The sequence below is a fragment of the Bos taurus genome, chromosome 7 (assembly GCF_002263795.3).
Source record: "Bos taurus isolate L1 Dominette 01449 registration number 42190680 breed Hereford chromosome 7, ARS-UCD2.0, whole genome shotgun sequence".
Taxonomy (NCBI): domain Eukaryota; kingdom Metazoa; phylum Chordata; class Mammalia; order Artiodactyla; family Bovidae; genus Bos; species Bos taurus.
Window position 1 is genome coordinate 104,594,032 of NC_037334.1, and position 72,089 is coordinate 104,666,120.

The 72,089-nt window shown below is 37.3% G+C and overlaps 1 pseudogene; it reads left to right on the top strand.

Moving 5' to 3' along the window:
• The first annotated feature begins 33,906 nt into the window (after positions 1-33,906).
• LOC513186 (elongation factor 1-alpha 1-like) lies at positions 33,907-44,683 on the top strand (annotated as a pseudogene).
• Positions 44,684-72,089: the final 27,406 nt, after the last annotated feature.

Genomic DNA, 72,089 nt, shown 5'->3' on the forward strand with positions numbered 1-72,089 from the left:
TCGGTGCTCAGCTTTTTCACAGTCCGAGTCTAACATCCATACATGACCACTGGAAAAACCATAGCCTTGACTAGACAGACCTTTGTTGGCAAAGTAATGTCTCTGCTTTTGAACATGCTATCTAGGTTGGTCATAACTTTCCTTCCAAGGAGTAAGTGTCTTTTAGTTTCATGGCTGCAATCACCATCTGCAGTGATTTTTGAGCCTAAAAAAATAAAGTCTGACACTGTTTCCCCATCTATTTCGCTTGATGTGATGGAACCAGATGCCACGACCTTAGTTTTCTGAATGTTGAGCTTTAAGCCAACTTTTTCCACTCTCCTCTTTCACTTTTGTCAAGAGGCCTTTTAGTTCCTCTTCACTTTCTGCCATAAGGGTGGTGTCATTTGCATATCTGAGGTTATTGAGATTTCTCCTGGCAATCTTGATTCCAGCTTGTGCTTCTTCCAGCCCAGCGTTTCTCATGATGTACTCTGCATAGAAGTTAAATAAGCAGGGTGACAATATACAGCCTTGACGTACTCCTTTTTCTATTTGGAACCAGTCTGTTTGTGTGTGTGTGTATATATATATATATATTTTTTTTTTTTTTTTTCTGCTCTGCTTATACACAGGATCAAATCAACAAATAAGGCTCATGAATCAGAGATGTCACCCAGAATAAAATCTACTAATGATTTCAAAAAAAACATGTAGGTAATCCAGAGGAAAAGACAAAGAAGATAATAAATATCCGAGGCATCCCAACTGTTTCTCCAAACAGGGGTTACCAGTTAAAATATGAGATACCTAGTTAAATTTAAATAGTCAAAACACAAACTCAGTTTTTAGTATGAGTAACTCCCAAATATTGCAAGGGATATACTTTCAAATTTCTCCAATTCAAATTTAACTGGGCATCTCTACTTGTACTTAATAAATCTAGAAACTCTGCTGTATCCTTTCTTTCAGTATTGAACACTCTCTCTCACCCAGAATAATAGATGAGGTTTCTGAAGTTCTGTGGTTTTACCTAACACAGCAGGAGGCATTTAAGTTAAAAAACAGCTCTATTTTATACCCACAGAGTTGTATGACTTACATGATATTCTCCAGGGAACCGTTCCTCATAAATCCAGTGATTGCAATTTTATTTACTCTAAGTGATCCTTTAGCCAGGGAGATCTTGCTAAGGGGTCCTATAGATAACGCCTGTTCCTCCTAGTAAATATCATTAGTCTATTTACCCAGAGGACTAGTTGACAAGGAGATTAGGCCAGGTCACCTGCCCTTTGTTTTTCTTTTCCTCTGGGGCTATACGCTGGTAAAGGGAATAAATGGATCTCAGGTCAGACACTTTAATTGCTTGCTTGCCAAGTACATTCATGAATTTAAGGAAAAACATATATCGATTTATGTCAGAGTAATATTAACAGCAGACAACACTGTAAAACTTCCATTTTTATGTTAGTAACCTAACATCCTTCAACTGGGGAATTGTTCTTTTTTAATATAACCATAAACTTGACCCTTAATAAAAATTTTGTTGTACTCCATACATAAAAATTTTAGTACTGAGTAAATAAGTTAGAGTAGCTATCTGAGAGGAAACAGTTGGCAGCGGTCTATTAGTTCCATCAGATAGACCTTCCATTTCTCCAAAATTGTGTTTAATCAAATGTATGACATCTAGTAAGTATCTCCAAAGAAGTATGACAGAAATTTTTTAAAAAGGGACAATTTGGTGATTAGCAGCCATGGAGACAAATGTATTATCTTCCAATCAGTGAATATAGATGTAATAGATTCTGAAAACGTTGTCAGAGTGAAAATCCTCGCTCTAATGCAGGCTACATAATTTTTGTGTGCAACAGTAAAATAAAGTTTCTGTCACGTCCACCATTAGAACTGTAACGATTCAGTCAGTAACTTCAAAACACTTAAAAAAAAAATGCACAATCGCATGGCTTACATGAGAGGACCTAAAATCTCTTCCTCAAAATGCCCTTTTCTTTTCCCTTTCCATGTTCAATAAACAGCGGGGAAAAGTGTTGACTATAGAGTTTCTGAAGGGGAAACTGAAAAGCCATGTCACAAGCAGCTGACATATTTTCCTTGCAGATGTGAAAAATGGATGGTTTAACCTCACATCTTAAACATTGTGACATAATATTTTATAAATTAGTAAGAAATTAGCAGTCACATTTGAATAAAATCATGGTGGAAGAACATCTTTCCCTTTTCTATATGGATACAAAACAAAATATGTCAAAAGAATTTGGAAATATGAAAACTCTCCTCTCCCATCCATCCCAAAAAGTACTATCTGTCTAGAATTAAACAGAAAAGGACAATAGTCTGAGATTGGAGAGAGAGAAAGAAATGTTTTCTTTTTACTTTTTGTTTGGGAACTTCTCATTAACATATATGAACAAATTTAATATATTGATGAACTGATATCCCCGCAGCAAAACTTGAAGAGCACTTAATAAAATACTTGATAAAGCATTGATAAAATTTTTTACAAGATTCCAGCATCTAGAAAGTACTAAAAAATATTGAAAGACAAAGTTAAATATTTAGATATATCTAAGTCTATGGATTGTTGTCATCATTTATTTTTCATAAGGCATACTTTTAACCTAGAAAATTATTGACTTGAATATAAACTAGTAAAAGAAAATATAATAATAAAATTAAACTTTTCACCACTATTTTGACAACTCTGAATCTCTGATGTTTCATATGTAAGACAGATTATAATAGCTAAACCAGCATTTTGCCCAATTTCTATGACTTCTACCAACATGGAGACACAAGGAAGATGGGCTACGACCTGATGGTCTTGCCTCTTGTATAATTTTGGCATTTTTCTATATGAAAATAAAATAATGAATTTCATTTTTGAAAACTTCAGTAAGCACATTTTATTGCATATTATGGTTTTCTCTGATATACTTTTAGTTATATAAGTAAATTTTTAAATTTTTATTACTATTATTATTATTTTTTACTTTACAATATTGTATTGGTTTTGCCATACATCAACATGCATCTGCCATGGGTGTACACGTGTTCCCCATCCTGAACCCCCCTCCCACCTCCCTCCCCATACCATCCCTCTGGATCATCCCAGTGCACCAGCCCCAAGCATCCTGTATCCTGCATCGAACCTGGACTGGTGATTCATTTCTTATATGATATTATACATGTTTTAATGCCATTCTCCCAAATCATGCCCCCCCCGACAGAGTCGAAAAGACTGTTCTATACATCTGTGTCTCTTTTGCTGAATCGCATACAGGGTTGTTGTTACCATCTTTCTAAATTCCATATATATGTATTAGTATACTATATTGGTGTTTTTCTTTCTGGCTAACTTCCTTAAAAAACTGGAAATAGAACTGCCATACAACCCAGTAATCCCACTGCTGGGCATACACACCCAGGAAACCAGAATTGAAAGAGACATGTGTACCACAGTGTTCATCGCAGCACTGTTTATAATAGCCAGGACATGGAAGCAACCTAGATGTCCATCAGCAGATGAATGGATATATAAGTAAATTTATTTTTCTTTTGCTTTGGTATAAACTGGTAAAATAAATCATCATATTTATGTAACATCTACTAGTTTTGAATGTGTTCTCATCATTAAACACATTTTCATCTTACAACAAGTTTCTGTGGAGGTAAAATAAATATATTTTGTTATGTCATAGGTGAAGACATTTGGTATTAGGTCATTGTTAGTCCAAGGTAACATTGTTAATGAGTAGGTCCAGAACTAATTTCAGGACTCTGGGCATATTGTTCAGTGTTCTTTCCATCATAGGGAACTTTATCTTCTTTAAGAGCCGATAGATTTTTAACAGTCAATGATTACTATCCAATGATTGTCCTTTCTTCTCTTTAACAACCCTGACTTGAAAAAAAAATACAATATGTAAAGTAAATCACTTGAACCTTTCTATCAATTTCTCTCTTTGTACCTTTTCACACGTAGAAAAAAATTCCAAGGAATTAAATGTCCTCAGTATCTTAGCATTCTTACTTCCTTTAAATACATCCATCCTTACCCAAATAGTCATGCTTCCTTTATCTTACCCCATAAAATTTCTGTTCAGTGCATATGACTGTTAAATCCTAAACTGTAAAGGAACTGGGTTTTTACTTTATTTGCTAATTAGTTAGCCAGCCAGAATGCTACAAATACGGATACACACACACACACACACACACACACACAGGATATAAACGTATACCCTGGAGGGAGAGAAAAAGCCCTCTAGATTTACTATTCTGGAATATAAGCAAATGTCTCTGGGGAAGAAGACAAACTGAGATTTATTTTTACTACCATGGACATCTCCACGCATATATCTTTAAATCTTTCCAGAGGGAACATTCCCTCTAGCTTCCAAGGCTGCTTGTCCAACTTATCTTCTGCTCAGACTTGAACTGTATACAAAGCTGAGAACTCCATGGAGAATTTTCTTCCAGTAGTGATTTTTTATAAACATATATTCATTTGTTTGTTAGCTGTCTTTTCCTAGAACTGTTTGCAACATGGGAGTCGAGATTCTATGTTTTGTGTTTCTGAATCATCACTGTATCCCTATTGCTTAAAATATTCCCTGGCATGTAGTAGTAAGTATTAGTCTATATATAAATGAATTAGCAAATGAATGAGTAGATGGAAAATAAATAATTGATTAATAAAGTTTTTAAATGCTGGATAATTTTGTTTGTTTCTGTTGCTGTTTTTAAGTTTAGCTTTCCTCTTTGGACCTGTTCTGAAAGGTTTTGTTGACCTGTCACTGTTGATAAAGTCATTCTCAGCAACTTAGGGGTGTATGATTCTGTATAACAAACTCAATGTACTTGCTGAGCTTATGTTTTAAGTGTGAATTTTGAGAATACTTCAGGCAAAATTGTATGAGAAGGTGCAAGCGCAGGCCTTCCTCTTTAGACATTTTAAGAAATAGCAACAGATATAAGAAAGTTTTACTGGTGTCAGAGAAAGTGGTCAAAGTTGTCCAGTGAGGAAAGGAATGGCTGCCATTCTAAAAAGAAGATGAAATAAATTGTTGTTCATGTGAAAATTGGGGCAAATAACAGACAGAGTCATTTGGCAGCAAAATCTGAACACGGTAGCACCAATAATCATTCTATTTTACACACACAAACAAATAAAAAAATCAGAGTCTACCACCAACTACTTCCTAGGAATTCAAGAAGACAAAGTGAAAATTTCAAATTACACTGCTTTAAACATATATTATGAGAAAGCAAACAAATGTCTAATAAAAATTCTGTATATAAAAATCAGTTAATCTAGTTGAAGGGAAGAAACATTAAAAAAGGCTAAAAAAAAGAGATGACATATTAATGGTAGGAGCTCTATAATCTGAATATGCAAATCTAAAACCCTATCTCTTCTTATAGACTATGTTACATGGGACAAATAATCAAATCCCTCTTTATCTGAGCAAAGAAAGAGGTTATTTAAAATATGGGATCATATTGGTAAGCATCTCATAAGAAGGACTTTTTTCAGCATTAAATCAGTATGGGCAGTGAGCTTAGAATAGTATTTAGAAACTTATGGATTCTAAAATTCTAGCTCTAACTTCAAAATTGGAAATGCAAAATTGTGTTTTGGCCAGATAAAGGTGAGACTCTCCCTGATACAGTTACTTAGAAATACTGAGGCTATTTACACATAGATGGGTAAATGGATGGATGGATGGATAGACAGAAAGAATAGAACAGATTTCAATAGACAAGAGGAGAAATACTCAAGTTCCAGAAACAAAAGATTCTGAAACCAGTTATCTAGAAACGTCTTCAGAGTTCTGAACTGGACATTGACGGACAGGAAACACGGCAGTAGACTTCCAACAAAAGTGTGATTTTGAGGGAGAATGAACAAGTTTAACTAAAAGGTTTACTAGCACACTAAATAATGGAAAAATAGAATAGTTTTAAAATCATATGTTTTAATTTTTAAGGCACAAAAACATAAAGAGGAACCATATGGAAGGAGCAAGCATGGTGGCTAAAATCCTACTAGAATTTTTATTAAAAAATAGCCATGAACGTAGCTTTTACGTGTGATTTGGTGCTTCCTGGTAACTCTTTCTGAGTGTGCACACACACACACACATGCGTGTATAATGTTGTTGTTCAGTCACCCAGTCACAGCAGACTCTGCTACCCCACGGACTGCAGTACACCAGGTCTTCCTGTCTCTCCGAGTTTGCCCAAGTTCATGTTCATCGCATCGGTGATGACCTCCAGCTGTCTCATCCTCTTGACGCCCTCTTCTCCTGTGTTCGATCTTTCCCAGCATTAGGGTCTTTTCCAGTGAGTCAGCTGTTTGCATCAGATGCCCAAAATACTGGAATTTCAGCATCAGCCCTTCCAGGGGATATTCAGGGTTGATTTCCCTTAAGATCGACTAGTTTGATCTCCTTGCTATCCAAGGGACTTTCAGGAGTCTTCTCCAGCACCACAGTTCAAAAGCATAAATTCTTTGGTGTTCCCCCTTCTTTATGGTCCAGCTCTCACTACTGTACGTGACCAGTGGGAAGACCATAGCCTTGACCACATGAACCTTTTTCAGCAGAGTAATGTCTCTGCTTTTCAACACACTGTGTGGGTGTGTCCTTGCGTTCCTGTTAAGAAGCAATCATCTGATTTCATGGTTGCAGGCACCGTTCACAGTGACTTTGGAGCCCAAGAAGAGGAAATCTGTAACTACTTCCACTTTTCCCCCTATATTTGCCTGCAGCCATTGGGTTGGATGCCATGATCTTAGATTTTTTTTAATATTTAGTCTTAAGTACGCTCTTTCTCTTCATGGCAAAAAGATGGGGAAACAGTGGCTGACTTTATTTTTTGGGGTTCCAAAATCACTGCAGATGGTGATTGCAGCCATAAAATTAAAAGACATTTACTCCTTGGAAGGAAAGTTATGGCCAACCTAGACATCATATTAAAAAGCAGAGACATTGCCAACAAAGGTCCGTCTAGTCAAGGCTATGGTTTTTCCCGTGATCATGTATGGATGTGAGAGTTGGACTATAAGGATAGCTGAGCACCGAAGAATTGATGCTTTTGAACTGTGGGGTTGGAGAAGACTCTTGAGAATCCCTTGGACTGCAAGGAGATCCAACCAGTCCATCCTAATGGACACCACTCCTGTGTGTTCATTGGAAGGACTGATGCTGAAGCTGAAACTCCAATACTTTGGCCACCTCATGCGAAAAGCTGACTCATTGGTAAAGACCCGGATGCTGGGAAAGATTGAGGGCAGGAACAGAAAGGGACAACAGAGGATGAGATGGCTGGATGATATCACCGATGCATGGACATGGGTTTAGGTGGATTCTGGGAATTGGTGATGGACAGGAAGGCCTGACATGCTGCAGTTCATGGAGTCGCAAAAAGTCGGACACGACTGAGCGACTGAACTGAACTGAAGCTCTTTCACTCTCCTCCTTCACTCTCATCAAGTAGCTCTTCAGTTCCTCTTCATTTTCTGCCATTAGAGTGGTATCATCCACAAATATGAGGTTGTTGATGTTTCTCCCATCTAGCTTAATTCCAGTTTCTAACTCATCTAGCCTGGCATTTCTCATGATGTGCTTAGTGTATTGGTTAAGCAGACAGACAGACAGACCTGTGAGAGCAGACAGACCTGTTTTACTTCTTTCTCAATCTTGAACCAATCAGATGTTCCATACATGGTTCTAACTGTTGCTTCTTGACCCAAATACAGGTTTCTCAGGAGACATGTATGATGGTTTGGTATTCCCATCTCTCTAAGAACTTTCCATAGTTTGTTATGATCCACCCGGTCAAAAGCTTTAGCATAGTCCATGAAACAGAGATAGATGTTTTTCTGAAAATCCCTTGCTTTCTCTGTAATCCAGCAAAAGTTGGCAATTTGATCTCTGGTCTTCGTTTTCTAAATCCAAATTGGACATATGTGTGTATATAAATATATCTACATATATATATATGTATATATGTATAAAACTTGATTTGATAATATTTTTCACTTATGTACAAAATTTTTGCATTTCTATTTGTAAAGTTTTTATATATATGGAATAAAAGTTATTCTGTCCTCAAAAAGCAAAATGGAAAATGTCGCATTCTTTTATATTTGAAAAAGTTTAAGATTTTGTTAAGAGCTATTTTCATTATATTTTATGAAATATTCACTAGGAACACTATTTTCATCTAGAGTTTTAGCTATAAAATTTTTATAATAAATATAATAAATGTATTTTTTAATGAGATTTAGGACTATCTAGCTTTTCAATTTATTCTCACAGCTCCAGTTTATCATATATTTCAAGAAATTTGTCAATTTTATAAAGATCTACTTTAAATAGAATGATATATAAATGAATAAATATAATCTATATGTGTGTGTATCTTTATTTGTGTGTGCATACATTTACTAATGCTGTCAATTGAGAGGTAAGGGCAGTACTGGCCTGACAAAAAAGAAATAGGAATGCCTAGCATTCATATCTTAGTTATAAACACATTTTTTAACTAAATTAAACTAAGGTTTCTTTCATAAATGGTTTCTTCTGGCTTGGGCAAGGAAAGTGCCAGAATGGAATATATTTCTGTGATAGTAAATAAATGGTAAAAAAAAAAGAAAAAAAATTGGTTGGACATAAGAATAGGACACATAGCTACCTTGATAGGGTCTTCCATTCACACATTTATAGTGAAGATAAATAATAATAAAAAATAATTATAACTCTTAGATTGAAATGAGAACACATGTCTTTATGCATAAATAAATATATCAAAAAATATAGGAAAGGAGAAAACTCTTCCTTGGGGTGTACTTATAAGCATTAATGCTTCCCTGGTGGCTCAGATGGTAAAGCGTCTGCCTGCAATGCAGGAGACCTGAGTTGGATCCCTGGATCAGGAAGATCCCCTGAAGGATACAGCAATCCACTTCAGTACTCTTGCCTGGAGAATTGCATGGATGGAGGAGCCTGGTGGGCTACAGTCCGTGGGGTCGCAAAGAGCCAGACACGACTGAGCGACTTCCCTTTCCCTGTAAGTATTAAATATAAAGTAAATAATAGAATTAAAATCAGTGTTTGACAAACAACATAGTAATGACAGTCATAGAAAAGGATCATCTTTGGCTGCTAAAAGTAGTAGGTGGTGTGATGAGAAACAGGATTCCGGTATCTCCACAGCACAGTTAGTAAATACAAAGGAAAAACCCTTTACATTAGAGAGACACACCTTAACCAAGTACCCCAAGTTAACAGAACAAACAGACATTATTTACCTCCTGATGGTCCACCCTAAGAAGCATAATATCACTTCTATTAGGTTTCTGAAAAAATGCACACTTGATTGTAATCATGAGATAATATCAGACAAACTGAGTTCCAGGAACATTCTACAAAATAATTGGCCTGATCAGCCCTGGGATTTTTTTGGAAGGAATGATGCTAAAGCTGAAACTCCAGTACTTTGGCCACCTCATGCAAAGAGTTGACTCATTGGAAAAGATTCTGATGCTGGGAGGGATTGGGGGCAGGAGGAGAAGGGGACAACAGAGGATGAGATGGCTGGATGGCATCACTGACTCGATGGACGTGAGTCTGAGTGAACTCTGGGAGTTGGTGATGGACAGGGAGGCCTGGCGTGCTGCAATTCATGGGGTCGCAAAGAGTCGGACACGACTGAGCGACTGAACTGAACTGAACTGAACTGAACTCCTCAAAAACGTCAAACTGAGGAAGAAACAAAGACATATTTTGAAACATTATATCTTAAAGGAAATGAAAGAGACATCTCAATGCATCCTGTAATACTGGACCAGAAAAGCCAAAGCAAACTTCTGTTTGTTTGATTTGATATGAAGAACATTTTGGGTTCAAGTGAACACTTTTGTCTAAAACTGTAAATGTCTAGATATTAGTACTTAGAAATGTTAATATTCGTATTTTGATAATTGTACTAAAATCACTGCTGCTGCTGCTAAGTCACTTCAGTCGTGTCCATGTATTTCCTAAAAGGAGACACTAGTGTGTCTCCTTTTAGGAAATACATATTTACTTATTTAAGGGTAAATTGTATTATTTCAGCAACTTATTTTCAAAGAGGTTCAGAAAAAATATATATATATATATAAACGATATAACAAATACCACTTGGTGAAATGGCTGATTTATTTTTTGTGGATCCAAAATCACTGCAGATGGTGACTGCAGCCATGAAATTAAAAGATGCTTACTTCTTGGAAGGAAAGTTATGACCAACCTAAACAGCATATTAAAAAACAGAGACATTACTTTGACCACAAAGGTCCATCTAGTCAAGGCTATGGTTTTTTCCAGTGGTCATGTATAGATGTGAGAGTTGGACTACAAAGAAAGCTGAGCGCCAAAGAATTGATGCTTTTGAACTGTGGTGTTGGAGAAGACTCTTGAGAGTCCCTTGGATTGCAAGGAGATCCCACCAGCCCATCCTGAAGGAAATCAGTCCTGGGTGTTCATTGGAAGGACTGATGTTGAAGCTGAAACTCCAATACTTTGGCCACCTGATGTGAAGAACTGACTCATTTGAAAAGACCCTGATACTGGGAGATTGTGGGCAGGAGGAGAAGGGCACGACAGAGGATGAGATGGTTGGGTGGCATCACAGACTCAATGGACATGGGTTTGGTGGACTCCGGGAGTTGGTGATGCACAGGGAGGCCTGATGTGCTACAGTCTATGGGGTCACAAAGAGTCAGATATGACTGAGCATCTGAACTGAACTGAAATGAAATGCGTATCTTTGGGGAATATGGGTGAATGGTTAACAAGAATTATTTTCATTGTTTTTGTAAATTTCCTATACAACTGAAATTATTTCAAAATAATGTTTAAAGAATCTTTACCACAAAATACCATATTTTCTCCTTTTGAGGCAGGATTATTTTCACTTTCTCTGTCCCTTAAAAAATATATGAGATATGGAGAAGTTTGAAACCAACATTCTGAAATTGGCACTTAAATCAGCAAGTACTTCAAAATATTATGGACATTACATGTTTGCTAAGTTTATCATAAATTGCCTGCAGGAACTGGGAGTATACAATTTCTGGACTGTCAAAGTCCTTATTCAGGCAGAAACATCAGTGAAGCCTAGAGGCACACTAGAAAGAGAAAGAAAAAACTCACATATAGGTTTCCCTATCTTCAAATTTAGCATTTGAAATATTTTGGTTTCAAAAGTAAATGAGCAAAAGAGGGTTGGACTAACAAAAGTAAAATACTTAGGGAGTCAGGGAAGTCATGGAACCCTTCCACGAAGATTAGAAGTTAAAACGATCAATTGAGATAATGAAATACTGTGTGTGTTCTTTGATGTGTGTAGAGAAAGAATTGTGTTCAGGCAAGTTTAAAGAACCCATGAATTGTAAAAATCAATCAAAATGCCTATAGGACATGGAAAACAGTTATCAGTTGAAGCCAGCTTAGTATAGCTATTATTTAAAAGAATGCTGTATCTAGCAAATACCCACACATCTATTCAATTCAGTAAAGAAAAAATATCAGTCCAGTTTACAAAAAAAAATGCTATTTCCTGCAATACTGTCATCTAGACACAAAAACTAATTTAGTGATGAATAATGTAAAGATATGTGGTCAAAACTCTTTTTGTAAGAGTGATTATTAATGCATGTTACCTGGTACTAAATAAAAACCAAAACCAACAGATAGTCAAAAGTTGTAAACTTTTAATATAAGATAAATATAAGTTAGGAATCTTTTAAATAACTAGAGATGTAATGTACAGCATGGCAAATATTCAATATAACTAACACTGCTGAATATTATATATGAAAATTGTTGAGAATAAATCCTAAGAGTTTTCATCACAAGGGAGCAAATTTTTCTATTATTCTGTATCTGTATGAGACATATTATTTTATATCTATATGAGATGATGGATGCTCACTAAACATACTGTGGCAATCATTTAATGATGTATGTAAGTGAACTCATTATGCTTTATACCTTAAAATTATACAGTGTTGTGTATCAATTATATCTTAATAAAACAAAAAGAAAAACAAACACACTACTGTCTTTAGAACCGGTTTTCTTAATTGGGAGCTCAGCAGTAAAGAACCTGCCTGTCAGTACAGGATACATAAAAGATGTGGGTTCGATCTCTGGGCTGGCAAGTTTCCCTAGAGGAGGGCATAGCAACCCACTCTAGTGTTCTTGCCTGGAGAACCCCATGGACAGAGGAGCCCGGCGGGCTACAGTCCATGGGGTCACAAAGAATCAGACATGCCTGGAGTGACTTAGCACATACGCACATACGTCAATTATATCAATAAATCAGAAAGAAAAACAAGCATGCCGCTGCCTTTACGACCTGTTTTCTTAATTGGGAAGGTAGGCATATTAACAAATACGTACTATTTAGTGTCAAGACTGAAAGCTAGACATAATTAAGGTATAGCTGTAGCACATAAGAGGAAATGGCCAACAGTGCCTTGGATGTGACAGAAGACCTCTGTGACATACACTTCTAAGCAGGTCCCCTGGTTTTGCTCAGTCATGGAACTTAATCAGCCATCAAGAGAATCTCTAGTACTCTCTTCTCCAGTGTATAACTTTTTTAGTTTCAAATGTATTTAGTTAACTCATCAGGTCCACAAAACATGTATTTCAAATATTTAAATCAAACTTCTTTATCTGAAAGATATATTTACATGGAGGACAAACAGAGGATTTCAAATAACTTCTGGTATCGTCCACCATCCTGTACCACTGACTGAGGCAGAGTTTGAAGGTTGCTTCATTCATCAGCTGCTGAAGCTCTGGATATTTCCTGGGAACTGCTTCAGGGGACACAAAAAAATACTAAAGCCAGAGAACAGAAGCCCTCCTTGCCTAAGGTCGAAGGAAGAGGGTCTCAGAAAGATCTAAGTGTTAAATATATCAGACAATGTGATTTACTTAGTTCTACAGTTAGTAATAACACACTAAAATATAACGAAACTGATCTCCTGTAACGTGTAAGCCCTCCTAAAAACTTTTAATCAATGGTTATCTCTGATTTCCAAGACTCCTGTGCTAATTAGGGTCTATGTTGTCCACCTGTCAGTTAATCATATATGTCTTATGAAATCTAATGCAGCAAAACATCGAAGTTTACTTTTAAAACAGCATTATTTGTGGGCATCCCTGGTGATTCAGTGGTGAGGAATTTGTCTGCCAATGCAGGACACACACACACCCGAGTTCCATCTCTGGCCCGGGAAGATTCTACATGCGGTGAGACAGCAGAGTTCGTGTGCCAGATCTACTGGAGCCTGGGTGCCCACGACCCTGTGCTCCACAACAGAAGAAGCCATCACCGTGAGAAGCCTGTGCATTGCAACGGAAAAGTAGACCCCACTTGCCATAACTAGAGAAAGCCGACACGAAGCACAGAAGACCAGCACAGGCAAAAATAAACAAATAAATACTACAAGCAGTATGTATTTGTAACTTCAAATATTCATGTCAAGTCTCTCCAACTTTATATAATATCAAGCTCTAAAAGAATAGAAATGGTAGTTTCAATGTCTTCCTTTCCCATATAATCCTAGAGATTATGTTTTTCAGTTCATTCAGTTCAGTAGCTCAGTCATGTCCAACTCTTTGCGACCCCATGAATCGCAGCACACCAGCCCTCCCTGTTCATCACCAACTCCCGGAGTTTACCCAACTCATGTGCATCAAGTCGGTGATGCCATCAAGCCATCTCATCCTCTGTCGTCCACTTCTCCTGCCCTCATCCCTTCTAGGATCAGGGTATTTTCCGATGAGTCAAAACTTCACATGAAGTGGCCAAAGAATTGGAGTTTCAGCCTCAGCATCAGTCCTTCCAGTGAACACCCAGGACTAGTTTCCTTTACCATGGACAGGTTGGATCTCCTTGCAGCCCAAGGGATGCTCAAGAGTCTTCTCTAACACCACAGTTCAAAAGCATCAATTCTTCGGTGCTCAGCTTTCTTCACCATCCAACTCTCACGTCCATACATGACCACTGGAAAAACCATAGCCTTCACTAGACGGACCTTTGTTGGCAAAGTAATGTCTCTGCTTTTCAATATGCTATCTAGGTTGGTCATAACTTTCCTTCCAAGGAGTAAATGTCTTTTAATTTCATGGCTGCAATCCCCATCTGCAGTGATTTTGGAGCCCCCAAAAATAAAGTCTGACACTGTTTCCACTGTTTCCCCATCTATTTCCCATGAAGTGATGGGACCAGATGCTGTGATCTTTGTTTTCTGAATGTTGAGCTTTAAGCCAATTTTTTCACTCTCCTCTTTCACTTTCATCAAGAGGACTTTAAGTTCCTCTTCACTTTTTGCTATAAGGGTGGTGTCATCTGCATATCTGAGGTTATTGATATTTCTCCCAGCAATCTTGATTCCAACTTGTGCTTCTTCCAGCCCAGCATTTCTTATGATGTACTCTGCATAGAAGTTAAATAAGCAGGGTGACAATATACAGCCTTGACGAACTCCTTTTCCTATTTGGAACCAGTCTGTTGTTCCATGTCCAGTTCTAACTGTTGCTTCCTGACGCATACAGGTTTCTCAAGAGACAGGTCAGATGGTCTGGTATTCCCATCTCTTTCAGAATTTTCCACAGTTCATTGTGATCCATACAGTAAAAGGCTTTGGCATAGTCAATAAAGCAGAAATAGATATTTTTCTGGAACTCTCTTGCTTTTTCTATGATCCAGTGGATGTTGGCAGTTTGATCTCTGGTTCCTCTGCCTTTTCTAAAACCAGCTTGAACATCTAGAATGTTAAACAAATGTTTACTGATCGGTTAGTTTAAATAAATTGCTCAGTTAAAAGTGACAAGGATCCATGCTACATGAATGGCCATGGCAACATAAAGTAGGGATTCTGTTTTAGAAAAATATACAAAGTACAACCATCCACAGCTGATGACTGCTAAACAGAGGACTGACGGCTAAGACGGCTGAAAGTGCTCAGTGTAGCCTAAGTAACTGGACAGAGGTCATATTTAATATAAAAAGAGAAGATAGGAGGAGGATGTTTTGGGGACAAGATACACATTTTTTTCTCCGTGTGTAATAAAAGCCAGGCATAGTCAAACAATTTGTAGTCTCATAAAACCTACTACCGTTATTCACTCCTGAATCATGGCAAAAACAAGACTCAGAATCCAACATCACTTGAAAGATTGACTGAGATTCCAGCCCAGAAGATGTGACTGCAGAGTGCTTTTCACTCTTACTTTTCCTGAGCTGCTTCGTGAGTACTATGTGAACAATTAAATATGAGTGCAAAACTTCTGTAAAATCTCACCTAAGCATTTTCTTTTTTTTTTTTTCAGCCAGATTCTATTTTTTTAGTATTTTTTAAAATTCTAATTGGAGGCTAATTATCTACACATTAGTTTTTATAATACTTGCGAATAAATTTGAGAATTAAATATAATAGCTTAGAACATTTTTGAAGAACTACTTAGTGAAACAGAATATCAAGGATCTTTTTCACTTTGTCAAGCACATTTACCCAATTTCCATTTCAAGAGCAACACCTACATGATTCAGACTTAAATTTCAAACACTTAGCATAATGTTTGGCACATAGTAAATACTCTGATAATTTTTGTTGGACAAATGATGAATGAATGAATTAAAAAATGGCATAGAAGGAAGGCATAGAAGGGGCCATTACTTAACTACCTTATGTTTCAGTTCTTCTCTTAAAAGTGGAAATAATAACACTTATAACATGTTCATTAGAATAATTAAAAAGGTTATATAGAATTAATGATCTGCTAATAATAGTTCATACATGGATGGATTAGTATTGTTATTACAATAGAGAGTAAAGCTGATGAGATAGTTTTTAGTAGGTATATAAGACTATAAACTCAAAGATATAAAAACACATTGGTTAAGGATGATTGTTTTCTCCATAAAATATTTATTTTTTTGCCTTATGACTTCATCATCAACTACAGGAAAGTTATGCATTATAAGACATGACATAATCATTATATGCTCATTTAAATCAGAACACCTGTGATTAGTGATTATACGAATGTATGTTTATACTAACACAAGATTTTTGCAATTAATTTTGTATACTCTACAATCCCCAAAGAAAATTCCAGATATAATTTAATATAATTAAAAATAAGGTTCTATATCTTCACTTTTCAGAGAAGAATGCAAAACAAAAATAAAATTAATTTCTTATTTAATAATATATATAAACAGTATTTCTTAACAAAAAGTAGAGAATTGTTATGGTCTTCAAATACTCAAAAAAAAAAATGAACAAACGCACAGGCAAATAATAAAAAAAAAATAAAGATAAAATTCAGAGTGATTTTTGAAGTAAAATAGACACACAATGGTTAATTTAATGTCTCACTAATTAAGAGAGTCATTCTGGGGACAAAACAGGGGTGTCTAAATCTGTTGCCTTAATTTCTTTTTAAAACTGGAACATCAGCAAAGGTCACTTAATGGTATGAGGTTGAGTGGGAGGCATACGATATAATCACTTTAACAAGTATATGCTCCTTATTGTGTGGTCAGGAGATTACCATTGTAATAAAAGAAGAGCAAAAGTGGAGATTTTTATATTACGTTCAGACTTCCCATTTGCTGTAACATACTGGAATTCTTCAAGGGTCATCATTCCCCGCCCACCACTGCCCATGTTTTTTTGCTTCTGGTGTTCAGTATTAATGTTTTCTAAAAATATACTGATTTTTAAAATTCATGTGGATGTTCACACTCGACTCTTGTATTCTTCTTTAAAGTTGGAAGTAGAAATTAAAAATCCAGCCACTTGAGATTGTTATTTTTATGCTCATGCCAACAGAAGTCTAATGAGCTAGTTTCTGCATTATTTTTAAGGTACAGCCTCCATAACTATATAATGAATGGTAACATCTGAGTGCTGACCTAAGTAAAACACATTTGCATCACTTTTATGAGATGAAGATGATGGGTTATGTCTGTTACTTTTGGCCCTTTCTTCCAACTTTAAGTATATGCCAGACTTCCACAGAAGAAGGCATAACGGAGAGTCTTGAACAAGGAATTGTTGTTTGATTTGCAGTGTACAATCAAGAGAATATAAAGCCCATTCTCAAACTGGACAAAAAACAATATCCCAAAGTTCAAAGCAATTTCATTGCAATAATTTTTATTCATTAGGAGGACATACAATCTTAAGTATTTTGGGAAATAAGTAATTTCAATATATAGAATCCAATAGAAGTGAAAGAAGATAAAATAATAAATATTAATTAAATAACTATTAATAAATAAATATTTATTTACTAAGAGGGATACCAAAGAAATGAAAATATTGATAGACAAATTTAAAGGTATATTTGGATTTTGCTGCACTGCAATCAGAATTATTATAACAAGTAAAAATTCAGTAAGGCTATAGGAGATCTGAAGAACTTTATCAACTAACTTAAGCTAATTGATACACTTACAAAATACTTATGCATAAATAACAAAATATACATTCTTTTAGGTGACAAATCTCTCTAAAGTGGACAATATTTTACATAAAAAAGTCTTTATAAGTTTCAAACTTGGAAAATCACTTCTATTTTTTGGCCACAATGAAATTAAACTGAAAATCAATTATGGAAAGATATCTGAAAATTATCCCTATATTTGGGAATAAAGTATACATTTTAAATAAGCCATGGGTCAAAGAATACCACAAAAAATTGCTTTAAAAAACAACTGGAAATGAAAATATAACGTCAAAATTTTGGAAATGCTGTTAGTCATGCTTAGGATAACATTATAACATAAAATGTTTATGCTGAAAAATAAGGATTCAAATAAAGGCCCAATTTTTTATTTAAAGAAACCATCAATTGAGAAAAAGATTATGCTTATATATGTGTAACTATATGTTACATTATATGTAAATATGCAAATAAATATTATATACACATGCATAGAATAGAGAAAACTCAAGAAAATAAAAAATCAATAAAAATAGAGAAAAACAATAAAATAAAAAATTACTTCTTTCAAAGGACAAGTGAAATTTTAAACATTTTATCCTGAAAGCTAATCATGAAAAAAAATAAGAGAGAAAAAGAGAACAAAACTTAACAATGTCAGAAAAGAATGAAAGAAAATTGCAAAGCCTGTGGATATTAGGATAATAAGTCAGTATTATGAGCAATTACTGCCTATGTATTTGAAGTCTTTGAGGAAAACCACAAAGTGGCAACACTCATTAAAAATGAACACATGTGTACCTGTGGCGGATTCATTTTGATATTTGGCAAAACTAATACAATTATGTAAAGTTTAAAAATAAAATAAAATTAAAAAAAAGTCTGATAGATAACCAGACGGGTCTGTACCTACTAAAGGCGTTCAAACTTTGCCAGAAAAACAGCAACAACCCTCTTCATGTCAAGTTGCCTCATAATACAAGTTTACGAAATATTTAAGAAAGAAATAATTCCAATTCTATGCAAACTCCATCACGGAATTAACAAGGATCACTAAAAAATAATTTGATGATGACAGCATTATCCTGACAATACAACCTTTCAAAGACATTACAAAAAATATAATTATTAACTAATATGCCTCAGGACAAATGTCCTCACCAAAACCTTAACAAGTTAATCCCACAATACATTAGACAGATAATATCGTATGACTAATTAAAGTTCACTGTAGGTTGGAAAACTCATTGACATTTGAAAAACAATGAAATTATTATATAAATGGATGAAATAAGAGAATTCATATACCAATTTCAATAAATAAGAAAGGCTTTCAACTAAATTCAGTTACCATTCATGATTTTTCAAATCTCCATTATTTAGAAGAAAATATACTCAGATTTATAAAGCTGTCTCTGTAAAAACCTACTTTTAACCTTATCCTTAAGGAACGAAAGACTGGATGCTTCTCTATAGGCTCAGGAACTAGAAGAGGAAGCCTGTTTGATTATTTCTACTCACCTCATAATGCAGGTACTAGGCAGGGCAATAGATCAGAAATACATAAATCCATACAGATTGTACAGAAGAAATAAACTCTATTTCCGAATAGCATAGTCACCTATTTAGAAAGTCCGTTAATCTCAAAATGCTCCTGTAACTTACAAATGCATTTAGAAAGGTTGAGGATTCACATTCAATATGCAAAGATTAATCATATTTCCATTTCAAGAAATGAATATTTGGAAACTGAAATTTTTAGAAGGACCATTTATAAGAACATCAAAAATACAAAGTACTTAGGCATGAATATAATGAAATATGAATATAACTTCTACGTTGAAGACTATAAGATATTGCTCAGAGAAATTATAGAAGACCCAAATAAATGGAGAAAAATATTATGCTCATAGATCAGATACAATGCAATCTCAATCAAAATCCCAGCAGGCTCTTTTCTATAAAATTGACGAACTGCTTCTAAAATTTTTATGAAAAGACAGAGGCTCTTAGAAAGCCAAGCAACTTTGAAAAGGAACAAAGACAAATGATTCACACCATGTGCTATCAGGACTTACAAAAAAGTCACAAAAATTTAGAGAGTGTAGTATTGTTTTAAGGATAAATAAATAGATCACTGGAATAGATTAGGGAGTTCAGATATAGACAAACACATACAGGGTCAAGTGATTTTTCAAAAAATGCCAAGGTAATTCATCGGGTAAAAGAGAGTCTTTTCAATGATTTATACTAGAGCATTTAGATACGCACATACAAACAAAGGGGTATCCCAGGGGATGGTAGTGGTAAAGAACCAGACTGCCAACGCAGGACACATGAGACCTGGGTTCGATCCCCGGCTGGGGAAAATCCCTGGAGGAGGTCAAGGCAACTGACTTCTGTAATCTCGCCTGGAGAATCCCATGGACAGAGGAGCCTGTTGGGCTAGGGTACAAAGGGTTGCAAAGAGTTGAACGTGACTGAACTGACTCAGCACACACACAAACAGACAAAAGTGTGAACTTCTACACTTCTAACCGAAATAAAAAATTACAATGCATCATAAACCTAAACGTTAGGACTTGTGTATAGAATGTACAGAACTTGTATATAGAGGTATAAAACTTTGGGGAAAAATTATTTGTGATATTGAATTAGGCATACATTTCTGAAAATATTTGAATAAATACCTCTTGAAATAAGATGCAGATATAAGAATGGCATTTAAGCACAAAAAAGGTACTCAGTATCATCTGGAAAGCAGAGGTTTGAGCAAGTTCCAGACATCCTCAGGACTAACTGCAGAGACTTTTCATGGACTATTTCCAGTCTCCATCTTAAGCAGGGAAGTGACGGCTAAAGAAAAGGAATTATTTGAATTCTGTCTTCTAATAAACAGCTGAGATATAAGTAAAATAATGGATATAAATAAAATAATAAAACTAATTTTAATAAAAATTAAAACAGAAATATAGTCAAAGTTTGAAAATACAGTTTCTGATAAGATACCACATGTAAATAAATTTAACCCTAAATTTTATCTAACATGTTGAAAAGTCTTGAAGGAAAACTAAATCTAAAATTTTTATAGCTCCATAAAAATCACTTTGACACAGTGTGTTCCATTTAAAAAACCACTAGGGAAAGGCCTACCATAATTCTTATAAATAAAATTTAGGTTTCATTAATTAAAATTATTATAGATTTTCATAAATTTCACATCAAAAATATGCATGTACTTTAGTTAATAAATGTTTTTTATACCAATAATATCTAGATTCCAAATTATTTACTTTATCCATTGTCTGAAATAAAATAAATAGGTCTTTGTATTTTAAACCCAGAGCTGTTTGAGAAAACTTCCCGGAGTAATGAAAAAGCTAACTGGTTCCCGTCACCATATTTAGTGCATGCATGTGTTTCTGTCTTTTTTTGCCTTGATTTCAACATTAATCTGGAGAAGGCAGGCAATGGCACCCCACTCCAGTACTCTTGCCTGGAAAATCCCAGGGATGGAGGAGCCTGGTGGGCTACAGTCCATGGGGTCGCCAAGAGTCGGACACGACTGAGCAACTTCACTTTCACTTTTCCTTTCATGCATTGGAGAAGAAAACTGCAACCCACTCCAGTGTTCTTGCCTGGAGAATCCCAGGGACCGGGGAGCCTGGTGGGCTGCCGTCTATGGGGTCGCACAGAGTCGGACACGACTGAAGCGACTTAGCAGCAGCAGCACCATTAATAACCTAGTATATGAAAAATTCAGAATGCAATCTTCTTATTTTATCCTCCATATGATATTTTAAAGTGTTCATAATATAAACTGTTTGGCAAACATTTTTCTTTTTCTTAAGGAACTATGATTTCTTGTTTAATAACAATCAAGATCTGTGTGTGTGTGTATTTTTAAATATATATTTTAACATAATAGTTGTTTCATGAAGGGTATGTTGATATGGAAAAGTTAAGATAAACTATTACGAGTAACTATATTTACTATTTTTCTGGAGAAACAGACCAGATGAATAAATTATTATTTATATCTGTGAAGTTTTACGAATTGCAGCAGAATTCTTAAGTTTCCTACAATGGCTAAAGTTGTATTTCATCTTGCAAATCTGTTATTCAACATGAATTAACAAAATGTATTATTTTAATTGGGCTAATTGGGCAGAGAGAATTGTACTAGTTAAGCACATTCCTAAACTCTGAAGGACACATAACATTTACATCCTCATAGTGCAATAAAAATTTTCTAAAATTTTGACTGCAAATGGTTTGATTCCTAAATTGAATGTACACATATGTATGTAACCATAGGCATCTCTTTAGGCACATATCTTTAAAAAGCTAATAACTGCATATAAAAGTAATATGAGTCATGTCATATTTTATACAGAGTAGTGTTATTAGAACACATCTGTGTATTTTTTTTTTTTTTTTCTAAATAAAGGGATAAGAAGGTGATGCCATAGATCTTTACTTTGAGCCAGTTTCAATTAGGTGCCTTAGCTGCTTAGAGTTTCTGCTAATGAGGTCAAGGTTAAGGGTCTAATCCCCACATGGGCTAATTAGCATTGTTCTGCTTCCAGTTCTCAAGCTATGTATCTTGCAAAGTGCCCCACTAACAAACAGAAAGCAAGATGATAAAGTGTGGGAGGATCAGTAAAATTCAGAAAGTCTCTGTTGGCTAACACTCAGGCAACAGCACTGGCCCACTGTTAACACTGTGATGTTCCAACTGAACTGGTCTTTTTTGGTTCCAAAATCATCTTCTCTGATTTCCAGCTTCTTTATGTTTTTAGTCTTCTGTGTTGTTCATATCTTAAGAAATTAAAATTCTTCTTATCCTTTAAATGCTACGGACATTTGGACCTCTTCTACAAACCATTAAAGCTTTATTCTCTTAAAGTATAGGACCCTTCTTTGTAGCAAAGATTTGCTATTGGTCTGACAATTTATATACATGCAAGTAGCAGAAATCCTCTAGGAAAATAATTTTTGAATCAGTTATACTGTGCTGTTATTCATCTTGATATCTGTGTGCCCTGGACATTTTCTATTTCTATAAACATTTGCTGAAAAATGAATAAAAGAGATAGTGAATACATGAAAGAATGATTGTAGTTCTGGCTGCTGCTGCTAAGTCGCTTCAGTCCTGCCCTACTCTGTGCGACTCCATAGATGGCAGCCCACCAGGCTCCCCCGTCCCTGGGATTCTCCAGGCAAGAACACTGGAGTGGGTTGCCATTTCCTTCTCCAATGCATGAAAGTGAAGAGTGAAAGTGAAGTCGTGAAGTCGTGTCCAACTCTTAGCGACCCCATGGACTGCAGCCCACCAGGCTCCCCCGTCCCTGGAATTCTCCAGGCAAGAACACTGGAGTGGGTTGCCATTGCCTTCTCCAATGCATGAAAGTGAAGAGTGAAAGTGAAGTCGCTCAGTCGTGTCCGGCTCTTAGCGACTCCATGGACTGCAGCCCACCAGGATCCCCCGCCCCTGGGATTCTCCAGGCAAGAACACTGGAGTGGGGTGCCATTGCCTTCTCTGATGTAGTTCTGGAGTTGCAATTAATTACCTGACCACTAATCCAGAACACATATAGCACTTCATAGCATAAGTCTTTAATGTTGAAAAACTTGAAGAACTTTTATTACAAAACAGCTTTTATTATGAAAAGCTTGTCTCTGTGCCCAGTTATGTTATATCTCTAATATTTATGAATCAAGTTCAAGCATTGGCCATGGTTAGTTTTTTTCACTTTTATCGAAAATGTTTATTATGCAATGAGTAGAAGTGTTTCACCTTCAGCTAACATAATCAGACATTGTCTTCCTCTCTAAATATAATTGTAGTATAGTTTGGAAGGATATCAAACTCAGAGAAACAAAGGGAAGGGGAGAAATCAGATTTGGAAAATAAGTTTTACGTTTAAAAGGCAGCAAAAGTAGACAGCCACAAAATCATCCTTAATGTGGAAAAGTGTAGCCAGAAACACAGCACATTACAACTATCACTACACCTCATGATTTAACACAGCTCAATAGCTACTTTCCTCTGTATTATTCACTCAAGATTCAAAGTCCCAAGGAGCAGAGCCCGACAGATGGGGCCTTAACTGCCAGGAGGTGGAGAGAGCAAAGCTCTAGGTCTGCCCTTTCGGTATGACAGCCACTAAACATAAATGTCAATTATAGCCTCTGAAATGTGATGGGTCCTAAGTGAGATGTTCTGTGAGTGTAAAACACACTAGGCTGTGAAGGCATAATAAAAATGAAAACAATGTACAAATGTCTCAGTAATATATCTCAATATTTTTATGTTAATTCAATGTTGAAATAGATTGAATAAAATATATTTATAAATTTAATTTACTTTTATATTTATTGTGACAATTGGAAAACCTAAAATTATATATGCAGTACACTTTAGATTTATTTCTATTGGACAGTGCTGCTGACTCAGGTTTTGTAGGCATTTTTAGTAAGAAGTAGGGTGGAGGCTACCACCAGGGCCCAAACAAGTCTACATACAGTGGTGAGGTAGGAGGTATATAGAGGCTATTTGTGTGCCTCATGGTTTGGAAAAGAACACATAATTTGTGGGAGACTGATATCCTGATAGTGAAGCTCTGATATCAGTGGGATCATCATTCCATTTCATGAAACGGATGTCACAGAGATTTTAAGATTTTAGCCTTTGACTTTTGGTTCAAATAAGGTATACCTAAATCAAATCCCTTACAATTATACAGTGGGTCTGACAAATAGATCCAGCGGATTAGATCTGATAGACACAGTGCCTGAAGAACTATGGATGGAGTTTTGTAAAATTGTACAGGAGGTGGTGATCAAAACAATCTGCAACAAAAAGAAATGCCAAAAGGCAAAATGATTGTCTGAGGCGGCCTTACAAATAGATGAGAAAAGAAGAAAAGTGAAAGGCAAAGGAGAAAAGGAAAGCTATGCACATTTGAATGCAGAGTTTCAAAAAATAGCAAGGAGAGAAAGAAAGCTTTACTAAGTGATCAATGCAAAGAGAGGAAAAAAAAATAGAAGGGGAAGATAAGAGATCTCTTCAAGAAAATTAGAGATACCAAGGGAATAATTCATGCAAAGATGGGCACAATAAAAGAGAGAAATGGTATGGGCCTAACAAAAGAGAACATATTAAGAAAAGGTGGCAAAAATACATAGAAGATATTAATGACCCAGATAACCATGATGGTGTGATCACTCACTTAGAGCCAGACATCCTAGAGTGTAAAGTCAAATGGGCCTTAGGAAGCATCACTACGAACAAAGCTAGTGGAAGTTATAGAATACTAGTTGAGCTATTTCATATCCTAAAAGATGATGCTGTGAAAGTGCTGCACTCAATATGCCAGCAAATTTGGAAAACCCTGCAGTGGCCACGGAACTAGAAAAGGTCAGTTTTCATTCCAGTCCCAAAGAAAGGCAATGCCAAAGAATGCTCAAACTACTCACAATTACACTCATCTCGCACACTAGTAAAGAAATGCTCAATATTCTCCAAGCTAGGCTTCACCAGTATGTGAACTGAGAAATTCCAGATGTGCAAGCTGGGTTTAGAAAAGGCAGAGGGACCAGAGATCAAATTGCCAACATCTGTTGGATCATTGAAAAAGTAAGAGTTTCAGAAAAGCATCTACTTCTGCTTCATTGACTATGCCAAAGCCTTGGACTGTGTGGCTCACAAAGAACTATGGAAAATTCTTCAAGAGATGGGAATAACAGACCACCTTACCTGCCTCCTGAGAAACCTGTATGTAAGTCAAGAAGCAACAGTTATAACCAGACAAGAAACAATGGACTGGTTCAATATTGGGAAAGGATTATGTCAAGGCTGTATATTTTCACCCTGCTTATTTAACTTATATGCAGAGTACATCATGTAAAATTCTGGGCTGGATGAAGCACAAGCTGGAATTAGGATTGCTGGGAGAAATATCAATAATCTCAGAGACTCAGATGACACCATCTTTATGGCAGAAAGTGAGGAGGGACTAAAGAGCCTCTTGATGAACGTGAAAGAGGAGAGTGAAAAAGCTGACTTAAAACTCAACATTCAAATAGTGAGGGTTAGTGCAGCCAGTCTCATCACTTCATGGCAAATAGATGGGAAACAATGGAAACAGTGACAGACTTTATTTTCCTGGGCTCCAAAAATCACTGTAGATGGTGTCTGCAGTCATGAAATTAAAAAGACACTTGCTTCTTGGAAGAAAAGCTATGACCAACCTAGACAGCATGTTAATAAGCAGAGGTGTTACTTTGCAAGCAAAGTCCATATATTCAAAGCTATGGTTTTTCCAGTAGTCATGTGTACATGTGAGAATTGGACCATAAAGAAAGCTGAACGCCAAAGAATTGATGCTTTTGAACTGTGGTGTTGGAGAAGACTCTTGAGAGTCCCTTGGACTGCAAGGAGATCCAACCAGTCCATCCTAAAGGAAATCAGTCCTGAATATTCATTGGAAGGACTGATGCTGAAGCTGAAACTCCAATCCTTTTGGCCACCTTATGCGAAGAGCTTACTCCTTAGATAAGACCCTGATGCTGGGAAAGATTGAAGATGGGAGGAGAAGGGGATGACAGAGGACAAGATGTTTGAATGGCATCACTAACTCAATGGACATGAGTTTGAGAAGCTCTGGAAGATGCTGATGGACAGGGAGGCCTGGCATACCTCAGTCTCTTAGGTCACAGAGTCAGACAGGACCGATTGACTGAACAACAAAAAGGTAAAATGTAACAATACAGGATATCCTATTAAGAGAGAAACATTAAAGTACTCATTAATTTTTAATAGTAATCTTATTATCAGATTTTTGCCTATTAAAGTGGTCTTGTTAATGTATAATTACATTATGTTATATTTTTGTGTGTAAAGTGTTAATATGTTCAATGTATGCATTTAATTTCCTCATGATATATATTTAAAACAAAATTTACACATGTTTTCACTTCTGTGAAATTCTGTTTATAGCTGTCAGAGTTTCATGTTGAAAAACAAATCCCTACTTTAAAATTCAATATTTCTTATTAAAATTAGATGAATTCATGGCTTCTCTTATTTACCTATCTTCCCCTCTTTTCCATTAGTATTCATTAGTATTCCAAATAATTCCTTTGTTTCATTTTACCTGTGTAATACCACCTGATAATTCCATGAATATACACACTTTCTTTTCTTTCTTTTAACTATTTTGTGGCCAAAATACTACTGTATTAGTTTTATCCCCCATCTCTGATGAGTGCATAAAATATTCTCAATCAAAAGACTATCCTCAAAGAAGAAAACCTGCAGTGCTAGAAAAAATAAAAGACAGAAAAAGAGAAAGAAAGCCATGAAAGTCTCAGAATTGCACTTCAAACCACTCCTCATCATGGAAACTAATTTCATAATAAGGATTTGGAAGTTACAGGAAAAGGCCCTGCCTCTTCTGTTATAATAAACATTTTTTTAAAATTTAATTACTTCATCAAGGTGAAATTTCTGTGTGAAAACTGAATGAGTACTAATGTGTCATCTGTATAATGGAATGTTTTCTATTGACTCCCCAATACATTCAAATCTCTATAAAGCTTATTTTTCTTAGTAGGACTAACACACTGTTGTTCCTATTTAGTAGGAACTCTTTTGCAGTCATGAACTGTAGCCCATCAGGCTCCTCTCTCCATGGGATATCTCAGGCAAGAATACGGCAGTGGGTTGTCATTTTCTTCCCCAGGGATATCTTCCCTACCCAGCGATTGAACCCATGTCTCCTGCATTGGCAGGTGGATTCTTTACCATTGAGCCACCAAAGAAGCCAGGATTAAACATACTTCATGTTAAATACAACATGAAAAAAGATTTGTATATGTAGCTTTATTTTGCAATGTTATCTGTATCTGATGTTTCCATGGGCATATCCTAAACCCTATTAATCTTACTAAAAGCATTAAGATAATTTTGCATTTGAATTACACATAATGACTCTCTTTGTATTTTTATTGAGTTTCTTTTCTTTTTACAGGTTCTTTTGGTATTACAGTTATACGATCATCTGTTTTCAGTTTACAAATAATCACATAGGGCAATTCTAATGGAAAAGCGTGAGTATATCATTGATCTGTTAAGATTATTGGAATACGTGGAGCTATTTCCTTATAATGACCTCGAGAGTGATTTCCAAGACAAAAGACATGGTTAAAAAAGAGGGCAAGTAGAAAAAGAAGACTTTAAGATTCATTTTGTTGAAGAAAGTAGTAATCACACATCCTAGAGCCATATCACAAGATAAACTTAGTATAGAGTTTTATGTCTTCACAAATCAGGAAATCCAACAGAAATTAGAAATTTAATCATATGGCAAAAATAGAACTATAGAAGAGCTTCTGATTTAGATTTCTATTCTAAGGTTATTGAGAAACTAAGAAATAGCTATTTTTACTAGAAAGGGAAAATATTTCTACTTTGAAAATTCAGAGTATGTTGTTTGAAAAAATAAAGTGAAATTTTATCACTAAGAAGTAACATATTTCTAATTATTCTGTACATGCATATACCATATTTATACAGAGCTAATTTGTATGGTATTACTGCTTATTTTATAAAAATAAATTATTATTATAGTATGTATTATAATGTATTATATAAAATTATAGGTAAGTAAAAGAGATACTGTATGCCATATAGTAATATCTATTTCAACTTTATATAAATATTGATGCCACCCCATTAATATTTAGTCACTCAGTTGTATGTGGCTCTTTGAGACCCTGTGGACTGTAGCCCACTAGACTCTGTCCATGGGATTTCACAAACAACAGGAGTGGATTGCCATTTCCTTCACCAAGGGATCTTCCCAGCTCAGGGGTGGAGCCTGAGTCTCCTGCAGTGCGTTACCCTTTACTGTCTGAGTCACCAGGAAGCCCAATGCTACCATTTCAGGGAATCCCAATGTAATATAATAAACACAGTTTCTTATATGCAATATATCATAATTATATTTTAAAATATGTGTAAATTAATTTTATATACTCTTTTCCTCACCCTCTACAATCTCATATATATAAACCTGATGTCATCAATCTGACTGCATTCTTTAACAATTTTCTCTATACTTGTATGAAATATTTTGCATACATGTCTGTCTATAAAACTACTTCATTACAATAGCTTATGTGAAGTGTACTGTGCTCAGTCATGTCTGACTCTTTGTAACCTAGGCTCCTCTGTCCATGGGATTTTGCAGGCAAGAATACTGGAGTGGGTAGCCATTTCCTTCTCCAGGGGATCTTTCCAACACAAGGATCAAGCCAAGTCTCTTGCATCTCCTGCATTGGCAGCAGGTTCTTTACCACTGTGCCACCTGGCTGCCCATACATCCACACTGATACTTTAGCTAATATTCTACTAAACATTAAGATGTAGATGTAAGCAATCTTTTGGAATTACTGAAAATATTACATGGAATTAATATTTTATTCAATCATTTATTGAATTCATTTATTCAATAAATAAATAAAATGTATTTAATAAAATCATTTATTTTCAATCATATATATTCTTTTTCATTGGTATTTTTATTACTATAGGCAAAACTCTGAAGAGAGAGATTTCCTGGTCAAAATGTATGATTAATTTTAATTTTAATATACTTAAGTCACAATTATTCCTTGGGAAGCTTCACAATATCTAACTCTCATGTCAATGAGAGAATCTCTTTCCCTTAATTCTATAGCTACTTCTAATTTCTTTCTTTTGAAGCATCAACAAATTAAAAAATGTATCTCTTTTTCCCTTCAATTTAAAGTAGCCTAGCTTCTAGAGACGGAGAAGGCAATGGCACCCCACTCCAGTACTCTTGCTTGGAAAATCCCATGGACGGAGGAGCCTGTCAGGCTGCAATCCATGGGGTTGCTAAGAGACGGACACGACTGAGCGACTTCACTTTTTCTTTTCACTTTCATGCATTGGAGAAGGAAATGGCAAGCCACTCCAGTGTTCTTGCCTGGAGAATCCCAGGAACGGGGGAGCCTGGTGGGCTGCCGTCTATGGGGTCACACAGAGTCGGACACGACTGAAGTGACTTAGCCTAGCATAGCTTCTAGAGAAGTTACACATTTTAAGTTTGAATAGCAAATACTTTCCTTTTATTTAGCTGACACTGCTAAAAGCCGATCATCTTAATAACTAAAAGGGAGTGTTTGAATTAATTAGAATTCATATACTGCTACTCCTTTCAGTGAAAACAATAATATTAAAATGTTAAATTTTATATTTTCATTATTATATTTTAATCTTTGAACAAATCTTATTTTACAAATGAGATAAAATTACATATTCATCCTATCTTCAGGAAGGTAAAATTTAATTATTTCAGGTTTTATTATAGTAACCAAACTGTAATACTATCTATGCATATAAGGATTTTATTTCTCTCTCCTCTTTATATCAGTAGTCTATTAAGAACTGGAAAATATAAAATTCTGTTTAGTAATAAGCATCTTTGTATATGTGTTTTGCTTATATGAAAATTTTCTGAATGATGTTTTTCCAAATTCTTTTCCTACATTCCCTTTCTCTCTTTCATATTTAAGTACTCTGAACATAACCAGGATATTAACACGATCTTAAATTTATGAACTATGTTATAATTAAAATATTTATAATTGACACTCATCTCAGATATTATGCTGAATAAACTTTAAAATTTTAAGAAAGCAATTTCTGGTATTTAGGACTATTATATTTTGGAAATTAATAAACATTTTGACAAGAGTTTGCCACTCTTTCAGGGTCAAAAACACAGGCAAATTGCATATAGTGAAAAACTGCATTAATGGAAAAGAAGTGGCAGGTTTTTAAGGTTACATTTTGTGGAAATTCTAATACTGTTTTAGAAAGCTTGAATAAATAAACTGTCAGAAACACATGTCTTCTCAGAGTTATTGCCTTCTTATAATCTACCAGTATCAGTATTAGCATACTAATTTGCATGATTTTCAAGCTCCTGTCATGGGCTGCAAAATCACTGTGGACAGTGACTTCAGCCACAAAATTAAAAGACACTTGTTTCTTGGATGGAGATCTATGACAATCTAGACAGTGTATTCAAAAGCAGAGACATCACTTTGCTGACAAAGGTCCATGTAGTCAAAGCTAGGTTTTTCCAGCAGTCATCTATGAACGTGGGAGTTGGACCACAAAGAAGACCGAGCACCAGAGAACTGACGCTTTTGAATTTTGGTGCTGGAGAAGACTCTTGAGAGCCTCTTGAAAAGCAAGGAGATCAAACCAATCAAACCAGCATACCCTGAATATTCACTGGAAGGACAGATGCTGAAGCTGAAGCCCCAATACTTTGGGCACCTGATATAAAGTGCTGACTTATTGGAAAAGACTCTGATGTTGGAAAAGGTTGACAGCTGGAGGAGAAGGCAGTGACAGAGGATGAAATGGTTGGATGGCATCACCGACTCAATGGACATGAGTTTGAGGAATCTCTGGGAGATAGTGAAGGACAGCAAAAGCTGGTGTGCTGCAGTCCTTGTGGTCACAAAGAGTCAGACGCAACTCAGAGATTGAACTACAAAAACAAGTACTCTTGCTGCTTGGCCGTAGCCATCAAGTGAATACTTATCTAACTGAATTATGAAGAAACATGTCACTTCTTATATATACATGTGTGAAGAGGAGATGATCCAGATCGAAGCTCTTGATCCATTCTCACTGTCCTTCCTCCCTGCAAAGTGGCCTACCAGAGCTCGCCACGTGGCCTGTGGTGCCTAGGGTGGGAGTGGTTGGTTGGGAGACACTCAGTGGTCAGCATGGGACTTTTAGTATATTTATGAGAGATGGTGAGATTACTCGAGACTGCTTTTATACAGAAATTGGAGATTGGCACATCTATCTAGCCCAGCAAATGGAAAGGTTTTAATCATTTGGTGGCAGCAATACATCCCATTTTGTTAGACTTTCAGGGAAATCATTGTGTCCAAAATGGTCAAGGGTCAAGTCTAGGCAGCGTGGTGGTCTGGACTGAGAGATGCAGGTAAGTGTGTCTCTCTGCCCTAACTGATCAGAGTCTCTAGTTCGCTTTGGTGATCAGAGTAGTCCGCCCACTGGGTTACTGTGTGCTAAGTCACTTCAGTGGTGTCCAGCTGTTTGTGATCGATGGACTGTAGACTTCCAGGCTCCTCTGTTCATGGGATTTCCCAGGTAATAATACTAGAGTCGGTTGTCATTTCCTTCTCTAGGGTATCTTCCTGGACCAGGGGTTGAACTTGCATCTCCTGCATTAGTAGGCAGATTCTTTACTGCTGAGCCACCAGGAAAGCCCCAGTAAGAGTGTGGTTTGCATAAAATGTTGAAGAAAAACAAAGTAAGTGAATGACTCAGAATTTAACAGATCACACTGATTTTTTCCCCTACTCATGAAAAGTAAAACACACACACAAAAGAACTTGTCTTCTATCTTTAGGACGCATAGCTGCAGCTAAACATATATAGTAGAATGAAGAGTATCAGGGATATGGCTGTGTATTGATATATTCAATATGCTACTACACTTACTAGTCAGATACACACATATATTGGATCCTTTGCTATGTTTATTTAAACCAAGCATTTGAAGAAATGGGTGAAAGACAGAAGACTTTCCAAGCACAGTGTCATTGTGAGGCTTCTCCTTCGATTATTTTCTGTATATTCATTTATCCTGTGATTAGACATATGAATACCTGCCTAGTTCAGTTCAGTTCAGGAGTGTCTGACTCTTTGCAACCCCCTGGACTGCAGCATGCCAGGCCTCCCTGTCCATCACCAACTCCTGGAGTTTACTCAAACTCATGTCCATTCAAGTCGGTTGTGCCATCCAACCATCTCATCCTCTGTTGTCCCCTTCTCCTCCTGCCTTCAATCTTTCCCAGCATCAGGGTCTTTTCCGATGAGTCAGTCCATTTTTCGAATATGTGCTACTTACTAGTTCATTAGGGCTTCTCTGGTGGCTCAGGTGGTGAAGAGTGTCCCTACAAAGTGGGAGACCTGGGTTCGATCCCTGAGTCAGGAAGATTCCCCAGGAGGAGGAAATGGCAACCCACTCCTGTATCCTTGCCTGGAAAATCCCATGGATACAGGAGCCTGGTGGGCTATAGTCCATAGGGTTACACACGCACACCGACACAGAGGCACAAATACATTAATTAAAATGCTAGATTTGTGCCACTGTATTGAATTAAAGATATTTGACAGTTTGTGGTCTTTTAGCTCACCATTTTATTTTCTTGTTCATCCCCTCATCATGCTTCTTCAATTGTATTTAAAATCAAATAGAGGGAGTTGGATCAAGATGGCACGGTAAGAGGATGCGGATCTCACCCTCCCCAACAAACACACCAAAAATCCATCTACACATGGAAAGACTGCCGTGGAGCGCTAACTGGAAACAGAGAAGAATTCTTACACAATTAAACATGCAATAAAAATCTCCCAACAACTCAGTAGTGTCAGGGGGAAAAAAAAAAAAAAAGGCCTATGGTAGGGACCTTTGCCCCTAGGATGGATGTATAAGGTCCGTACAAATGGACCATCACCCTGGGGAGTGAGAAGGTCAAGCCAGTCTGGGCACCCCATGTATGCAGGAGTCCAGTATGCAGGAGATGGTCCTCCTGGCCTGGTGAGAGATGATGAGATAGAAAGAAGGCTGGAGAAGCCTAGAGTCTGCTCCCCAGGAGGCACACATGCCAACTTGCTGACAATCAGGGTGGAGAAAGCCTTGTGTTGTCAGTTGCCATCTTTCCAAATGTAGCTGTCTGGAGGGGTGAACACCCCAGCCCCAATCACTCCACAGCATAGCTGGGCCTGGGATCAGGGCAGAGACTCCGTCGAGCTGGCCAGAGACAGACTGGGGTGCCTGGTGGCCACTGCTAGATCACATACCAGGTGGTGAGTGTAGACACGGAGGACATTGTCAGCCTAAGGACCAGGTGGCACCCCAAAAGGATGCAGCAAGGAGGTACTGAAACTCAGGCAGCCAGGCCCTGGGGGAGGACTCATGTAGACAGGAAGAGACAGCCCTGAGGGCCTGGGGTGCAGCTGGGGTGGGCCACAAGGACCATGGTCAGGGTTCTCGGGAGTGCACGGTGGCTCCTCTCTCAGCAGAAGAGCCCACCCTCCCCAGACGGCAGTGTGGTGCTAGACTGGGGACAGAAGGGTCCTGGGAAAAGTCTGCCACAGGGGTGGCCCCAATCTCTGGTGGCAGCCTGGCAACCTCAATCCTGAAGCCACAATACCACTTCCCCCAGTCCTCACCGATTCCATGGATGAACACAACAGAGAGGACGGCATAACCTTGGACAGCCTGCAAGCAGAATCATGGTCTGCACACTGATGGGACCCAGGACCTCTGTGACCACACGGACCTCACTTGCTTTAGCAACTGCCTGTGTGCAGCAGGGTACACACTCGAAGGCTTGGACCATGATCAAACCTGACCCTCGTGGGGGAGCAGACCCCATGCCTGATGGGGTGGCAATAGCCACGGTGTGGAGTGGAAACCCCACCCCACATCAGCAGAAGCTATGGATACTACAATACCAACCACACCCGCTTCCAAGGGGAAAAGGGCCAGCTCACCTTGAGGAAGCACATGGCTGGGGTCCAAAACCAGCCCTTGCACCAAAAACATTGTACAAACACGGTCTACACAGAGATATTCCCTCAAAACAACATCCCTTCCCGACCAAAGTTGGTAAATCTTTCTCCTAAATTTATAGCAACATAGAAAGTTAAGAAAATGACAAAGCAGAGAAGTACGCCCAATTCAAAGAACCAGAGAAATCCCCTGAAAGAGCAAATCATGAAAAAGAGCTCACTAGTTTACTAGACCCTGAGTTCAAAAGCAGGTGGTAAAAATGGTAACTCAGTTAAGAAAGATTATCAAGAGAATTGCAGAACACTGTAATAAGGAACAAGAAACAATAAAGATGTACCAATCAAAATTAGTTCAATTGCCATGATAAAAACAAACCTAGAAGCAATTACTAGAGGGCCAAATGACAGAGAAGAATGAACAGGTGATCTGGAAGATAGAATAATGGAAATCACTGAATCAAGAAAGCAGGCAGAGAGACAATTTAAAAAAATAGCAATTTGGGGATCTAAGAGATAAAATAAAATCTGAAAACTACACATGATAAGGGAAAGAGAGGAAAAAAAAAAGTGTTCAAAAATGTTTTTGAAGAAATCATGGCTGAAAACTTCCCAAACCTAAATAAGAAAACAGATATCCAAGTACCAGAAGCACAGAGGATCCCAAACAAGTTGAATCCAAACAGACTCATACCAAGACAAATCATATAAAATCGCAAAAGTTAAAGAGAAGATTCTAAAGACAGTAAGAGAAAAACAAAATCAATTGTAGGGGAACCCCGGTAAAGCTATCAGCTGATGACAGAAACTGCAGGCCAGAAGGGAGTATCATGATATATTCAAGTCTTGAAAGGGGAAAATCTGCAACCTAGGATACTCTACCTAGCAAGATTATGCAATGGAGAAAAGACAGTCTTTTCAATAAGTGATGTTGGGAAAGCTGGACAGCTGCATGTAAATCAAAGCAGTTAGAACACTTCCTAACTTCATTTGTACTTCCAGAAACAAAAGTAAACTCAAAATGGTTTAAAGGCCAAACTTAAGACATGACACAATGAAAATCCTAGCAGAATACACAGGCAAAATATCTTGGACATAAATCATGGCAATATTTTCTTAGATTAGTCTCTCCAGGCAAAAGAAATAAAAGCAAAAAGAAGTAAATGGCACCTAATCAAATTTATAAGTTTTCACACAGCAAAGGAAACCATTAACCAAACAGAAAGACACCGATGGAATGGGAGAAAGTATTTGCAAATGATGTGACCAACAGGAGTTAATACCTTATATATATAAACAGCTCATACAACTCGATATCAAATAAACAATCCAGTCAAAAATGGGCAGAAGACCTAAACAGATATTTTTCCAAAGGAGCCATAGATGGTCAACAGACACATGAAAAGATGCTTAATGTCACTACTTAATAGAGAAATGCAAATCAAAACCACTTCACATGGGTCAGTCCTGTTCAGTTCAGTCAGTCAGTCAATCGCGTCCAACTCTTTGCGACCCCATGGACTGCAGCACACCAAGCCTCCCTGTCCATCACCAACTCCGGGAGTTTACTCAAACTCATGTCCATCGAGTCGCTGATGCCATCCAGTCATCTCATCCTCTGTCATCCCCTTCTCCTCCCGCCTTCAATCTTTCCCAGCATCAGGATCTTTTCAAATGAGTCAACTCTTCACATCAGGTGGCCACAGTATTGGAATTTCAGCTTTAGCATCAGTCCTTCCAATGAATATTCCGGACTGATTTCCTTCAGGATGGACTGGTTGAATCTCCTTGCTGTTCAAGGAACTCTCAAGAGTCTTCTCCAGCAACAGTTCAAACGCATCAATTCTTCAGCACTTAGCTTTCTTTATTGTCCAACTCTCACATGCATAATGACTACTGGAAAAACCATAGGTCAGAATGGCTATAATGGAAAGTTTACAAATAATAAATGCTCAGAGCATGTGTAGTAAAGAGGACTCTCCTACACTGTTAGTGGAAATGGAAATTGCTGCGGCCACTTTGGGAAATATTATGGAGGTCTTTAAATATCTAAAAATAGAGTTACCGTATGATTCGACATCATTCCCATGCCTCGTTATTTATCTGGAAAAATGAAGACACTAATTTGATAATATACCTGCACCCCCAACATTCACAGCAACACTGTTTACAATAGCCAAACATGAAAACAACTCAAATGCCCATTAGCTGATTGGCTTAATAAAATGTGACATACATCATCTGCTAATGGGCATTTGAGTTTTTTCCATGTCTTGACTATTGTAAATAGTACTGCTATGAATGCTGGGGTGCATGTATCTTTTAGAATTAGGGTCTTTGTTTTTCCAGATGGATAACCAGGAGTGAATGCTGGATTGTATGGTAACTGTATTTTTAGATTTTTAAGGGACCTCCATACTGTTTTCCATAGTGACTGAACATATATTTAGATAAATGAATCACTTTGCTCTATACCTGAAGCACAACATTGCAATCAACTATAAATCAATAAAAACATCAAATAGACATTAAACCTTATTTATTTTTCTTTATTTTTCTTTGAGAGTATGAGATAAAGTTAATAAGCACATAATCACACACACTGACATAAAGAAAAAGGTTTAGATAAGCCGTATGAGTTCCAAAAGTTTTAGAGAACAGGACTTTGGAGGACATACAGAATTTATCTCTTTTCGTCTTGGCACAGCAATTTTCTTTCATGAATCTATCAAATGTGAGAAAAAATAAAGTTCTAACTTTTACAGTCAGCTCCCCAACCAATTTGTAATGCAATTTTGAGGGAGGTTTGTGTTCATTGCTTTTCAGGGTCTTACTAATTAAACTGTTTACCAGATACTGCTTTGAAGACTATATCAGTTTAAAGTATAATATTTGTATTGAAAATCTTAACATTTCCACTTGGAAATAGGAAGACCAGAAAATCTGTTTGAAAATCCACAGGAATAGTGATCAAGTCCTGAGATAACTTTGGAATGGACAAGTGGAAAGGAACCTCATTCTAAGGCTATCTACACCAATCTAAAGATACTTAGGAAAGATTTTGATGCTGATAGTTTTTCAACAAAGTAACTGTGATGATGTCTATAATAAACAAATTCATCTGGTAATTGGAGGCAAAATGAACCTCATTATGGAAATAAATCTGCATTATTTTTGGTGCGATTGGATTGGGAAAACTTTGTAACAGTATGTTGCTGTTCACAAGAGCAAAACAACTCAATTCATCCACTTGCAGAGGAAAATATTATCTGTCCAGAAGTGGCAAGAGGGTTTAACTGAGCTCGAAAATATTCCTGCCTGAATGTGAAGCTTGAAGCTTTAGTGTGAATGTGTGTGGTCCCACATGCACAGATGTCTGTGAACAAAGGAAAGAACCAGGGTCTAGCATTGCTGGAGTTTCAGCCAGTTCAGTTGAGGGATTCAGTCGTGTCTGACTCTTTGCGACCCCATGGACTGCAGCACACCAGGCTTCCCTGTCTATCACCAGCTCCCAGAGCTTGTTCAAATTCATGTCCATCCAGTTGGTGATGCCATGCAATCATGTTTCAGTAGGGTAGAAAAATTCTAAAATGTATTTGAGAATCAGTGAGGAACTGTCTATTTTTCTGTATATTACTCATAAAGTACAACTGATTAAAGAATTTGATGCTTAACAAGAGTTATTCTTAGAATTGTAATTTTTGAATTAGAACATTAGAATCAAGGACAGGGCAAATATAGGACATACTTATAAGACTGACATGTCAACACATAGGAACATAGATGGTAAATACTTCAGAGTCCCTATTCATAAACTCAAAATATGGCTCTAAGATTCTTAAAAGCCAAAGGAAAATGCATTTTATTGTGTGATTTTCTAGTCTTTCCTGACTTCCAGGTGGAAATGTTAAAGTTTTGTATATAAATATTATACATTAAACTGATATAGTCTTCAAAGCAGATTGGGTTTATAATACTGATTAATGTAATTAACTGGAGAATGAGAAACTGTCCCAAAGACATATAGAAACTGTCCCCCAAATTCTTCAGTCATCACCATCAATCTTGAAAATTCTCACAGTCCTACAGCAAAGATAGGTGAAAACTTAAGAAGCATTATTTGTGTCAATGAAATCAAAACTGATCTGAAAGAATATGGACATTGTTTTAAAGCCTGAATGCGCTAGACCAACCAAAGTCAGTCAAGAGGAGCAAAACCCCATGGCTCCATTCAGAAAAGATAATATGGGTAAATCGAGTAGTCTTTATGTCTGGAATAGATAGTATAAGCCACTAGGATCTCACCACTCAGTACAGCATAGAGTATACTCAAAGCATCAGAGATACTCCTGATTGAGCCAGAAGACACTGCCATGTTGGCCCAGATCAAAAGGAAATGGGAAACCAAACCTACTGGTGCTGAGACACTCCCTCCTTTCAAAGCCCTTGACTCCTGCTTCCAGTCCACCTTGGCCTCAGATAGTCTACAAAGAGTAATGATCAATGATGCACCTAGAGCTCCTTGTCTCTCAGGGGGATTCATAGGCCTTAATCACCTTATTCTGAGTACACCTTATTCTGGGAAAGGGTGGGGGGACTCAAACTGTATGGTTCTATTGATTACAGACACCAAGTTACCACTGAGCCTGCTCTTGTTGTGTCTGACTCTTTGCGATCCCCAGGACTCTAGCCCATCGGCCTCTTTGTCCATGGGATTTCCCAGGTAAGAATACTGGGGTGGGTTTCCATTTCCTCCTCCAGGGGATCTTCCTGACACAGGGATCAAACCGGTACCTTCTGCATCTCCTGCATTGGCAGGAAGGTTCTTTACCACTGAGCCACCTGGTTGGGGGAACTAAAATTTAACTGGTGAATTTGAGATCAGAGTCACAGCAGGGGAGAGAAACTGAAGCCATTTTGTGCCTGAAAGTGAAAGTTGCTCAGTTGTGTCCAAGTCTTTGTGATCCCATGGACTGTATAGTCCATGGAATTCTACAGGCCAAAATACTGGAGTGGGTAGCCTTTCCCTTCTTCAGGGGATCTTCCCAATCCAGAGACTGAACCCAGGTCTCCCACATTGCAAGTGGATTCTTTACCAGCTGATCCACAAGGGAAGCCCAAGAATACTGGAGTGGGTAGCCTATCCCTTCTCCAGAGGGTCTTCCCAACCCAGGGATTGAATCAGGGTCTCCCCCATTGCAGGCAGATTCGTTACCAACTGAGCTATCCAGGAAGCCCATCTCATGCGTAAAGTGAAGTCGCTCAGTCCTATCTGACTCTTTGTGACCCCATGGACTGTAGCCCACCTCTCTCCTCCCTCTCCTCCATCCATGGGATTTTCCAGGCAAGAGTACTGGAGTGGGTTGCCATTTCCTTCTCCAGGGGATCTTCCTGACCCAGGGATCGAACCTGGGTCTCCAGCATTGTAGACAGACATTTTACCATCTGAGCCACCAGGGAAGTCATATGTGGGGACCTTTAGAAAGAGTCATGCACTATTGTGACTTCTGCTGAATTTTGAATTGTGATCAATGTTTTACATGCTTATAAAAAGAATGTTCATAAAGGTCAGAGGGGATCCTCCTGATTGGAAATAATTTAATGTGAAGAAGTTAGTGGGATATGTAAATCACTTCCAAACCACCTTCCTGTCCCTTCTCTGATGACCCAACAAAGTAATATAGAATGCCAGGGAGAGGAGGGGAAACACAGCCTTGATTAGTACTTAACATCAGCAGGAATAACCAGAGATGAACTATTTCAACACAACCATCATGATGCCAGTGAAAAATGCTCATGGGATCTGAAGACTTAAACTAGGTTACTGTCAAGTGAATTTAGTCCTTTCACTCTAGAGAGAGAGAGAGAGAGAGAGAGAAAGACAAAGGGAGGTCTTAAGAGAGAAAGGCAGAAGTCGGCAACAAACAGCAGATCAGCAGGGCAGGGATGAGTAAAATAATATCAGATATCAGTAAAATACAGGTTCTAGAATCAGCAAAGGTGGGTTTGAATCCCAGATTTCTATACACAGATTTACATCGGTTTATGCAAGCTAGTTAATTTTCAAGACATCTGTTTTCTCATTCAATCTGTTGAGAGGCTAATCCTTAGTATACAAGATTGCTGTAAAGATTAAATGTGCAGCAACGTAACTAGGTTGAAGAAAGCATGTCTGGTTCCTGTAAGGGACATATACAATTGAATGACTGAAACAAGGAACGTTGACCATTTTCATCCTGTCAGCCTCAGGATAACTTGGTTATCCCACCTCATCTCTTGAAAGCATCAGACTTAGAGTGGGTATTAAAGAAGACATTTCTCTTACTAATATTAATATATTTAATAATAGAAATATTGGAGTGATGTCAACTATTAAGACTGAAGAGAAAAATAAAACCTAGAATATGATGATTTCTGTGTGATAAAATAAAAGTTGAAAGAAAATTAACTTTTAAATTTATATTAAAAGTAAGAGGATAACAGGAAAGAAATGGCTGTTGCTTAAGTATGTTATAATGCTATTAAATGATATGAATTGGAATAATGCAGTTCAATTCACATTGTGCTAGTTATTTATAAGAATGGTTATGTTATATTTTAATTTATGTAATTATATTAAAAAGAAGATTGATATTCAAGGTAGTTGAAATTTTAAAAGAGGATACTGCACTTCTCCATGTGTCCATGTTTTATATATACTGTGTAAAACATCATAATAAAACTATTTAAATCATGGGTTTCTTTTGCAATTTAAATGGGATAAGGTTCTTATAGTCATGTCAGTAAAAAAATAAAAGAGACTCTAAAGTTTCCAAGAATCCCAGAAACCACAAGTGATTTATCTCCAAATACTAAGATAAATATAATATCTACTTCATGAGATTCTGGTGACAATGAATGATATAATACATGTCAAGTATTGGCGATAGCACTGACATGGTAAGAACTTACTTGGTGTTGTTTACTGATATGTTTGGTATGGCTTATAAATCCTTATCTATAATTTCTGAGACGTAATGAAGAATAGATGAGGTATTTCATGTCAGAATGTGAGTTAACATGACAATTAAAAAATTTTTTTTTTTTTTTTACTGTATGATGATTGCTTTACAAAATTTTGTTGTTTTCTGTCAAACCTCAACATGAACCAGCCATAGGGATACATATATCCCCTCCCTCTTGAGCCTCCCTCCCATCTCCTCCCCATCCCACCCCTCTAAGTTGATACAGAGCCCCTGTTTGAGTCCTCTGAGTCATACAGCAAATTCCCGTTGGCTATCTATTTTACATGCGGTAAGGTAAGTTTCCATGTTACTCTCTCCATACATCTCACCCTCTTCTCCCCTCTCTCCCATGTCCATAAGTCTGGTCTCTACCTCTGTTTCTCTATTGCTGTTTTGCAAATAAATTCATCAATACCATCTTTCTAGATTCCATATATATACATTAGTATACAATATTTCTCTATTTCTGACTTACTTTATCCTGTATAACAGGTTCTATGTTTGTCCACCTCTTTAGACTCACTCTTTTTTATGGATGAGTAATATTCCATTGTGTATATGTACCACTACTCCTTTATCCATTCATCCATTTGCTGTATGGCTCTGGAAGCTTGAACAGGGCCTCTGTATCATCTAACATGACAATTTTTCACAGAAGAAGATAAATTTATTAAATATACACTAATTAATCTGAGGCTGATATTCACCAAAAAAATGGATATGTTTATAGAATGTAATCTATACGATAAAAGTTATATAACTACAAATTTGGACATCTTTAGGTTTTAATTAGCCTATAAAAGGCATGACACACTTGTCATTTTGAGTATAGGGTAGTGGTCCAAATGATGCCTCTGAAGTCAGACTATGCAAATTCAACCCCTAGCTCCACTGATATCAAAAAGCATTACCTCTAGTAAACAATAAATCTACTGGTCCCTCAGTATCATCTATGATATGAAAGCAATACAGGTACCTACTAAATTTTCCAGTGAGATTTAAAACAGTGCTGGCATAGAAGTACCCAGTAAATGTAAGCTTTTTTTGGTTATTTTTCAGAACTATTATAAAATATTTTGATAAAGTTCCTCTAGATTTTTGTAGATAGGACCAGAAGTGACACTAACTTTTTAAATTTTCAGTCAGTTCAGTTCAGTTCAGTCGCTCGGTCGTGTCTGACTCTTTGCAACCCCATGAACTGCAGCACGCCAGGCCTCCCTGCCCATCACCAACTCTTGGAGTTCACTCAAACTCACGTCGATCGAGTCAGTGAAGCCGTCCAGCCATCTCATCCTCTGTCGTCCCCTTCTCCTCCTGCCCCCAATGCCTCCCAGCATCAGAGTCTTTTCCAACGAGTCAACACTTCGCATGAGGTGGTCAAAGTACTGGAGTTTCAGCTTTAGCATCATTCCTTCCAAAGAAGGACTGATCTCCTTTAGAATGGACTGGTTGGATCTCCTTGCAGCCCAAGGGACTCTCAAGAGTCTTCTCCAACATCACAGTTCAAAAGCATCAATTCTTCAGTGCTCAGCTTTCTTCACAGGCCAACTCTCACATCCATACATGACCACTGGAAAAACCATAGCCTTGACTAGACGGACCTTTGTTGGCAAAGTAATGCCTCTGCTTTTGAATATGCTACCTAGGTTGGTCATAACCTTCCTTCCAAGGAGTAAGCGTCTTTTCATTTCATGGCTGCAATCACCATCTGCAGTGACTTTGGAGCCCTGCAAAAATAAAGTCTGACACTAATTCCACTGTTTCCCCATCTTTTCCCATGAAGTGATGGGACCTGATGCCATGATCTTCGTTTTCTGAATGTTGAGCTTTAAGCCAACTTTTTCACTCTCCACTTTCACTTTCATCAAGAGTCTTTTTAGTTTCTCTTCACTTTTTTAAATTTTAGTACTCATAATCCCAGCCTTTGGCTTCTAATTAATTGTAAATTACTCAGATATATGCAGATGACATCACCCTTAGGGCAGAAAGTGTAGAGGAACTGAAGAGCTTCTTGATAAAGGTGAAAGAGGAGAGTGAAAAAGCTGACTTAAAACTCAATCTTTGCTTTATCACAACGGGTTTGCTGCCAGGACACAGGTGTTGTAAAAACCACCCTTAAACCTAAGCAAAATTGGGGAAGGAAAAAACCCACATACCCACATTGGGCACGTAGCTTCAGGGAGGTCTACCACGACTGGCCATCCAGTCTACAAATGTGGCAGGATTGACAAGAGAACAGTGGAAAAGTTCAAGAAGGAGGCTGCTGAGGCGGGGGGGCTCCTTCAAGTATGCCTAGGTCTTGGACAAACTGAAAGCTGAACGTGCATGGTATCACCATTGCTATCTCCCTGTGGAAATCTGGGACCAGCAAGTTCTGTGTTACCATCATTGATGCCCCCGGACACAGAGACTTCATCAAAAACGTGATTACAGGCACCTCCCAGGCTGACTGTGCTGTCCTGACTGTTGCTGCTGGTGCTGGTGAATTTGAGGCTGGCATCTCCAAGAGCGGGCATGAGCATGCCCTTCTGACCTGCACTCTGGGTGTGAAACAACTAATTTTTGGAGTTAAAATGGGTTCCATGGAGCCACCCTACAGCCAGAAGAGATACGAGGAAATTGTTAAGGAAGTCTGCGCCTACATTAAGAAAATTGTCTATAGTCCTGACACCGTAGCTTTTGTGCCAGTTCCTGGCTGGAATGGTGACAACATGCCAGAGCCAAGTGCTAACAGCAATCATGGTTCAAGGGATGGAAAGTCACCTGTAAGGATGGCAATGCCCATGGAACCACCCTGCTTGAAGCTCTGGAGTGCATCCTGCCACCAACTCACCCAACAGACAGACACTTGCGTTTGCCCCTCCAAGATGTCTATGAAATTGGTGGTATTTGTACTGTCCCTGTGGGTTGTGTGGAGACTGATGTTCTCAAACCTCGCATGGGGGTCACCTTTGCTCCAGTCAATGTAATGACTGAAAGTCTGCAGAAATGCACCATGAAGCACTGAGTGAAGCCCTTCCTGGGGACAATGTGGGCTTCCATGTCAAGAATGTGTCTGTCAAAGATGTTCGTCATGGCAACATGGCTAGTGACAGCAAAAATGACCCACCAATGGAAGCCTCTGGCTTCACAGCCCAGCTGATTATTTTGAACCATCCAGGCCAGATCAGTGCAGGATATGCACCTGTGCTGGACTGTCACAGAGCTCACATTGCTTGCAAGTTTGCTGAGCTGAAGGGGAAGATTGATTGTTGTTCTGGAAAAAGCTGGAAGATGGCCCTAAATCCTCGAAATCGGGCGATGCTGCCGTCGTTGATATGGTTCCCGGCAAGCCCATGTGTGTCGAGAGCTTCTCTGACTCTCCTCCCCTGGGCCGTTTTGCTGTGCGTGACATGAGACAGACGGTCGCTGTGGGTATCATCAAAGCAGTGAGCAAGAAGGCAGCTGGAGCTGGCGAGGTCACCAAGTCTGCCCAGAAAGCTCAGAAGGAAGGTTGAATGAATATTATCCCCAATACCTGCCACCCCAAGTCTTAATCAGTGGTGGAAGTATGGTCTCAGAACTGTTTGTCTCAATGGGCCATTTAAGTTTAATAGCCAAAGACTGGTTAATAACAATGCATTGTAAAACCTTCAGAAGGAAAGGAGAATATTTTTGTGGACCATATGTTTTGTGTGTGGCAGTTTAAGTTATTAGTTTTTAAAATCAGTATTTTTTAATGAAAACAACTTGACCAAAAATCTGTCACAGAATTTGAGACCCATTAAAAACAGTTTAATGAGAAAAAAAAGAAAAAAAGCAACTCAACCTTCAGAAAACTAAGATCATGGCATCCAGTTCAATCACTTCATGGCAAATAGATGGGGGAAAAGTGGAAACAGTGACAGACTTTTATTTTGAGGGGCTCCAAAATCACTGCAGATGGTGACTGCAGCCATGAAATTAAAAGATGTTTACTCCTTGGAAGAAGATCTATGACAAACTTAGACCACATATTAAAAAGCAGAGACATTATTACTTTGCTGCTGCTGCTGCTAAGTCACTTCAGTCGTGTTCGACTCTGTGGGACCCCATAGATGGCAGCCCACCAGGCTCCCCTGACCCTGGGATTCTCCAGGCAAAAACACTGGAGTGGGTTGCCATTTCCTTCTCCAATGCATGAAAGTGAAAAGTGAAAGTGAAATCTCTCAGTCGTGTCCGACTCTTTGCGACCCCATGGACTGCAGCCTACCAGGCTCCTCCATCCATGGGATTTTCCAGGCAAGAGTACTGAAGTGGGTTGCCATTGCCTTCTCTGTTACTTTGTTGACAAAGGTCCATATCATCAGAGTTACGATTTTTTGAGTAGTCATGTATGGATGTGAGAGTTGGACCATAAAGAAGGCTGAGTGCTTTTGAACTGTGGTGTTGGAGAAGACTCTTGAGAGTCTCTTGGACTGCAAGGAGATCCAACCAGTCAATCCTAAAGGGAATCAATCCTGAATATTAATTGGAAGGACTGATCTTGAAGCTAAAGCTCTAACACTTTGGTCATCTGATGAGAAGAACCTACTCACTGGAAAAAAAATCCTGATTCTTGGAGATTGAAGGTGGGAAGAGAAGGGAATGACAGAGGATGAGTTGGTTGGATGACATCACCAACTCGATGGACATGAGTCTGAGCAAACTCCAGGAGAGAGTGAAGTACAGGGAAGCCTGAGTTGGGAAGATTCCTGGAGGAGGGCATGGCAACCCACTCCATTATTATTGCCTGGAGACTCTCTGTGAATAGAAGAGCCTGGTGGGCTACAGTCCTTGGGGTCATAGAGAGAATGACTAAGCAGAGAGCAGCCTGACGGTCTGCAGTCTATGGGTCGCATAGAGTTGGGCATGACTGAGTGACCACCACCACCACCACTCTGAGATAGAGCTCTTATTTTCCTGCTCACTTTTCCCCATCCATTTTTAGACCTTTTAAATAAATGTATACATACATATATTTTTTAATATATATTTTTGTATGTGTTAGTTGCTCAGTTGTATCCAACTCTTTGCAGCACAATGGATGTGGACAGTAGCCCACCAGATTCCTCTGTCCATGGGATTCTCCAGGCAAAAATAAAGGAATGAGTAGCCATCCCTTTCTCCAGGGAATCTTCCTGACCCAGGGATCAAATCCTCTTCTGCATTGGCAGATGGATTCTCTATCACTGAGCCACCAAAGAAACCTTTAAATGTGTGTGTGTATTTTTTTACAATATATATATATTTTGAACAGATTTCAAAAATCTAGTTTTAAACAGAGTTGATCGGGTGGTCAGAAAAAAAAAAAAAGAACACATTTGCATTTTAAGACGTTTCATCTCATTCATTAGCCACATAACTATATAATTAGATCAAAACTGCAATTATTGTAGAGTCACAGAACTACAGGGTCTTAAATACTACTTGGAAATCTGTATTAATGAATTTCAGAAACAATTCTGTTATGATTTAAATTTTACAGTGTTTCACCCTAGCATATCATTGGAAGAATTTGTCTTTGAAGAAAGGGGCTATATCCCAGCTTCAGCTTGCTGAGGCTATTATTGAGTTGCTCCCAAGGATAAATTCTAAGATGTAAAATAAAGATGTAACTTGTCATCCAACTTGGATAACTTGGAGACTGGGGACACTACACTGAGATAATTAAAGTAAACTGGGGTGATCTGGAGGTAAGTGGAAGGATGCTAAATCTTCTATTGTGCATTGAACACTAGCAACAACTAGTAGCCTATGATGTAATTATTTAAAAAGTTTTCTCCTTTAGTTTTATGCATAAAACTATTACAGCCTCCCAAATAAATATTTGTATATTTTCCCCACCATTATATTTACCTATTGGTAGCCTGCTGAGTGTCTAAATCAAGAACTTTCTCTCAGAAACAAATCAAAATTGCTATGTGTAAAGTTTTAATTTTCCAGTTCCAAAGCTTAGAAGAACCAATAAGCATACGATCAATTTTAATTTAAATTGAAACCCACAGCTGTATTTACTGTAGATGGTCTTTCAGGGAACTGAATCTAATATAATTTCTTCACTTATCTAATCATATTGAAGGGATGTTTTGGCCAACTTGTTACAAGGAGAATGTGTAATGAAATAGGAAGAGATGATGTTATGTTTTATGATGTTTCATATTGTTCTGTTACTCTTCGATTTGGAGAAGTAGTGAGTCATTTGGATTAAACATGTCAGAGTATATAATGACTGCTGATAATAATACAAGTAAAACCTGACATTGTGGCTCTGAATGAAATTTCAGGCAATGCTGTTACAGATGCCCACACGTGTAGTACCCTGTCAAGCTCTTGGACATAATTAGACACATAACTCACTTAAATTACAATATGAAGCTTTCCTCCTCCCCTCAGAGTATGTGTGATTCTGCTGTTTTATACCAAGGGCTTAATAGACTGTTTCAATATGAAATCTGGAAAAAAAAGATCTATCCTTTTTGTGTGTGTGTGTGTGTAATAAAGTTTTATTGAAGTATAAAGGAGATAGAGAAGCTTCTGACATAGGCATCAGAAGGGGGCAGAAAGAGTACCCGCCTGCTAGTCTTCAGCTGGATGTTATATAGTCACTAGCAGTCTGTTAATGAAAGAAAGGAATGTCTTAAAATTCAGAATGGCACCAGGCCCCTCACCCATAAGATGCATTTTGGGATAGTCTTGGCGCCAAATGGTTTATCCTGGGCCATAAAATGATTTACTAATTTGATTTAGGTTTGTCCTACAGACTTTCAGGAATAAAGCACTATATCAGGGGGCTAAAGAGGGGATTGACTGCAAAACTTAAAAAGCTTTAAAACTTTGCTAATGGAATGAAAGAGCAACCTATCATTTAGAGAGAAAAAAAAAAAGCTGATAGAAATGATAGATAAATGGTAGGTAGTCAATAGGTAAATTAACTGATTAATAGACAGGGACAGACCTAAAGAATGTTGGTTCTCAGTGCTTACCATAACTGCCACTAGACATGTAGTATTAAAAACGCATAGCTCTAATGAGTTACCATACCAAACAATGGAAAAACTTAGGAAGATCTGGGCTATTTCCAGAATAACAGTGGCAATTCACAATCATACGGGGAAGAGTCATCTTTAAGAGTCAGAGGTTAAGAAGGTCATTCTTTTAGGATGGAAAGAATTTGTCACCGAGGAAGTTGAGTTTATCATAAGGATTTAATTGATCCTAGATGGAGAGAGGATTACCAATTTAGGTTATATTTTATAAATATTAATGATTGTACCTGGCAGATCCAGATCCATAAAAATGAATCAATGTCTTTTTCACATAATATGATTTCTTTTAATTTTAATATTACTGCTAAATAAAAAGAAATGGTTTGAAAAAATGCATACCTAAATGAGCTAAACATAAATTCACAGAATCATAACTCTATATGTTTTTTCCTCCTCCTCCCTGTTCTTCTTTCCTCCCTCCACAAAGCACTTAACCTGTAAATTTGACTGTTTTCTCACTAGGACTAGACATTGATACATATGAAATGGTTTTCTAAAACCAAAACTATATTCATGGAATAATACAAACGTACAAGAGCAAAATTCTATGAAAACATACTTGACTTACTTGGAAAATAAACTTTAATTTTAAAAATAGGGATATTGAATTTAATTTACAATAGGCAGGACTCTCTAGCTAAATATTGACTCAGATAATAAATGGATTTATCTTACATTAAAAAAATAATAACTTGGGCCACTGAATGCAAGGTCGATTCAGGAGTATATGTAGAGCCATCCCAGGGGTTTCTATTACATCTCTGAAATTCATGCAGAATTTTTCTGGTGTTCCCTTCTAACTCTGCCATCGTTTTCAACTCTTTTGTCAGAGTTCTTTCTTATTAAAGACCTGAGAAACCCAGGAGAGGAGAGTTAAGTTCCAGAGTCTGGAGGCCAGACTCAGATATGACACTAAATTACAGGGGGCTTTGGGGAGACAAAGATAGTCAGGGTAGGCTGAGATGGTTGAGGGATTTTTGTATGTTTTGAATAATTTTCTTCTAAGTATATTGTATTGTGGGTAAATTTATCTTTTTTTTGATACATTTATCTGAATGTTTTACTTTCAGATACAGCTTTAGTTTAAGAAAAGCATTTAGGGAAATTCCTTTCACTCTATTCCATCCTCCAGGTCCTACTAGGAAGCTGGGTTTCTAGGTGGGGTAGAGTTGAGAAGTGAAAGTTGGGGAATGTTTTTTTTCCCAGAAAGGATGTGAGGTGAGAGAAAATGTTTTAAATCATCTTCTGTTATATTACTTTTGTAGATACCCTGGAAAAATCAATTTGTATCGCAGACAAAGGCTTCTTTCTTTTTCCACCTCTATGCTCTATGGTGGGGAATACGTAAGAATTGGAAGGTGCACTAGATGAGCTTCTGAATAAATGTTACAATATGGATGAAGTGCCAAATAACTGAACAAAAAATTCCAGAAGTGTATATGTTAAAGTGTATCACTAACTTAAATTTCAGGAAATGTCATCTAATATATAGTGTCAGAAAGCAGATCTGTAGTTTTCTGAGACAGAAAGACAATTAGGGAAGAGGAAAGGGAAGGATTTCAAGGGGGCACAATAAACTTTGGGTGATGATGTGTATGTTAATTACAGTGATTATTTTGTCAATTTTGAGGACATATGTATGTATCAAAACTAATCAAATTATACACTTTAAATGTTTGTTTATTGTATGCTAGTTTTATCTGGTAAACTATTATATTAAAATAATAGATATAATAAGGAATTGAAAATAATTAGAATGATACTAGAAACAGTTATAACAAAAACTTTGCATGCCCATTTTTGAGATGTATGAAAGAACCCAAACAAAATTAATGTTCTATTAGGCAAACATGGTTTTCAGACTTACGCCATTTTCACAGTACTAATGTTATGGATACAGTTTTATAACTGCTTTTCCATTTTCTATATTTCATGTTAACATTCTAATGGAACACTGAAGCCAGTTTACATTTCTTAGATGAAATGATTAACTGTGGACCTCTTTTAATCTAAGATTTTTTGTTTAGTTCTTTAACTCTTTAGCCTGCAAAATATACTTATATAGAACAGAGTTTTATCGTTTCAGCTTATAGTTTTTTCTGCTTGACATTTCCTAACCATATCTGAAACTATAACTGTATTAACAATTTTTAGTAAGTAACTTGAAAAATAAAACTGATTTTGACTAGAAGATCCAACTTTCTTCAGTGAGATTTCCCAGGCAAGAATACAGGAGTGGGTTGACATTACTTTCTCCAGGCGATCTTGCCAACCCAGGGATCAATCCTAGGTCTCCTGTATTGGCAGGCAGATTCTTAACCACGGAACCCCCAGCAAGCCCCTGCTATTTTAAACTGGCTATTATTTAAAGTTCCCTTCCACTCTTGTATGTTTGCTTTCTTATATATGATTTTTGAAGTAATGCTTTGGAACTTTGTAGATAAATCCTCCTTTATCTCAACCTATTACATCAGAATCCATTTTGAAGTCAACACACACAGATCTTCACAATTACTGGATCTGTGTGTGGGCTCAGTCTCTTCAGTTGTTTCTGACTCTTTGCAACTCCCTGGACTGTAGCCCACCAGGCTCCTCTGTCCATGGGATTCTCCAGGCAAGAATACTGGAGTGGGTTGCCATTTCCTCCTCCAGGGGATCTTCCCAACCCAGGGATAGGACCGTGTTTTCTGTGCCTCCTGCATTGTGGGTTCTTTACCACTAGCGCCACCATGGCCAGAGTCAATTAGTTTCTCGTTCAAAATTTGAACTTAATCATGTTTTGAATTTGACATTTTTACAGATTAAATTTGAATGCAAATCTCTAGGCAATGATTCCAAGACCTCAGACTAAAAGAATTCATCTCAGTGGGAAGATATCTAAGCAACACAATGTTTGTCTCATTTGAAATCTGCAAAAATAAAGTCAACCAAACAACAATAAAAAAAAAATCCTCAAATGTCTACCCCTTCAAGTTTCGACAGTCCCTTTTCAACAAAGCATGGTAAAAATGCAGAACACGGAGGTAAAACAATTGAAACTCATATCAGAATAGATCAGCATGTTGCAGAGACTGAGAAAATGCTACAAGCTCCCAGCTGGGAAAACTTGTAATTGCAACCAGCCAGAACATTGATATAGAGATAGCAAAATTACTAACAAGGGAAAAAGAAAATTTAGGAGACAAATAGAGGAAGCGTTTTCCTATGTATGACAAGAACCCTAGTAAATATGACAAAGTGCTCGTCAAAAGCAGAATGTTGAACTGGCGTGAAGAAAATATAAAATTGATTACTACAATGACAAGCCACATAAAATGCCATAATAACAGCACAGGAACTCATTTCAAATAAAAGTGAAATAAAAACACTCTTCCAAATTAAGGGGGGAAAATGTGAACAAAACTAAACTTCTTCCTTAGGGCAATTCTGTAACCATTGTCAAAAGCAATCAAGACTAATGGTAACATTATCATAATACAAGAATACATATGGCTCTAGGGATTTCTTCAATATATACATCTACAGCCCCAGCTCCTGAAACATCAGGAAAACAGCAATCTAGGAGCTAATATCCCGTTACAGTAGAAGACAAACAAAGCTATGTGATAAATTCATTTCTAAGCCAAAAAGTTTCTCTTCCTTGACTCAGCCATACCAAAATACAGGGAGGCAGAAATATACTTCAGTTAACGTATTCAGGATGGCAACATTATATATATAGATGTCGACTCAAAAACTTATCATTGCAGTTATTTATCAATGAATTTTTGTTCTAAAGTCAGAGAATTAAGAGTTAGGAAAGCTCTAGATCTCATGACAATGGTTATCCCAAAAAAGTTGTTCAGCTAAAAAAAAAATAAAAAATTGCCTAGGTCTATAAGTGATTGTGAAATATATTATCTGCTGAGTATGAAGACTCTTGCTGTCTTTAGAACTGCCTACTGCTTAATCTAACCAGTCATATTCTATTGGACAAGATATCTTTTGTTAGAGGGTAGCATTGGTACTGATTATTAGCAATGGATGTATACAGCGTTTTCCACTCATTGGAAAAGACTCTGATGCTGGGAGGGATTGGGGGCAGGAGGAAAAGGGGACGACAGAGGATGAGATGGTTGGATGGCATCACCGACTCGATGGACGTGAGTTTGAGTGAACTCCGGGAGTTGGTGATGGACAGGGAAGCCTGGCGTGCTGTGATTCATGGGGTCACAAAGAGTCGGACACGACTGAGCGACTGAACTGAACTGAACAGTAGATGCATGAATAATACTGTCCGGTATCAGGTGGGATAGTCCACATTGGTGTAGGTTCTCCTGGCGTTCAAATTTTGTTGGTTCCCAAATCAACAAATAGGACACTAACCAGGAAGCGGATAAGAAGGACTGCGTGGGATCCTGGCAGCCTTGCCAAGAGAACGCCTCTGTGAATCAAATAGTGAACGCTGCACTTGTACCCTGGTATTCACGTGGCCCTTTGCCAAAATTCTGCCTCATGTTAGTGCTTGTCTTTTGTTTGTTTTGTTGCTGTTTTGGAGAAGCTATTTAGACCACCTTCCACAAGCGTGAGAAAACAGTCCACCACAATGGGTAGGCTCGTTGGTATTTAAAACACACAAAACTCTGAATACATGTTCAATTAGAAATCGCAAGGGTGCAAAAATTCTTCCTATTAATGCCTATTATACGTCATTTTATCATTTATTTTCTTTTTTTTAGCATGCCCATGTGTTTACTACTCAAGTGATTTCACATTTATGCATTCAAAAGTGGTGAAAGTGAAGCCGCTCAGTCGTGTCCGACTCTTGGCAACCCCATGGACAGTAATCTGTTAGGCTCCTCTGTCCATGGGATTCTCTAGGCAAGAATATGGGAATGGGTTGCCATTTCCTTCTCCAGGGGATTTTCCCAACCGAGGGATCGAACCAGTGTTTCCTGCATTGAAGGCAGACGCTTTACGGTCCGACCACCAGGCAAGTCCTATTGGCATTCAAAATTCTTCCTCAAATTTATTCATCTATGAGATCTAAAAATCTATGTGATAAAAAATGGCAAAAAAATAAGATACAAATAGAAAATAAAATTCCTCATCAAAATAATTTTATTAAAACAAAAAAATATATTTTTGGTAAAGTGTTCTATATGATTAAATACATTTTAATTTCTCACTGCTACTATTGACTAAAAATGCATCTTTATCCACTCTGTATCCACATCCCTACTTCAAATTTAGGAATTTATTCCAATGAAATAATTTTGAAAATGTCAAGTACCTAAGGATTTGTCATAAATGATGAAGAATTTGTACAATGACATGCCACAGATATAAATGATATATTACAAAGTAATCTATAAATCAAAAAATTGACAAATATGGAATTATAGTTCCAATAGAGTTTTGAAAATCAAGTCACCTCCTCTAAATCTTACAGAAATAAACTTCTCACTTACTGTTATTTAAACTTTACCTATCATGTCTAATTCCAGCTACCATCCATATGTGACCCTAAACTATACAATAATTTATTAATCAATTCCAGATTTGTTAATTTAGTCAGATTTTGGATTATTGGTTACTTTTATTCATATGATTTTACTTTTCACTTTATTTCTGGAAAGCTTGATAAAAATTAAATGTTACTTTTTGTGATTCAAGTTACACAATAATATTTTGTCTCATATTAATAAAGAATGTGCATTTTGCCAAAAAGGAATTGCAGTATTTACTTTATATGTGATATAAATACTTTCATTTGCATGACCAGACAGATTTTTGAGTAAAAATTTCTGTAATTTAAATGTTTCTACAAATACTTTCAGTTCAGTTCAGTTCAGTCGCTCAGTCGTGTCCGACTCTTTGTGACCCCATAAATCGCAGCACGCCAGGCCTCCCTGTCCATCACCAACTCCTGGAGTTCACTCAGACTTACATCCATCGAGTCAGTGACGCCATCCAGCCATCTCATCCTTTGTCGTCCCCTTCTCCTCCTGCCCCCAATCCCTCCCAGTATCAGTCTTTTCCAATAAGTCAACTCTTTGCATGAGGTGGCCAAAATACTGGAGTTCAGGTTTAACACCATTTTTTCCAAAGAAATCCAAGGGTTGATCTCCTTCAGAATGGACTGGTTGTATCTCCTTGAAGTCCAAGGGACTCTCAAGAGTCTTCTCCAATGCCACAGTTCAAAAGCATCAATTCTTTGGCATTCAGCTTTCTTCACAGTCAAATCTCACATCCGTACATGACTACTGGAAAAACCATAGCCTTGACTTGATGGACCTTTGTGGGCAAAGTAATCTCTTTGCTTTTGAATATGCTATCTAGGTTGGTCATAACTTTTCTTCCAAGGAGTAAGCGTCTTTTAATTTCATGGTTGCAGTCACCATCTGCAGTGATTTTGGAGCCTCAAAAAATAAAGTCTGACAGTGTTTCCACTGTTTCCCCATCTATTTCCCATGAAGTGATGCAACCAGATGCCATGATCTTCGTTTTCTGAATGTTGAGCTTTAAGCCAACTTTTTAACCCTCCACTTTCACTTTCATCAAGAGGCTTTTGAGTTCCTCTTCACTTTCTGCCATAAGGGTGGTGTCATCTGCATATCTGAAGTTATTGATATTTCTCCTGGCAATCTTTATTCCAGCTTGTGTTTCTCATGATGTACTCTGCATATAAATTAAATAAGCAGGGTGACAATATACAGCCTTGACATACTCCTTTTCCTATTTGGAACCAGTCTGTTTTTCCATGTCCAGTTCTAACTGTTGCTTCCTCACCTGCATATAGGTTTCTCAAGAGGCAGATCAGGTGGTTTGGTATTCCCATCTCGTTTAGAATTTTCCACAGTTCATTGTGATCCATACAGTCAAAGGCTTTGGCACAGTCAATAAAGCAGAAATAGATGTTTTTCTGGAAGTCTCTTGCTTTTTCGATGATCCAGCGGATGTTGAGAATTTGATCTCTGGTGCCTCTGCCTTTTCTAAAACCATCTTGAACATCTGGAACTTCCGAGTTCACGTATTGCTGAAGCCTGGCTTGGAGAATTTTGTGCATTACTTTACTAGCGTGTGAGATGAGTGCAATTGTGCGGTAGTTTGCGCATTCTTTGGCATTGCCTTTCTTTGAAATTGGAATGAAAACTGACCTTTTCCAGTCCCATGGGCACTGCTGAGTTTTACAAATTTGCTGGCATATTGAGTGCAGCACTTCCACAGCATCATCTTTCAGGATTTGAGACAGCTCAACTGGAATGCCATCACCTCACTAGCTTTGTTCGTAGTGATGTGTTCAAGGTCCACTCTACTTCACATTCCAGGATGTCTGGCTCTAGGTCAGTGATCACACCATCGTGATTATCTTGGTCGTGAAGATCTTTATTTGTACAGTTCTTCTGTGTATTCCTGCCACCTCTACTTAATATATTCTGCTTGTTAGGTCCATACATTTCTGTCCTTTATAGAGCCCATGTTTGCATGAAATGTTCCCTTGGTATCTCTAATTTTCTTGAAGAGATCCCTAGTATTTTGCATTCTTTTCTTTTCCTCTATTTCTTTTCATTGATCACTGAGGAAGGCTTTCTTATCTCTTCTTGCTATTCTTTGGAACTCTGCATTCAGATGCTTATATCTTTCCTTTTCTCCTTCGCTTTTTGCTTCTCTTCTTTTCACAGATATTTGTAAGGCCTCCCCAGACAGTCATTTTGCTTTTTTGCATCTCTTTTCCATGGGGATGGTCTTGATCCCTGTCTCCTGTACAATGTCACAAACCTCCGTCCATAGTTCATCAAGCACTCTATCAGATCTAGTCCCTTAAATCGATTTCTTACTTCCACTGTATAATCATAAGGGATTTGATTTAGGTCATACTGAATGGTCTAGTGGTTTTCCCTACTTTCTTCAATTTCAGTCTGAATTTGGCAATAAGGAGTTCATGACCTGAGCCACAGTCAACTCCTGGTCTTGTTTCTGTTGACTGTATAGAGCTTCTTCATCTTTGGCTGCAAAGAATATAAAAAATCTGATTTCGGTGTTGACTATCTGGTGATATCCGTGTGTAAAGTCTTCTCTTGTTTTGTTGGAAGAGGGTGTTTGCTATAACCAGTGCATTTTCTTGGCAAAACTCTATTAGTCTTTGCCCTGCTTCATTCCATATTCCAAGGTCAAATTTGCCTGTTACTCCAGGTGTTTCTTAACTTCCTACTTTTGCATTCCAGTCCCCTATAATGAAAAGGACATCTTTTTTGGGGTGTTAGTTCTAAAAGGTCTTGTAGGTCTTCATAGAACCGTTCAACTTCAGCTTCTTCAGCGTTACTGGTTGGGGCATAGACTTGGATTACTGTGATATTGAATGGTTTGCCTTGGAAATGAACAGAGATCATTCTGTCGTTTTTGAGATTGCATCCAAGTACTGCATTTCGGACTCTTTTGTTGACCTTGATGGCTACTCCATTTCTTCTGAGGGATTCCTCCCCGCAGTAGTAGATATAATGGTCATCTGATTTAAATTCACCCATTCCAGTCCATTTTAGTTCGCAGAGTCCTAGAATGTTGACATTCACTCGTGCCATCTCCTGTTTGACCACTTCCAATTTGCCTTGATTCATGGACCTGACATTCCAGGTTCCTGTGAAATATTGCTCTTTACAGCATCGGACATTGCTTCTATCACGAGTCACATCCACAGCTGGGTATTGTTTTTGCTTCGGCTCCATCCCTTCATTCTTTCTGGAGTAATTTCTCCACTGATCTCCAGTAGCATATTGGGCACCTACTAACCTGGGAAGTTCCTCTTTCCGTATCCTATCATATTGCCTTTTCATACTGTTCATGGGGTTCTCAAGGCAACAATAAAAGTTGTTTGCTCTTCCCTTCTCCAGTGGACCACATTCTGTCAGCCCTCTCCACTACAACCCGCCCATCTTGGGTGGTCCCGCAGGCATGGCTTAGTTTACTCACTAATTTTAGTTTACTCACAAGTACTTTACTCACTAATTAAAACTCTAAATTTTGTGAGTTCTATGAATAACATTTTCTTAAATATGTAAATTGAAATGAAAGAAATGTTTTCTTAATATAACTTTCTATGTATCATTAACTTATTTACTTAATACAAATTTACATTAAGTGCCTACTACTTAGTAGATACTGTGTTATATGTTATGAGATATACATTTTGATCTTTATTCTCAAGGAGCTTAGATTTTCATAGAATTCAGGAACGACATCCTGTTAGCTCAGATAGTAAAGAATCTGCCTGCAATGCAGGAGACCTGGGTTCCATCCCTGGCTCAGGAAGATCCCCTGGAGAAGGGTAATAGTTACCCACTCCAGTATTCTTGCCTAAAGAATTCCATGGACAGAAGAACCTGGCGGTCTACAGGGGTTCATGGGGTTGCAAAGAGTCAGACACAACTAAGTAACTATCACTTTCACGGTTTTACTTTCATAAACATATCTATTACACAAGCAGAACGTGCCAAGTATTTTGAGAGCTTTACAAATTGCTGTTACAGCATTGGTGGCGGTGTGTGCCAATCACTTCCATCTGGCAGGATTAGAGACCCTTTAAGGAAAAGCAAGCATTGAAACTTGAAAGATGCGTATGCTTTGGGCAAGTGAAAAAAAGGCAAAGGAAGTCTACTCTTGGGCAGAGGAAAGGCTCCAAGTCAAGAAAGTTTAAATGTGGTTCAGGAGCAGACATTATTTATATTTGATTAAATCATAGAGGATAGAATTTCTGGGATATGGGTAAGTTGAGACATGATTAAAAAGAAGCTCTCTTGCACTTGGCCTTGCAAAATTGATTCAGAAAACAATTTTTTATCTCATTGTTTGGTTACCTGCATTTAATGGGAACATTTTCAGGAATAGTTTCAGTGATATCTTTACAATTGCAATGTCTTAGTCATGTACTTAGGGATAACATTCCAACTAAGGAATGTTAAATAAAACAGGATTCTTTGCAGAGTGAATATTTCTGATTAGATTAGTAACACCTAGCAGGTCATTTAAAATTTTCTTTTTATTTTCCCCCTTTATTTAGACTAGTTCTGATAAATTTTTTCTTTCTGTTGAGTTCTGAAGTTTTGTTCACTTACCCACTCTTTTATTTACTAATTCCTTTTTCTGAAAACAAATATGCAAAACTTAAATACTAATTTATTCAGTGCAGTTTAATCATCACCTGAGGTGTTCCATATTGTTAATATGGCAGAACACCAGGCTCCTTCTAGGTTTGCAGAGTTGTAGAGACCAACATTTTCAACTTACCAACTCCTCTGCAATTCTTCTGATCCAACTGAATTTTATTCTATTTTTCCCTGAGAAGTATTGGAAAAGTTTCAGATCTCATTACCTCATCAACTGTGCTCCTAGCCCTATAAAATAATGAAAAGCAAAACAGCTTTCATAGGCCTTCATCATAATTGATTCTCCAGGGTATCTTTGCACTGTCCCATTAAAATGGAGGTGTCGCTATGATATTTTTCAGCAAGAATGTTCTAAATAATGGATTCATATGGCAGTAAACATGTAACTTTTGCTGTTAAATTGGCCAATGCATGGAATCTCGAAGCTGTTGAAACAAAACAAAATAAACTGTTCAAGCTATTCTTTCTGACAGAGTGTCATCTAAGATGCCAGCAAACCGGGTAACAGATATGCATTCACAGCATTATGTGGTATAATCTATCAATACATTTATTACTTTCAAGTTCCTTGCGTCACTTTTAATTTTGCAATATACTAAAGTCTTCAGAATTTAGGGCAAACTCCCAAATGTTGAATTACTTATTCTTTAAACTGAGGGTTAAAAACATATCTGCGATAAATCTTATTGAATGTTTTTATTTATGGAATCCTTTTTAAATCTTGCTGGACATATTAAACATTATTACAGTCTGCATTCAGATTTCTTCCTAAGGTCTTATTTATAATTTTAAACGAAAAAAAAAAAGAAAAGTAAAATAGAAACCAGATGGTTTTGCTGGTCCTGCCTCCAAAACAAAGTCACATCAAACTATTGAGACAAACAGAATTAAAGAAAATGTGCATGGTCTCCACCCTCCCAACCCACATGTTCTAGATATCCGAGTTTTGCCAGAGGTTTTGAACACTATAGCAGGCCCTGAGTAAGTGCTTTCAGGAAGAAAGCCAGTCAGATTCTCTCCCTCTCCTCCAATGGCCAAGGCACACACATGCAAGCCCTTTTGTGAATTCTTCACATGTGCTTTCTAGTTCGCTTAGCGAGCAGGCACCAAGTCACTGGAGATTTTATGCCCATTGATTCTCACTAGGCAGATTCTAATTTGGCAAGGGGTCTGGGGTCCTCCTGGTGAGAAAGCTGCTCCTGGCAGAAGCTCCCTCCCTGATGGAGGGAGGTGTTGCTGCCCATGGCTCTGTTCTCTTTAGATCAGGCTTGAGATCACATCTGTTCCTAGGGCTCCAAGCCCAAGGGATCTCTGAGTGAAGAAACGCCACAGAGAATGCTGCGTGTTCTGGTTAAATAGAATCTTCTCCCCCATGTCACAGTGAATGTCCCTCATTGCCTAATGACCCTGACTTTTCTTTTTTTTTTTTCTTTCCAAGCATGAAATTTTACCTGGGATGTGTAAAATGACATTATGTGTAGGAAACAGTGGTATAAATTGAACTGCAGCATTTCATGTCATATACAAAAATTCATAGACATACTTTTCCTAATGTGACTGCAAAACTGTCAACAAGATGATGTCCTTCAGCAGTAAAGACAACATCACCAACAAATTAAGTAAAAAAAAAATGGTTTTTCTGTCTATTAGAATAGTTGTTTCTTGTATGATGAATTATTTTAATCATAAAAATAATTCTGAGTAAACTGTGAAACTTGAAATGTATGGAATTATTTATGAGTATTGCCAATTCCTCCAGTACTAATGTACCCGATTGCTCTCTATTTATACCTGTACATGTTGAATACTCAACAGAAAAGTCTGCTGTCCTTTGAACAAAAATATTTAGAAAGTAAAATTTTTGTTATAAGTTATTACCCTAAAATTTTTAGGAATATTCTAAAGGAAAAAAAAAAAAAAACACAAAAGAGGAAAGGCTCATTTCATTGCAAACTAAAGGATAGATAGTTCTCTCTAACAGCTCAGTACCACATAGTATTCCTAATCAAATCATTGCAAATATTTCCAATTCTCCATTCATAGCTGTGTGAGAGATAAGTAAATATTCCTTCCATTTCACTCTATTAAAGATATTTTGAATTTCCACAATGCCAGGTACTGAACTAAGCCTTTCCGTCGAGACCTCTTCATGAATTACTAACCACTTGAAATGTACTCTTTTCAAAGACAGAGACAATAGCATGTCATCTCTTTGTATGCTTCATTTAAATAGTTTTGTATGTGTGTGAAAGAAAGATAGAAATATTTCTGGGAGAAATGGCAGACAAAGAGTCGGCTGTGTAGTATGTGTGTGCTGCCTATGGCTATTTTACAAGGAAATCTACCAGCTCTCAATAATGTGAAAATCTTCTTGAGAGGCGCCGTGGCACAGCAAGTCACTGAACCAGAGAAATTCAATTTGCCTACTGTAAAGTATGTTTTGTCTGTCTCAGAAAGCTCTAATTCAATCCAAAATTACTTTCTAGAAGCAGTCACTCTGGCCAAGGAAGGGTGTCCAGGGTCTGGAGTAGGACAGAATACACTGGGCTAAAACTGTCAGAAAGCACCCAGTGCTGCTTCTGGCTGTTGGCGTGGGAACCGCATCCCACCTGGAGGTCACTGCTCTCCTCATGTTTCAGATCTATGTGTGTCTGTGATTGAATAACCTTTAGGTTACTTTTATCTTTGGTCTACATTAACTCTAATAGTGCCAAGGGCAAAATAGAAACAGAAATGAGAGATTAATAATATGTGGATGGGTAAGAAAATACATGTTTCCTTGAGTTCTATATGAATCATAATTATTTGCAGTTAATTTTGAACATGCCTAACGAGTATTAAAATAGTACTCTAATAATATCTTTGTGGTTTTATCATTGGGCAAATAAACTAATAGTTCACATAAACTAACTCAAAACTTAATTTTCTCCTAAATTACACAGCAAATTTGTTGTCAAAACCTGGCAGGTTTTGTCAAATATTACATCTTACGTCTGCTTGTCTAGAAATCATGATGCTAGCTCTCTTATGGTAATATTAACTTAATCAGTTTATAGAATAGGAATTATGGGATTTTCATATTTTTTAAGTAATTAATATTAAGTTAATACTGGCTCCAACACTTGAAAAAGTAAGTTTAATGTGATTGTTGGATTCTATATTCAAATATATAAGTGATAAAGATTCTTGAAGTTCTCTAAAATCTATATTAGAATATAAAGATAGGAGCTTGGCAAATATATATAGCAATTTGGTAAAGACTTTTTTTTTTTAAACTAAGATTGCCATCACATTTCATTATCTGTAGCCAAATGTAATAAATAGTTAAATTATTATATTTAAATGTTGACTAATAAAATGCAAGAAGGTTATACTTTTAATGGTGGTTCATAAACTTCAGTGTGCAAAATTGTTCCCTGAATATCTTATTTAAAAAAATGTAGATATGAGATCCACCCTCAAAGATTCTAGTTCACTGGGCTGGAAGCAGATTTTGGCACCACTAGTATAACAAAACCATCCAGTAATGATAATGCAGGTGATTATTTGAATATATTTGGTGGAAAAAAACATCCTGACATATAAACATCTAAAAACTATCTGGGAACTACTTTTAACACCAAAAATGTATTCATATATGTGATGATATTTTAGTTCTATTTATATCGTTTAGAACAATATAATGTGAAATATTTTATAATTTACTTTCAAGGAGTTGAAATATTTTATAATTTACTTTAAAGGAGGTGAGAAAAGTCAGCCACCACAACAACAAAGACTATAGGTTAAAAAGCCATCTCTCCATCCTTAAACAGAGGATTTATTTTTTCAATAGTAGTTAATCCTTTTGCTTTTTTAATAGGGAAACTTTGAATTTGTGGTGGTATAGGCAATTCTTATAACAGAGAGACCTGGTTGCACAATCTATTTCTCTACAGCTGAAATTTCAAACTAAATAGTAAATTTCAAACTCAATAGTAGTTAATCCTTTTGCCTTTTTAATAGGGAAAATTTGGATTTGTGGTGGTATAGGCAATTCTTATAATAGAGAGACCTGGTTGCACAATCTATTTCTCTACAGCTGAAATTTCAAACTAAATAATTATTTTTACTTCATAATTTGGAAATAATATATTTCAGTACTCAGAGGAAAATTCTTGTTGATACTTTTCAGATTTGCACAGCATGAAACTTTCAAGTATTGCAGATTCTTTTAAAATGAAAGCAGGCAAGCTTTGCTTTGCTCAGCTAACAACTGTAAGATAAACCTACATATCTAAGGATAAAATTAATTTTTAAATTTCTACTTATTCTAAAAGTGAAAAGGGAGTATATGTTAAAAAATTATTAGCCCAATTGGGTACAGTTTCTTGTAAAAAATCTGACAAAATAAGTACATCAGAATTTTTTAATTTTTTGTTCAAATTAATTACTACCTTATGTATTTTCCACAGTAGAAAATGTATAGAAGTTAGTAAATCTATTAATATTTACATTTGCTGGCATCTCCAAGGGCAGTATAAAATGAATAATTTGAGGACACTAATACCTTTAAGATTTTAAATGTACACTTCCATATTAAGGGGTTATTAACCATGAAACAGTATGATTGAACACACTCACTATTCATTGTTTTTTGCAAGGGAAAAAATCAACTAAATAGAGATACATTTACCAGTTAGCTCATGAAAATTTAATTTTCTGGCTTCTTCCTTTCATAAGCTTCTTCTAAGGCTCACCTTTTCCCAGTCTAAATAAACATTCAGTTTCCTAGGCAATTACATCCTCACAGTATCTGTCTTTTTTCCTAAAAGAAGATGGCCAAATTGTATGACTTTTAGGCCCTGACACTTGGATCTGCACTTGCATAGAAAGATATATTTTTACAGCTGAAAGTAAAGTACAAAATATAAACCTCTCCTATCTGCATTTTGAACGCTTTACTCTACAGAATATATTAAAACTTTTATTTTTCAAAATGGAAAACAGTAAAAAGTATACGCATAGAAGCAAACCAGAAGAAATGGGAGCAAGTTCTTTTAAATAAGAGAAGACACCTTGTTATTATGTTAAACCCACACCATCTTTTCAGCATGCACAGCTGAAGCTATATGTCTGATACTAGTGAGATTTAAACAGGCGAGGTATCACCCGCGCTGAGGTCATCTTCGCCAACCTGCCATGAGATGCTCATCTCTGTAGGAATCCTGCCTGTGTGTTTCTTCAAGTTCCACTAGAGCCATTCTGAAATGACATGTCATATGAATTTTTTCAACCTATTTCTAAAGGCTGGATTAGCAACTGTGAAAAGATATTATTTGCCTTTATGGTCTCCATGAAACCAATAAGATTTGGAAATGGATAGGGTTTCAGTTACATCGTTAGTAAGTCATACTTCTGAAGCTCATTCTGCAAAATTTCTCTTACGGACTCATCTGATTATTTACCTTATTTTCAATCTTAAAAAACACCCAAATTGAAGTTTAGTTTAAAAAAAAAAAAAAAAAACCTCCATATAAAAAAGAGAGCTGCAAGGAACTACCCCTTGGACATCATGTTTAATAAAAAGAGTTAACTTTTAAAGGTGAACTCTGAAGCACTGGGATTCATTTTGTAATTGAAAAAATAACATATTTTGAGCTTTTCTTTTCTTATCTGTAAAAAGAAGGACTACTTTCTTTTTTTTTATTTAGAGAATAATTTATTAGTTTCTGTAATCAAACCCATGTAGATAAGACCTTACATATTTAATACAGTGTGTTACCCCTGTACAAATGGAAAAAATTATGTTTAATGTTTCTAGACCAATATGGCTGTTAATTTCTGTACAATGCCAACCCAACACGGTACAACTGGGATACTTTTTCCAAAGTTGACAGCACAGCTAAAGTTTCCAAAAATTCAAATTATATATATATATATATATATATATATATATGTGTGTATATATATATATAGATTTATTTATTTATATAAAAAGACCAATAGCAGTATGTTATGCATCAATAGCAGCAACAGCTTTTCCAAGTTCTGCAGTCATCTGAACAAAATTATAGAGACATCCAGCACACTACATTAAAAAAAAAAAAGTAAAAAAACAAAACCTTAGAAAACAGCAAAGTTCTGTTACTGTTGTGGTACCTGGCACCATTTTTTAATTACGTTTCTCAATCATCATCTGGAAAGAAAACATTCTAGAATAACGTCATTAAAAACAGATCTGATAAAGCACGGTCACTACTACATATCATAAAGCAGGTACAAGATATTTTACATTCACAGAGGTATGATACAGTACTGTCCTACATCTATAATACTAGAGGATATAATTAAAAAGGCATTATTTGAGACTTGATTCTACTTTTCCAGCAGAGGGCCCAAAGGATGCTTATGACACAGCTCTGGTACAGAAATGCACCTTCTTAGATAGGATTTCCTTTCTTCATTGGCATAGTTCCAGGTACTCACTGCTCTTCATGAACATCAGCTAAAAACCGTTTAAAAAAATAAACAAAAACCAACCATTGGATTCATACAAAGATGACTGAGGAGAGGCAAGCAGGACTCAACCTAAGTAGTATTTGACCAACTCCATCATGTCTGAATGGTTAAGAGCTTCACGGAAGAAAGGAGATACCAAGTAGCACTTCAAAGCTTTGGGCCACAACCAAAACACAGCATCATTTCAAACAGAAGCAGTAGCCAAACACTGCCCACTTGGATATGTTCAAGGATGTTGAAGTCAGTATTTCATCATCTGCTCACTCATCCAGGAAGAAGGGGAGATCAGTTACTGTACTTTGATTGTGTTCAACTCAATCACCATGTTACAAAAATAGCAAGCTGCTATAATAAAAAATAAGGCTCCTCTATCCAGCACCAGTTATCTTCTGTTCTTCACCACCAAGCCCATAAATGCTCTAACCATATTCCAAGAACATGAGGGAGCACAGAAACCACATCTGATGTCTTAGCTGGGACCATCACTTTGTTCAGGCTGAGCTATTCCTCTGTGGTGTTTTTTCCCTCATATTTCTGGTGTTTCATCTAACCATAAGGATTTTAGTTCTACATTATATGCACTCAGGAATGTGTGCACGTATTCATGTGCAAATTCTGGCTGAAGATGCATGGCCGTCAACTGAGTGCATGTTATACAGTAGGTGCAAGCTGGCAAAGCCTCATTTACGGGTGCAGCAGCTGCGTGTCAGTGTAAATCGCTCCTATGTCCCTTGCGCACCTCCAGGCTCTGGACAGGATAGTGTCAGAGACCACTTTGCCCCTTTGGCTGACGGCATTGTCTAACTGCATTCTCCCTCTTTCCCCTCTCCCTTCCTCTTCCCCCTGCAATAACCCACAGCCTTTAAGATTTTGTTTCTTCGGTTTTGATCGCCCGAGGTTTGATTGGTCCAGTTCTAATAGGTTTGGTGGCTATGGTGGGTGCAGGGGGTGGCTTTTCTTCTACTTTTTCCTGACAGACACCAGGAGGGTCGGTCAGGGTTTCAGGAGGTTTACTTGAGTCACTGTCCACTTTCTGGGCTTTGCCTTCTATCTGTTTGTTCTGTTGCTATTCAGAGAAGAACCATTGCGTGGACTGAAGAACCTCTGCTCTCTGCTTTGCCAGAAAGGACTAGATGTTGGTGTGGTGCTTCTGCCACTGATTGGAGGAGTGCCTGGTTTTATATCAATGCCACTTCCAAAGGCTTTTAGTTCCATTTCAGACATTTTTCCTGTGGTTGCAATCATGCTATGCTGTGTTCCAGCAGGGATCAATCCCCTGAAAGGCTGGCTTACTTGTGCAGTACGACTCATGCTCTGGGCCTGTGCTTGTGGGGCAGTATGCTGTAATGGGGGCTGAAGAGTCTGAGGCAGAGCAATTAAAGGCTGCCCTGTAGATCCAAAATTAGGCAAAGAAAGCTGGGATGCTGGTAAAGGTACTGTAACCTGCTGGAGAGCACTTGGTGACTGGGCAGTGTTATAAAAATTTGTCTGACCAGGCTGTTGTACTTGTCCAGAATAAAGACTTGAAGCCTGGGTAAGATTTGCTCTAGCCTGGAGAAGATGTGTATCGATCAGTTGAGAACCTCCTAGTCCTGATGCCTGACCCAGCTGATGTTCATACAATATGGGAATAGGTTGAGTATTTGAAGTTTGTTGGAAGGCAAGACCTGACTGTGCTTTGGCAAGTTCCTGGTGTTGGACAGCTGGAAAGTTGTGGATGGCAGTACCAGAAAGAACCATAGATGGCTGGGACAGACTGCTTTGCATAAAGGCTGGCCGAACACTCAATCTGGCTTTTAAATATTACAGTGGCTTTGTGAAATATCAGTGAAAATATATTTCATCTCTAGTGAACATAGAAAAGCAATGGTTTAGTATTTTGGATTTCTTGGTAGCTCAAATGGTAAAGAATCTGCCTGCCATGCAAGAGATAGGTTCGATTCCAGGGTTGCAGAGATTCCCTGGAGGAAGACACGGCAACCTTCCCCAGGATTCTTGCCTGGAGAATACTAACACTCAAACCAGCTTTAAAAATATTTCACTGGTTTTGTGAAATATCAGTGAAAATATATTTCATTTGCAGTCAACATAGAAAAGCAATTATTTATTATTTAGAAGGAAATGGTCATTATAGCAACAATTTTAGATTGTCTACATTTTCTTAGTGCATTAATTCTCCAATTTTTTACAATCACTTTGTCTGTCTCTTTTGTATATATTTTGCCCTTCTGAGGGGAAAATAAAAAGATGAAGAATAATAAGAAAGAGAGTAAGGAGAGGAGAAGGAAAATAAATAAAGTGTGGTAATGCCTCCTGGATCATCAAAAAAGCAAGAGAGTTCCAGAAAAAAAAATTTATTTTTGCTTTATTGACTATGCCAAAGCTTTTGACTGTGTGGATCACAACAAACTGTCGAAAATTTTTCAAGAGATGGGAATATCAGACCACCTGACCTGCCTCCTGAGAAATCTGTGTGCAGGTCAAGAACTAACAGTTAGAACTGGACATGGAACAACAGGCTGGTTCCAAATAGGTAAAGGAGTACATCAAGGCTGTATATTGTCACCCTGTTTATTTAACTTATATGCAGAGTACATCATGAGAAATGCTTGGCTGGATGAAGCACAAGCTGGAATCAAGATTGCTGGGAGAAATATCAATAACTTCAGATATGCAGATGACACCACTCTTATGGAAGAAAGAGAAGAGAACTAAGGAGCTTCTTGATGAAAGTGAAAAATTTGGCTTAAAACTCAGCATTCAGAAAGCTAAGATCATGGCATCTGGTCCCATTACTTAAGGTCAAATAAATGGGGGAACAATGGAAACAGTAATAGACTCTAGTTTTTTAGGCTCCCAAATCACTACAGAGGTGACTGTAGCCATGAAATTAAAAAACACTTGCTCCTTCGAAGAAATGACAACCCACTCCAGTATCTTGCCTGGGAAATCCCATGGACAGAGGAGTCTGACAGGCTACAGTCCATGGGGTCGCATGAGTTGGACATGACTTAGTGACTAAACCACCACCACCTTGGAAGAAAAGCTATGACCAACCTAGACAGCATATTGAAAAGCAGAGACATTACCAACAAAAGTCCATCTAGTCAAAGCTATGGTTTCTCCAGTAGTCATGTAAGGAGGTGAGGGTTGGACCGTAAAGAAGGCTAAGTGCCAAATAATTGATGCTTTAGAACTGTGGTATTAGAGAAGACTCTTGAGAGTTCCTTGGACTGCAAGGAGATCCAACCAGTCAATCCTAAAGCAAATCAGTCCTGTATATTCATTGGAAGGATTGATGCTGAAGCTGAAACTCCAATATTTTGGCCACCTGATGTGAAGAACCAGCTCATTGGAAAAGACTCTGATGCTGGGAAAGATTGAAGGTGTGAGGAGAAGGGGACGACAGAGGATGAAATGACTGGATGGCATCACTGGCGCAGTGGACATGAGTTTGAGGAGGCCCTGGGTACTGGTGATGGATAGGGAAGCCTGGCCTGCTGCAGTCCTTGGGTCTCAAAGAGTCAGAAACAACTAAGCAACTGAACTGAACTGAATGGATAGAGTAAGTGGAGGGGGAAAAGGAGGAGAAATTCTTGCCATTTTTAATATGTTTCAAATAATCTCTTGCTTGAAATAATTATAACATTATTTTCTGATGCACCCCATGTATAAATCCAGCATTAGAAATAAGACTATTGACAAAATACAAAAATTATCCAATTGCAATGAAGTTTTAGTTTCTAGAGAAATAGTTTCTATACTTGATTTTAATAATAAATGGCCTAATTTGTATTTTTCAGTCCCTTTTCTAGCTCAAACTCCAGTTAAGGTGAGAAAATTAGCAATCAGTAATAACTTTCAAAAGCAGAACAACAAACACCTCAGGTAGTTTTAAGTATTCTTATATATTTCTTCTTTCTTACTAACATGACTATAATTAGTGATTGTCAACCTGAATCACAGTTTTATGTCTCTTGTGTTAGATGATAAGTATTTGAAAGTAAGAGACCATATTTTATCCAGCAGCCAGGCTAAAAATTTGTTTTTAATGATTATTGTATAAATGAATTTATAGTTTGATAGTCCTTTTTCATTTAATTATTGTTGAGTTACAGTATTATATTAGTTTCAAGTGTAGAGCATAGTGGTTCAATATTTTTATAACACTAAAGTTCTTATAAAATAATAGCTATATCTCCCTGTGCTGTACAATACATCTTTGGTGCTTATTTATTTTCTCCATAGTGGTTTGTAGCTCTTAATCCTATACTACTATCTTATTCCTCCCCACTTGCTTCTTCTCATTGGTATCCAATAGTTTGCTTTTGTATTTAAAGGCTATTTCAGTTGTATCATACCAGCGTCCCTGGTAGCTCAAATAGTAAAAAGCGTCTGCCTACAATGCGGCATACCCGGGTTTGACCCCTACCATACCCATTTGATCCCTACGTTGGAAAGATCCACTGGAGAAGGAAATGGCAACCCACTCCAGTATTTATGCCTGGAAAATCCCATGGACCGAGGAGCCTGGTAGGCTACACGACTGAGTGACTTCACTTTCACTTTCAGTTGTATCAGAAACATTCATCGTTATTACTTTTTTAGATTCAAATGTAAGGAATAGACAGTATTTGTCTTTCTCTGTCTGACCTACGTTACTAAGCATTCTTTAGGTCCAACCATATTGTTGCAAATGACGAATTTCATTCTTTTTTTATTACTGAGTAATATCCATGGGGTCACGAAGAGTTGGACACAACTGAAGCAACTTAGCAGCAGCAGCAGCAGCAGCAGCAATATATGTGAACTGTGAACTTCCAGATGTTCAAGCTGGTTTTAGAAAAGGCAGAGGAACCAGAGATCAAATTGCCAACGTCCGCTGGATCGTCGAAAAAGCAAGAGAGTTCCAGAAAAACTTCTATTTCTGCTTTATTGGCTATGCCAAAGCTTTTGAATGTGTGGATCACAATAAACTGTGGAAAATTCTGAAAGAGATGGGAATACCAGACCACCTGACCTGCCTCTTGAGAAACTTATATGCAGGTCAGGAAGCAACAGTTAGAACTGGACATGGAACAACAGACGAGTTACAAATAGGAAAAGGAGTACGTCAAGGTTGTATATTGTCACCCTGCTTATTTAACTTCTATGCAGAGTACATCATGAGAAATGCTGGGCTGGAAGAAGCACAAGCTGGAATCAAGATTGCTAGGAGAAATATCAATTACCTCAGATATGCAGATGATATCACTCTTAAGGGAGAAAGTGAAGAGGAACTAAAAAGCCTCTTGATGAAAGTGAAACAAGAGAGTGAAAAAGTTGGCTTAAAGCTCAACATTCAGAAAACAAATATCATGGCATCTGTTCCCATCACTTCATGGCAAATAGATGGGGAAACAGTGGAAACAGTAGCTGACTTTATTCTTTTGGCTCCAAAATCACTTCAGATGGTGACTGCAGCCATGAAATTAAAAGGCACTTATTTCTTGGAAGGAAAGTTATGACCAACCTAGATAGCATATTCAAAAGCAGAGAATTACTTTGCCAACAAAGGTCCATCTAGTCAAGGCTATGTTTTTTCCAGTAGTCATGTATGGATGTGAGAGTTGGACTGTGAAGGAAGGTGGGTGCTGAAGAATTGATGCTTTTGAACTGTGGTGTTGGAGAAGACTCTTGAGAGTCCCTTGGACTGTAAGGAGTTTCAAGCAGTCCATCCTAAAGGAGATCAGTCCTGGGTGTTCATTGGAAGGACTGATGCTGAAGCTGAAACTTCAGTACTTTGGCCACCTCATGTGAAGAGTTGACTCATTGGAAAGGACCCTGATGCTGGAAGGGATTGGGAGCAGGAAAAGAAGGGGACGGCAGAGGATGAAATGGCTGGATGACATCACCTACTTGATGAACATGAGTTTGAGTAGATTCCGGGAGTCAGTGATGGATAGGGAGGCCTGGCGTTCTGCAATTCATGGGGTCACAAAGAGTTGGATACCACTGAGCGTCTGAACTGAACTCAACTGAATATTCCATTATATATATTGTAGAATTATTAGTACAAAATTTATATCTATTATAATCACAATTATATTTATTGTATATTTATACATAATTATATAATAATTAACATATGGTATAATTGTATATAGAGTATTATGTATAGCATATATATATGCTATATTTTCTTTATCCATTCATGTATTAATAGAAACTTTGGTTGGCTCATCTTAGCTATTGTAAATAATGCTGCTATGAATGTTGGAGTGCATCTAACTTTTAAAATTATTGGGGTTTTTTTTAGATATATACTCAGGAACAGGAATACTGCATCCTAATTTGTCAATAGACATCCTGAATATAAGCAGATTGATTCAATAATCAAAAGATACAGAATGGCTGGATGGATTAAAAAACAAGACCCAGTTTTTACCCTTGAGGAGAAGCATATCATCACTAAAAATAAACATAAGCTCAAAGGGAAGGGAGGAAAGATGGTTCTCCAAGCAAATGGCAGCCCAAAGAAAGTGGGTGTAATCAGATTCATATGGGACAAGATAGACCTTAAGTCAAAAAAAAAAATAAGGTAATAAGAGACAAAAATGAACATTATATAATGACAAAGGGGACAATTCATAAAAGAAGACACAATAGTTCTTTATTTAATATATATTCACCTAAATAGGAACATTAAAATATATAAAGCAAATACTACCAAACCTAAAAGGAGATTTAGCATTCCTACTTACAACAATGGACATATGATCTGGACAGAAAATGAACAATGAAACACCAGTTTTATTTGACACATTAGACAAGATGAACTTAACAGATGTATACAGAACATTCTATCCAAATGCATCAGTGTATACAGTTTTATCAAGTGTGCATTAAACATTCTCAATGATAGACAATATTCTGGGAACACAAAATAAATGTCAGTAAGTTTAAGAAAATTGACATCATAACACACATCTGTTCTGATCACAGCAGTATGAAAGCAGAAATAAACTGTAAGGGAAAAAGCAGGAAAAATCACCAACAGGTGGACACTAAGCAAAATGCTAGTGAACAGCTATTGGGTCAGTGAAGAAATCAAAAGAGAAATTAAAAAACACCAGATGACAAACAAAAATGAAAGTATAACATCCCAAAAGCTATGGGATACAGCCAAAGGAGTATAAGAAGGATGTTTACAGAAATACAGTCCTGCCTCAAAC